The 62,207-nt window shown below is 38.2% G+C and overlaps 3 protein-coding genes across 3 annotated transcripts; 1 reads left to right on the forward strand and 2 right to left on the reverse strand.

The window, feature by feature from the left end:
- Positions 1-4,859: 4,859 nt before the first annotated feature.
- Positions 4,860-13,522, reverse strand: dpep1 (dipeptidase 1). Its single transcript, XM_052560039.1, has 10 exons — positions 13,257-13,522; positions 12,416-12,542; positions 12,181-12,313; positions 11,676-11,826; positions 11,109-11,178; positions 10,176-10,352; positions 6,097-6,181; positions 5,901-5,976; positions 5,599-5,734; positions 4,860-5,491 (listed from the first exon to the last, which is right to left on the reverse strand). Exons 1-10 carry the CDS (start codon positions 13,373-13,375, stop codon positions 5,321-5,323), a joined length of 1,245 nt encoding a protein of 414 aa, XP_052415999.1. The 5' UTR covers positions 13,376-13,522; the 3' UTR covers positions 4,860-5,320.
- An 8,883-nt stretch (positions 13,523-22,405) lies between these two features.
- sult5a1 (sulfotransferase family 5A, member 1) lies at positions 22,406-25,580 on the forward strand. The gene is made up of 6 exons (XM_052560690.1): positions 22,406-22,681; positions 22,840-23,048; positions 23,134-23,260; positions 23,360-23,457; positions 23,534-23,714; positions 24,478-25,580. The coding sequence occupies exons 1-6, from the start codon at positions 22,543-22,545 to the stop codon at positions 24,666-24,668; spliced, it is 945 nt and encodes a 314-aa protein (XP_052416650.1). The 5' UTR covers positions 22,406-22,542; the 3' UTR covers positions 24,669-25,580.
- A 14,743-nt stretch (positions 25,581-40,323) lies between these two features.
- Positions 40,324-43,125, reverse strand: hp (haptoglobin). The gene is made up of 4 exons (XM_052560691.1): positions 43,001-43,125; positions 42,705-42,793; positions 42,126-42,409; positions 40,324-41,286 (listed from the first exon to the last, which is right to left on the reverse strand). Exons 1-4 carry the CDS (start codon positions 43,006-43,008, stop codon positions 40,726-40,728), a joined length of 942 nt encoding a protein of 313 aa, XP_052416651.1. The 5' UTR covers positions 43,009-43,125; the 3' UTR covers positions 40,324-40,725.
- Positions 43,126-62,207: the final 19,082 nt, after the last annotated feature.

The following is a 62,207-nucleotide window of genomic DNA, read 5'->3' on the forward strand; positions in this document are numbered from 1 at the left end:
AATACTCAGGACACCATAAAATGTTGCTTTTAGTCATGCCTGCTTTTAGCTTTTGCTTTTAGTCATGCCTGCTTTTAGCTTTTTAGCTCTTTTTAGCTTTTTAGCGCTTTTAGTCACCGCTTTCAGCATTCCTTTATGCCATTACTTTTTGCATCCATTTAATATAACTTTTAACCTCTTTGAGGAACTCAATGCGAGGGTTAAGTAAGTGATTAATGGCTGTTCAGGTCTATGCAATTGCACATATTGCTATAAACTTGGGAATTCATTTTCATTCTCTTAAAACTCATTCTTTCCATACTTTCTATCTTTCTGCTATGTGTGAATGAGTGTGTTCATGTGTTAGATTAGTTTATGTCTTAGATTTATCCAATAAAGCCTTATTTATATTTGAAAAGAGAAGTATCCTGTGTTTTGTGTTTACAATGTCTTAAACTGCCGATCTTGTTACTGTGTAATTAATATTGTTTTCACTATATTTTGGATTTTTATATCCATTGCAGAGTTGATATCATATCCAATATCGTAAATGATTCCCTTTGAGCTAAAATGACCTGTTTCCCTTACACAGTGTATGGGCATGAAGCATAAAATTATAAAAAACTCATTTTTTTCCTCAAAAATACAATCATGTACATGCATGCATTTCACATATTATTATAGCCCAGTTTGTGCTGATTACAGTGATCATTTAGATCATTTACCCATTTAGATATTTATAAGAAACTGAAAAAAGCACAAATATCAGGGCATGACAAAACTTCTCCAGGCCCCAAAAATACCCTTAGACTCCAGAGGGTTAAGACTATTATTCAGTTTCCTGTATCCTATTTTATTTTTTTATTTTTTTATTTTTTTAATCTAACCTGCAGGAACTTTGGATATCAGAGATCTCAGTACTGAATATTGAAAGTACTCATTACTGTTTCTAACCCTCTTTGGCAATAACAAGGTGTGGTCTTTAGATGTTTCAACATCAAAAGAAGGAAAACCTGCTTAAGACAATTTTGCATTAGAAGACACAGGAATGTGACACTAACACAGGTCTATATAGTGTTAGTTGGGAAATAGCAGATGAACAATACAAATGACTTGTGCCCCTGGTTTTCATGGTTTTTGGCTAATTTTATTCTCAGATTTTTCTTAACCCCTCAATTGCACTCATAATAAAGAGGTTGTTTTCATTATGGAATATTGTAAACTTATTTATTATTGGGAACTGAGGACTTTTGCAAAATACAAGATTTGACCATGAACACTCTTATTGATTTTTTTTTTTATTCTAGTTGTTTTGACAATTTATACTTACTTTATATACAATACTATAATGTTATGCTATCAGGTAAAAAAAAATCATGTTTATTTACTTTTATTATTATTATTTAGTTAATATTTTGGTAATGCTTTATATTAAGGTGTCTTTGTTATACATGTAACATGTACTTACTATTCTAATAACAATAATTTTATGCATAATTACATGCAAGTAATACCACAAACCCTAATCCTAACCGTATCCATATAAGTACATTAATTAATATTATTTAGTACTTACATGTATTATTACACTGTAACAAGGGAACTTTAAAATTAAGTGTAATAATTTTTTTTTAGAATACTTTAACATAAAAATATCAATAATAACATTTAACTGAATATTGTACTGTATAGTATTTCAGTACAATGGCATATGTATAAGGAAAAGGAATTAAAAAGAGCATTCACCTAAATGAGTTCAGTTTTGACTTTTAACTGTGAGGGCCCTGACTATCGTTTCAGATCGTTAAAATAGGGCCCTGACTGTTTCAGCTTTGCTTTTAAAATTTTGTCTGAATCATTTTGTGGACATACACAGGTCTTGTTACATCCACAACTATTGTACTGGTATAAACAGGCACCAATGTTTATTGCATAAATAGGGTGAATGATACAACTTCAGATAATTCTTGAACACTTATCAGTGTTCCAACGACTTCCAAGAATGGTTGCTAAAATCATACAGAAACTCATGACCTACACCTTAATAAATGCAGTTGTTGTCCCAAGGTGTTTCTACCTGATCTGACCCTTTTGTTTGTAAAACCTAATGAAGTCAGGTGTGTTCAGGGCTTAATTTGTGCCAGAACAAGCCGGATCCGGATCCGGCACCTCATTGCAGACCCGCCTCCTCGTTTTTACGCCCCTCGGGCCGGCTTCGGGCAAATTTTCACATCATAGTTCAGACACGGGTCGGGTCTGTTTTAGGCTTCTCCTTATTTTATATTTTATACATACATCAATTAGTAATGGAATAATAATAATAATTGCCGCGCTGGTGGAAACAACACGAGGCCGTGCTACCGCGACTGTCAAGAGCGTCTCGACGGTGTTTCATGTCCCGCAGCAGCAGTGCGTGCCGTCAGCAGCGGAACACTTCTGCTATAAAATACACAATAATCTTAAGCTTGTCACAAAGCACCGGCAAAAGTAAATACCATAAATGTGACAGGGGGAAATAGTAAGGAGATATTTGAATTATTTACTAATAAACTAATTTCCGATCCTGACTCGCTGTCTCTAGATGCGCCTTTAAAGATAAGTGCATTTTTACGGATTATGATTATAATGAAAGAGTTCCCAGTTTTATACTGGCATAGAGTTTGGCTTGACGTTGGACGTTCGATATTTGCAAATCTAGGGGCCGACTCTAAAGTTACACGAGAAACTAGGCTACTATACACTTCTCAAACGTCAATAGCATGCAAGGAGAATGAATAACTTGAAAACAACTGTTAACTGTTCATCCAGGTGTCCGCTATAATGCACACCTATTATATTTTTTGATAATTATTAAAATAAGCTGTAAATCATGTGGAAAACAATTACTACTTTTCATTACCGAATGGGCTTAAATACAAATTTAAAATTTAAAAGCTCGATAGCATTTGAACAGAATGACTCACATTTATAAAACACACTGTAAAGTGTTCATCTGTGTCAGCTAATGCAAACATTTGATCTTTTTCATAATTATTCAAATAAGTTTTAAATCATGTGTAAAATATTGCTACTTTTCATTACCCAATGGGCTTAAATACAAATTTAAAGCTCAATAGCATTTGAACAGAATGACTCACTTTCATAAAACATACTGTAAAGTGTTCATTTAGGTGTCAGCTATAATGCACACATTTTATCTTTTTCATAATTATTCAAATAAACTGTAAACCATATGTAAAATATTGCTACTTTTCATTACCGAATGGGCTTAAATACAAATTTAAAGCTCAATAGCATTATATATATATATATATATATATATATATATATATATATATATATATATATATATATATATATATATATATATATATATATATATACGTACTGAATATGTGTGTGTGTGTGTGTGTGTGTGTGTGTATGTGTTTGTGTTTGTGTGTGTGTGTGTAAATATATATATATATATATATATATATATATATATATATATATATATATATATATATATATATATACACAGTAAAGACCAAAAGTTTGGAAACATTACTATTTTTAATGCTTTTGAAAGAAGTTTCTTCTGCTCATCAAGCCTGCATTTATTTGATCGAAAATAAAGATTTTTTTTTTTTGATATTGTGATATATTATTACATTTTTTTACATTTATTATAATTTAAATTATCATTTATTTCTGTGATGCAAAGCTGAATTTTTAGGATCATTATCACATGATCCTTTAGAAATCAATCTAATATGATGATTCATTATCAAAGTTGGAAACAGTTCTGCAGCTTAATATTTTTTTCAGAAAATGTGATACTTTTTTAGGATACTTTGATGAATAAAAAGAAAAAAAAAGAAGCTATGTTTTTAAAAGACAAATATTTTGTAATAACAATATACACTACTGGTCAGTACTTTGGGGTCAGTAACTTTTTTTCTTTCTTTTTTTTTAAATAAAATCAATACTTTTATTCAGCAAGGATGTGTTAAATTGCTAAAAAGTTATAGTAAAGAATATATATTATTAGAATTTTTTTGTTGAATAAATTCAGAAATTTTTTTGTTGAATAAATTCAGTTCTTTTTAACCTTTTATTCATCAAATATGTTAGACAGCAGAACTGTTTCCAACACTCATAATAAATCAGAATATTAGAATGATTTCTTAATGATGATGTGATAGATGAATGGATGTTACATGTGACACTGAAGGCTGGAGTAATGATGCTGAAAATTCAGCTTTGCATCACTATGGCGTTACATCACAGGAATAATTTTTTTTTTTTAAAGTATATTCAAATAGTTTATTCAAATCAACTATTATTTTAAATTGTTATATATATTAAGTGGTTTTAAATAAAGATATTATTTTATATGAAGGAACACACCTGACTTCATTAGGTTTTACAAACAAAAGGGTCAGATCAGGTAGAAAAAGCTTAGGGCATCAACTGCATTTATTAAGGTGTACTTAAATGAGTGACACAGAAGAGAATGGTAAGGTTTATTGTAAAGGTTAGAATTAGCTAACAGAAATTAGAATAATGACCAATAAAAAAAAATTAATAAAAAAAAAAAAAAAAATCAGCTTTTTATTGTTATCAAGAAGATCTTACAGATATGTTGAAAGAAGGCTTTAATATAGTAGCCTATATCAGAATATTCAATGATGTGTCCAATAGATGGTGCTTTTGGATAGTTTTTTATTTATTTAGATTGATCATACATATACATGTGCCACAGGCTTTCAAAGTCAGTTTGTCATATTTAAGTGATGAACAGTCCTAAATTTAACCTAGTTAACCATAGGGATTTCATTGTTCTGTCTCAGGAATATTAGCCTAATATTGGTTACTTTTTCTTTCTTTTTAAAAAAAATTCAAGTCATACAGAGTGGTCAGTATCATCATTTAAATAAAGCTGACTATAATTGGCTGGTTTTCACCTCTAATGAATCAATAGAAAACCATTAAATCTAACAGGACAAATATAGCAAAAGGGTACAAAAACTGATGTTTTCAGTTTGCTTTTTCAGTCATTGCATAATGGCTATTCTCCCCTTTGAAGAGTTTTTATTTTTATTTTTTTTATAATATTATGTAATAATAATAAATAGCTTTTCACACGTTTTACTTGTATGGCACGGAACAGAAAAGTGGCGATTTTCAAATAATTACATATCCAATTGATTTTCGTTTTTAGTCTACATTTCTTAAAAACACTTGCTCTAAACTAATCTATCTCAAATTTTCCCCTACAGAATTTATCTATTGGTTAACTCTTTATCAGAGATCCTTTGCATACTCCAAAAACAGTACTACAAGAGTATACAGTCAACTATAATAACTTGCTCAGTAGTGACAGAACCAAGACTAGTGGATAGAAAGATTTTATGCATGTTGAACTGGATTTATCTTCGTAACCGAAGTCTGTCCTGCAGGGATTTTGAACTTCTTTAAGAGGGATGGGTATATCATCTGGTTTGGTACCCTTTTGGCGATCTCTTACCTAAAACATAAAAGCTTCTTTTTAGAATTTTTAGAAAAAGGTCCAGTAAAGAGGGCAGTAGATTTGATATTTTACAGAGTTTGAAACTGTGAGTGAATTGCTCTTACTTCCTCCACCTCCCTGAACACTCTCAGCAGGTTTCGTCCCAGAGCATCTCTGATCTCATCCTCTGACCATTTGCGCCTAAGAAGTTCGGCCACCAGGTCTGGGTACTTTGATACATCCTCTAGACCTTCTGGCACCCTGTTCAAACCATAGCATTATTTATTAATGGTATTATTAATCAAAGGCAATTCTCATTGTATAGAATACACATGCTTTACAAATGTGAATTGTACCACAGTGTCATTGAGCAGTATTATCATTAGATTGGATAGCAGGCAGTCTATTCAAAAATCAGCCTGCTTACCTTGGCACACCATCATAATCTCCTCCAAATCCAATGATACTAGAGCCAGCCACTTTCTTGATATGGTCAAAGTGATCTGAATGTCATATAGAGAAATGGAGTCACATATAAATGTCTTGTCTTATATCATGAAGTGCTCAATGTAGGAATGCTCTGCAGGGTTGCAGGCAGTGAGGTTGTTTTCAAAAGGACTCACCAGCAACATCTGAGATGTTAGCAGTTTGACTGCAGGTTACGTAGTCATTATAAAAATTAACCATGACAATCCCTCTCTTTTGTTTCTGAAAAACATTTTAGAAAATGAATATTTTACTTTAGACTTCTCCTTTTAAATACACACAAATTACAAACCAGGTTTTTACACTTTCTGAGTAATGTGTGAGTGCTACTTAACCCTGTAAAGCCTATTGTTAAAATAATAGTCAGAAAAATCTAATATAGGACAATATTGAGCTCATACTCAAAGAGGAGAAAAAACCCCCCACCTCAGTTTCATCCAAAGGCCCCAAATGAGCAAAATATGCAATTTGGTGCAATTGCTAGTATTTACATGGGAGAAAAAAATTGACATGAAAAGAAAAAAGGTTATCTTGAAAGTTTATTATCATAATTGATATACTGTATCATATTTGAATGATTTTCCTTAAAAATATTTATGAATAATCAGGTAAACCTTAATGTTTATCTTGAAATATTGCTAACAATATAAAAGTAATTCTTTTCTCATTCTGATTTACTTCAAATCAATGATAAAAAAATAATTATACTAAAATGACTTTTATTTGCTAATAATGTATAAAATATCAATCAGAGATCATGAGTAGTGTAGTAGATTGTGTATAATTTTTGTTTTCAGCAATGTTTGAATTATGTTGATAATTTAGGTGCCTTAGAAATGCACCTATTGGCTAAAATGTGAAAATCCTGTCATCATTAACTCATCCTCAAGTTGTTACAAACTTGTATGAGGTTATTTCTTCAGTGGATAATGCAAGTGTAAAAATGACTGTGATTTTAACTGTAAAAAACTGTGAAAATGCTACAGTATAAACCTGTTTACTGGTTAACGGTAATTTCCTGTAAACTTTACAGGGGAAAACCGTAAACTTACGTTCCCAGAATTCTCTCCGTTGCATTTCAAATTTTGTTTGAATTTGATGTTTTTTCTTTGAAATAACTATGTTTCTTCTTAATTTTTTCTCATCTGTTATGTTTATAAGGTTTGTATGTTACATAAAATGTTGTTAAATTAATGTTTATTGCATATTACAGTTTAATGAGTCTCACCATGATGGTGTTTGGTGCTTGTGTGAATGACACCGTGCACCTTCTATGTATCTTATAATTTAAAAGCTGCTTGTGATGGGGCTTTGTTTCACCACGTGACTCTCTCATCGCCACCTGCTTTTGGTGGTTACCAGTGTAATACAAAGGTACAAAACAGATTTCAGTGCTTCAATAAGTTTGTATATTATTATTATGTCAGTCAATTTATTAAACTGTAAATATAAAGTAAAACCGTTAAACCTACAACAGTGTAACAGTATTTTTTACAGTATAAAACCGTTAAACCAAAAACGGTTTTACTGTATTTTTTACGGTATAATTCTGGCAACCACAGCTGCCGTTTTTTTACCGTATATTTTACGGAATATTTTTAACAGTGTAAATATTTTGATTTGATAGTTATTGACTTTTATAGTATGGAAATAAATACTGTGTAAATCAGTGGCTACCAACATTCTTCAAAATCTTCAAAATATGTTCAGCATAAGTTTTTTATGCATTGCTGTATTGTTGATGGGGGACCCTGTCTATGGGCTCTATTTTAATGATCTAAACGCAAAGTGTAAAGGGCATGGCGCTGGTGCACTCAGGGCATGTACAAATCCACTTTTGCTATTTTAACGATGGAAAAACGGTTGGCGCGCACAGGCGCATGGTCTGTACGGGTTGTCTCTATTCTGTTAATAAGTAATGGGTGTTTTTTGGGCATAACGTGGAATAAACCAATCAGAGTCTCATCTTCCATTCCCAGCCAGTTGCGCCCGTGCCACGTCGGATTTGCTATTTACATGGTGGAATTTGGCAAGCGCAAAGACAGAACACGTCTCCGAGATTAAGCTGAGCTGCTCGTGTGCGAGCAAATAGATAGTCAAATTCTGATACATGCGATGACTATCCATTATGACATATAGGCATATACAACAAAAAAATTGTATGCATTGCAATCCTTTCATTTGTAATATTTTGGCATGTTTGTGTGCTGCTGTGCGTCCCTGTGTTTAATAAGCAGCGTGTACACTCTTTAAATAACAAAGAAAGACAATCCGCCAGACTTTAGACCAGGTTTGAGTTGGTCTATGGCGCAGTCTATTTTCACCTCCTTAAAATAGCATTGTGCCAGCAATGTGTCTGAACACACAAGTTTTTTTTAGTCTAGCACACCCATGCATGCAAAAATTTGTGTAAATGCATTTGATAATTAAACAAAGTGGCGTTAGACGGAAAAATGTGAACGGCGCCGGACTGAAACTAGCAAACACACTTGCATTGTGCCTTGCATCGCATTGCGCCGGGTGTATTATAGGGCCCCATGTGATAAATCTGAATGCTAATTGCACACAATTTGAGAGTTATGAACCATTGTTTAATAACTGGGCCTGCTGACATTAGCAAGTGCCATAATAATAACTGGAACCTTTGGTGTACAGGCTGTACACAAAGCCACATAGATCTCACTTCTCTTTAAAAAATGCAATTCTGTTTCTGAAGTATTCTGAAGCATTCAGGGGATTATTGATGCTGGGCATTAGTGGTTAACCTCTCAGTTCTGACTAGTTGATGGCTATTAGTTACAAAAGACTGACCAATTAGAATGCATTCTAGGGAGGCCTGTAATCCAATATGTGTGTACATCAGAGGTTTGCTAATTGTAACTGCTAATTGAATGTCTCATATTGGGATGTTCCAATTCAGCCCATTGCAAGGGTTCCACTTCAAGCACTCAGCACTTGTACAACATAATTAATTGACCCTTCACAAAAACCCATGCTCCTTAGTTACTGTTGCTATGTGTGACAAGCCATGCCACTCTCACACTACACATCATGTTCCCACACGGTAAAAAATACTTTGTGGAGCAAAGAGGAATTTTTGTCGCTGGTAAGGAATACATGCTTGACTCCTCTTGCACATTCACACAGTATTTGAAAAGCTATTGTAATTTGCTGTGTGAACAGGATTTTCCAAACTCACACCTGTAGGTAAATGCGGTTGTCACTCCCAGAAACTGACAGTGTAAATGTAGCCAATGACGTGTACATTTGAGTCAACGAGGCAATGGAAAGTTAAGGAGGGAAGGCCATAATTTTTTAGCGGAACTCAGCCTGTGCTTGTCACGTTCAGTTCTAGGTTTCGGTTTTGTTTTCACAGATTTCTAGTTTGCAGGTCATTGTTTCTTTTTTGTTTTTTCTGTTTCTTCGATTATCATTGTTTAAAAATATATCATTACTTGTCGCCATAGCTACTGATTATATTTTTTACCTGTGTCTCATTTAGTTCAGTTATTACTGTGTATTTATAGCCCTCTGAGTCTTCACTTGTTGGTTATTGTCTGTAAGTACTGGGCAACGATTAATTGTGATTAATCACGTCCAAAATAAAATATTTTGTGTACATAATATATGTGTGTAACATGTATTTTTATTATTTAGCCTATATATATATAAATATGTTATATGAATATAAACATATACATGTTGTTAATACATGTAAATATAATATAATATATATATATATATATATATATATATATATATATGCTGTATGTGTGTGTTTTATATATACATAATACATTTACAAAGTACACACACATGTATTATGCCAACAAAAACTTTTATTTTGGATGCGATTAATTGCAATTAAATGTTGCCCAGCACTATTGTCTATGCATTTGGATAAACTTTTCTATAGTAATTCGGTAAACATGCAGCCTGAACCGCTGTTATGAAACCACCCTAACATAATGAATATCACAGTAACTGTGATTACCTGTAGACTTGTTCTATTGCCTATCACAGCTGAGATTATCCATTTGATTTTGCTTAGTTAAAGCATCTGGTTTTATCTTTTATAACATCTCTTTATATCAGTAGTGAGTAACGTATTGCAAACTTTTTATGAACATGGAAGAGTAAGTGCGTCATGGTCAATTCTTTTTGGGCAATAACTGTTGTGTAACATTTTAAGGTTGTAAATTGACGGGACTCTTACCACTCTCAAGAGAACATCATCAGGGACATTTCTCTTGTGCTTACAGATGCTGTAGGCAGAGGAGTGGCTGAAGATAACAGGAGCTTCAGAGATATCCAGCACCTGATTCATGACTTTCTCTGATACATGAGACAGGTCAATCAGCATTCCAATGCGGTTCATTTCCAAGATCACTTGCTGAAAGGACAAAATAAACTGGTCTCTACAGACAGCAATAATGAGTTAAACTTTCTCTAAAAGATGACAGCAAGTCAGGGTGGCCTACATTAACCACCACTATATCCAAAGTTAATAACATTTTAGAGTTATGTTAATGTTTTATGATAATAACTGTCCTGTAAATAATGTGCCATGATAAAATATGTATTTATATATATATATATATATATATATATATATATATATATATATATATATATATATATATATATATATATATATATACACTGTATGTGATGTACATATACTGTCTTTAACACAAAAAAATTTAGGTCTTTGAAGTCTGTAAGTTGTCTTTATTAATAAGCAAACTAAATTAAACAACAAAATTACAATCCAAGTGTTTTAAGTAAAAAAATAAATAATATATATATATATATATATATATATATATATATATATATATGTGTGTGTGTGTGTGTGTGTGTGTGTGTGTGTGTGTGTGTGTGTGTGTGTGTGTGTGTTTTAAGTGAAAATTCTAATTTCATATAATAGCAAATTTGAACTTATGTATTCATCATTTTGGTTTAAATCTAAAGTAAATACTAAGCATGAGTCTTTTATAATTGTTGGGAATTGTTTATTTTTGGGAATATATATATATATATATATATATATATATATATATATATATATATATATATATATATATATATATATATTGATTGATTGATTGATTTTAGTAATCTGACATTAAATATCTCTGTGTCTAACCTTGCCAAACTCAGACAAACCGCCATGCACTTCAGGCTCAGATCCTGTATCCACCAGCCAGTTGTCTGCCCTAGAAGGAAGTGAGAGCAAAACGTGGTAAAGAAAAACAATATAGTATTCAACTGAAATTCTTCCCCTTCTCTAATCAGATGGGCACATGCATTTGTGTGGCCTTTTATGTGGTCATTCTTTAGAAACCCATGTAGCTTCTATTTTAGACCCACCTTAAATGCAAAATAGGAATTCTGTGGAATAGCTGCTGTTTAGAATTGAACGTTCCGGGAATTTCCCTCTAATTTCTCACATTACTAGTGACAGTGTTTTGTGGGTGTGTTAAAAAAACATTTTTTTTTTTTTTGAATGTCTCTGGCACAGATTTTAGACAGATTTATGTTTACTTAATTCCAAACTGTTGAAATCATAATTTGAGCGGTTTTTACCTCACCTTGCTGGATCAAACTGTATGTTCTTTTTAAGGTGAATGTGTTTATGCTATCATCTCAGACCATCTCTTTATTTAAAGTGCTATGAAGTATGGTGTGTACTCTGCGGGGAATAGCCACTCACCATGGTGTGTTGCAGCTATGTGTGATAGTGAGGTAGCGGACTCCAAGTTGGTACATAGTGCGCAGAGTACCCAAACTGCTGTCAATCGAATGTCCACCTTCTACACCAATCAGACTCGCTGTCTTATTCTGTTCAAAGGCATCCAATATATCTGCAACAACATTTTCCTTTTGGTTTAAAAACGATAAACAATTACAAATGTACACATCATCATTACCATAATAATTCCAGGGTGCTTTAGGAATATGGTGTTGATGGGTGGTTGTTACAGTGGTTGTGGTTGTTCAGGTCACTTCTAACCTTCTTTATATAAGATTATGGATTTTGTCCATCTGTTTATTATTATAATTTTTTTTTTGCTAATTTACCCTACTATCATCCATGTTGTAGCGAAAAGGGTAGCCCTGGTTGTACTGCAAACATGTAACTGTATATCCAATACTGAAGTTTTTTTCGAGTTATTACAAGGATTTCTACAGTATTTACTGCTGCTTCACTGTCTTACCTTGACTGCTAGCAGCAAATTTGAACACTTCTGGGTATTCATGGCACATCCGGTGGATTACATCAATCTGCTCCAAGGTCTGTCTGACTGCGTCTTTGTACTGGGTATCACATGGCACATAAGCTGCCCAGAACTGCAACAGAAAAACAAATAATACCACACATTCAGTTTGCCCATTATAGTGAATGATCTAATGTTGTGTATACTGTACAGTCCTGTTTGAGTGTGTTTTTACCTGTGCTGAGAGACGCCCTTCTTTGATTTTTGGGATATTGGTGTGTGTGGTGTTTAGTTTGTTCAAGTTCACCATGCTGAGCTGATTATTAAACAAGCTCCTCATCTGCCAGGGAAGGTCATTGTGTCTGTTTTATAAAAGATTTTAAATCACTTTCAGATAGAATCAGAGATAATAAGAGAATATATTGAAAGTGTCCTTGTATGAATACATTGCATGCGTCAAAATTATCAATTTTTCTTTTATGCCAAAAATCATTAGGATATAACTGTAAGTAAAGATCACATTCCGTGAAGATATTTTGTACATTTCCTACTGAAAATATATCAAACATTAACTTTTGATTAGTGATATGCATTGCTAAGGACTTCATTTGGACTTCATAAGGACTTCAAAGGCGAATTTTTTTTAGAACCGTCAGATTTCAGATTTTCAAATAGTTGTATCTCTGCCAAATATTATCCTATCCTAACAGACCATAAATCATCTTATTTATTCAGTTTTCAGATTATGTATAAACCTCAAAAATTATCCAACCTTCAAAAATTGCCACTTATGACTTTGGTTTTGTGGTCCAGGGTCTCATTTTTCATCATGACATTTCAACTTAGAGATCTCGTTTTTCATAATAATAATAATAATAATAATAATAATAATAATAATAATAATAATGATTTAGACGCAAAATTCCCACAAGGTATTGATTAACTTGTTTTCAGGGACTGTACATTGAATATCTTGTTTTAAGAAATGTTTCAAAACCTTTTTTTAACTTTTTTTAACTTTCCACTAGATCTCTCTCTCTCTCTCTCTTTACAGGGTCGATAAAAGATTGACTTACCCATCTATAAGTGGAGTGTCAGCCATCAGTTTCAGGGCTTGCTCTTTAAAATCATCTGCTACTGAGTTGAATGTGAAAACCCAGAGCACTAAACACACAGTCTTGACCCAATCCATCATCACCACACTGTTTACCCACTCTGTATCCTTCAATTATGAATAGACCTGAAATAACTCTACCTATCTCAGCTCTTCTTGTTTCCAGCTCAATGCTTATATCCACAGATCTTCTTTTCTCTCTGATTATGCGTAGAGATACTCTAAAGCTAAAAGATCAGTGTTAGGGATTCAATTTACATCATAATGATGCTTAATATAAGTTAATATATAATTTTAGGTTGTAAAAATATCCCATAAACCAGACAATTGTCCCATAAAAGCCACATCTTTATTTTAAATGACAGAGAAAGGTGATATAAGTGATTGTGTAAAAGTACAGTACATTTTTTTGTTGTTGTTTAAAGTCCATGTGAGGGCTGTGTGCGCTCTCTGGACTTGTGTCTTCAAAGGTATTACTTTGGCTGGAGATACTTGAGGTGAACTCATATTTAACCATATTAATGAAATGTTAAGTAAAAAATGTTAGCCTTAAAAAGCACTGTAAGTCTCTTTGGATAAAAGTTTCTGGTAAATACATAAAATAAAAATAAAAAGTAATATACAGGTGCTTCTCAATAAATTAGAATGTTGTGGAGGAGTTCATTTATTTCAGTAATTCAACTCAAATTGTGAAACATGTATTAAATGTATTAAATAAATTCACTGCACACAGACTGAAGTAGTTTAATAATTTGGTTCTTTCTCAATAAATTAGAATACTTCATAAGACCAATAAAATTTTTTTAAAAAAAGTTTAAGTGAACTGTTGACCTTCTGGAAAGTATGTTAATTTACTGTACATGTACTCAATACTTGGCAGAGGCTCCTTTTGCTTTAATTACTGACTCAATTCGGCGTGGCATGGAGGTGGTCAGTTTGTGGCATTGCTGTGGTGGTATGGAAGCCCAGGTTTCTTTGACGCCTTTAGCTCATCTGCATTGTTTGGTTTCTTGCTTCTCATTTTCCTCTTGACAATAGCCCATTGATTCTCTATGGGGTTCAGGTCGGGTGAGTTTGCTGGCCAGTCAAGCACACCAACAACATGGTCATTTTACCAACATTTGGTGCTTTTGGCAGTGCGGGCAAGTGCCAAATCCTGCTGGAAAATGAAATCAGCATCTTCAAAAAGCTGGTCAGCAGAAGGAAGCATGAAGTGCTTCAAGGTTTCTTGGTAAACGGGTGCAGTGACTTTGGTTTTTAAAAAAAACATAATGGACCAACACCAGCAGATGACATTGCACCCCAAATCATAACAGACTGTGGAAACTTAACACTGGACTTTAATCAACTTAGGCTATGAGCTTCTCCACCCTTCCTCCTGACTCTAGGACCTTGGTTTCCAAATAAAATACAACACTTGATCTCATCTGAAAAGAGGACTTTGGACCACTGGGCAACAGTCCAGTTCTTCTTTTCCTTAGCCCAGGTAAGACGCCTCTGATGTTCTCTGTGGTTCAGGAGTGTATTCCTTGTGAAGTTCACTCAAATTCTTGAATCCAGTTTTCTTGACAATCCTCATAAGGCTGCGGTTCTCTTGGTTGGTTGTGCATCTTTTTCTTTCACACCTTTTCCTCCCCATCAACTTTCTGTTAACATGCTTAGATACAGCACTCTGTGAACAGCCAGCTTCTTTGGCAATGAATGTTTGTGGCTTACCCTCCTTGTGAAGCGTGTCAATGATTGTCTTCTGGACAACTGTCAGATCAGCAGTCTTCCCCATGATTGTGTAGCCTATTGAACCAAACTGAGAGACCATTTTGAAGGCTCAGGAAACCTTTGCAGGTGTTTTGCAATCTGACTTTGCTGCAGCCTGGAATTGAACTGCTGGTTTCGTCTGGTCAGAGGAAAACTGGCCCCCCAACTGAGCCTGGTTTCTCCAAAGGTTTTTTCTCCATTCTGTCACTGATGGGGTTTCGGTTCCTTGCCGCTGTCGCCTCTGGCTTGCTTAGTTGGGGTCACTTCATCTACAGCGATATCATTGACTTGATTTCAAATGAATGCACAGACACTATTTAAACTGAACAGAGATGACATCACTGAATTCAATGATGAACTGCCTTTAACTGTCATTTTGCATTATTGACACACTGTTTTCCTAATGAATGTTGTTCAGTTGCTTTGACGCAATGTATTTTGTTTAAAGCGCTATATAAATAAAGGTGACGACTTGACTTTTGAGTTGATTAGCTGACTGATATGGCACCATATTTAAATTTGTTGAGATGAGATGTGAATTGGGTTTTTGTTAAATGTGAGACAAAATCATCACAATTAAAAGAACCAAAGACTTAAACTACTTCAGATTTTACAATTTGAGTTGAATAACTGAAATAAATTAACTTTTTTTTACAACATTCTAATTTATTGAGATGCGCCTGTATAAAAAGTTAAATTGTTAGGATGAACACTACTCTGTAGGCTCTCAACTAATTGAATAGCAATAGATAAATACATTTTATTATTATTATTATTATTTTTTTTTTTTGCTCACTAATTTTTATTCACAGCATTCTAATGCAGTGAATATGCCATCCACTATATAAAAGAATAAGCATATAGAGTGCAATTTAAGCTTTTGAACTGAGGAAGTTTTATGACACAACATCAATAATAATCAAGTGGTCAGACACTTGTATCCAGAGAAACTTATTCAAGGCCACAAGGGTGATGACTCAAGACTTGCTTCTGTGACAGCAAAAAATATAAAAAAAAATAAATGTATGCATTTAGCAGATAAATCCATTTCATAACACAATTCTTCTCTAGAAAATCACAGAGAACAAGTAGCCTGGTGTTGCAAGAAAGTTACGTACACAGAAAGTTATGTAAACAGAAAGTTATGTAAACAGAAAGTTATCACTCTTCTGAAAAGAAGACATTGTTCAGTACAAATGGTTCAGTAAAATGGGTCAATATTTTTCCAGTTGTTTATGCTTTATAATTAATGGAGTTAAATTTATGTTGTGGTTTTAACCATGTTATGCATTAAATGTTCAAGTTTAACTATCATGTGTTAGCCTATGTCATTTTTTTAGCCTATGAAGTTTTATGACACAACATCAAAAATAATCAAGTGGTCAGACACTTTTATCCAGAGCAACTTAGTCAAGGCCACAAGGGTGATGACTCAAGACTTGCTTCTGTGACAGTTGAATCAGAAACCCTTCTTTTAAATTCACCACACCATAAATCCATTTCATAACACAATTCTTCTCTAGAAAATCTATTCGCACTTATTGGAAAAGGCTATAAGACAGACTTTTTTCTTTCTTTTTTATTCCCACATGTTCCCTGATACTGCATTTGCACCTCAAGGTTTAAACTTGCAATAAAAAGCTCATGTTAAACCAAAGAGTGATGTTTATGCAATGTGCTGGGTTAATAAAAAACACCTTGACTGGAGAACAAGGCGCTATAAGCCTTAATTTTTATAATAATTATATTATTTTTCTCCAAACTAACTGAGTTATCATTTAATCATTAAAACAAATAGTATATGTTGCTAGATCTTTCTGCATATTTGAGTTGTACATCATCTTTGACAAAACTGACCTGCTCATGACACTAATTAAGCAATTTCCCCCCACAGAGATGCAATTATATAAAGCTTCCTGTTTTCACAAAATATGTACTAATCTTGCAAAAAAAGGGCAGTACATTTTTTTAAAGAAACCTTTGATATACAATTTAATATGTGTTCACTATACATTATATAATGACCTTGAGAAGGCAGTGCAAAATCATAAAAAAAAAATCTATTTCAGTTTGAGAGAAGTTAATGTGTAACCTGATAACTCTTCTGAATCATCGTAGCTTGGAGTTTTTGTGTTTGTCACCAATGCCATGATATACTTACCACAGTCAGGGCCATCCTTAGCTGAGACGGGGCCAAGTGCGAGGTAGATACTGTAGCAGGACGCCCTTGATCCATTCGTAGCAGGGCCCGGTGCGACATATGCAAAATATGGGTCCCCCCAAACACAAGCAGCAACTTGGTTAACTTAACTTAGGCCCTATTGTTGATTTTTCGCAAGTAAATAAAGTTACATGAAACATGACTATTCACAAGCTGTTTTATCTATGGTATAGGCTAATGCTTGTAAATTATTTATTTCAGCTTTATATCAAAGTCTCAGCTTTCTGTCAATTTTATGATAAAATACAAACAATAAACAGTGAGTAGTGAGATCATTTGCCTCTGTTCAAACTGCATATGAATCAATGATATTTTCCGCTTTAATATTTGCAGCACAAAGTAAGCATGAATATTTGAATGTATGTTGGAAAAAATCTGAACAATTCAAAACAAACAAATAAATCGATCAATCAGATTTTTTTAAAAAGTAAAAAAAGAATAACGGATGCCAAATACTTTTTTTTTTTTTGAAAAGTAGGGCAATAGATGGAATTTTAATTTAATTTTGACTTCATTTTTAAAATATTATGATGTTCATATTATTTATTTAGTTATTTTTAAACGTGGCACAAAAATGTTGCCGTTTAGGCTACAGAATGCAAACACAATTTGGGCACAGCTGCCAAAAAATAAAGAATAAAAAAAAAAAATAGTAAGGGCATATTTGAATTAATTGTTAATAAACTAATGTTTTCTGAGTCAATGTTGAAAAAAGTAATTTGATTAACCTGACTTGCCATCTCCTCAATGGACATGCCTTTAGAGAGAAATGCATCTTTACAGATAAAATAATGAATGAGTTTTTGTTTTTTGGTTGAATGGTTGAGTTTTAAAATAGTAATTTAAAGCATTCTATAGATATATTTATCATGTCGGTGAAGCACTCCTGCTCAAAACCAAGAGGACAGGAAGCACATCATGTTTTCATTCCTTATTTTACAAAAGCACAAAATTTGTTGATATAGTGAACCCACAGAAACAAACTCGTCAGTTCTAAACTTATTCAGAGGATGGAGAGTGGTTATAATACCTTTAAGTGAGCTGCACCCTTTATTCTCATAACAAAAAGTATATTTTTTCCTATAACCACAAGAACTACACCGTGTTTTAAGCCAGTGACAGTCAGAAAACAGAAGCCCCTAATGGTGTCCCCAGTGGTTCATCCATTGGTTCTTCCGTATGATCTGTCCTGAACACAGATTTGGAGACACATTCTGGCTACAGAATCGCCCAGCAATGTTTTGTCACTTCCCTTATATACCCAAATAAGAAAAACAAAGAAATCTACAAATCAGTTGTAAAAACATAAAAGGTATTTTGGTTATCATGGACCCAGGGTCTCACCTGGTTTGGAGATAGATAAGCATTCCCACACACCCTAAAATGGGACATACCCCTTCCTCAGCAGAGAATAATTCTACAAAAGTTTTCAATATTTCTCATAATACAAGTGACTACTGTAAAATTTATAACATTTTACCAATCACATGAAGACCTTTAAAATGATACGAAACATGGAGGATAAGAATAATATAGTCACAAGATTTAACACATGGAGCATATGGATATTCTTGCTTTTGGATGAGAAGAGCTAGAGAGGAAAAGCAGAGGCAGGATGGGAGAGGAAAGGGAGGAAGGGGGTTGTAAATGAGCAAGGAGAGGGTTGTTGTAGCTCTTTGAAGGTCCCTTCTCAAGATCAGTTTTATTGCATGGCATCTGCAGAGTGCTATTCTTTCCCTCATTTCATTTAATAGGTTCCCACCAGCTCAGTAGGCCCCCAAACTGCCTGAGCCCATATGCATGTGATCATGTCCTGATTTTGCTGATTTAGATGTGTTCCTAGGTCATCATATTTTACAAAGATGTTGATCCAGGAACATGTCGTACTTGATAAAATCAGGTACTGAATGCTCCTGCAAGGTGAATGTGATTTTACCAAGTACAACATGTTCTTGGATCAACATTCCAATCGACCATCAGAACTGACATATAACTATTCAGAAAATATCTGTTTTAGGCTTACAATCAGTGTAAGGTGTTTCTACACTCTTGTTAATCAGCTATGATTTCCCACTGATTTTAGGAATAAATTATGAAGTCTATATTTTTGGACATTAATGTTGATCCAGGATCATTAAAACATGTCTTACTTGGTAAAATCATGGCGACCGCACCGGCATACCCTGCATACCCAGACGCTACCTCACTGTCTGTTTACTTTCATTTTGTTGCATTCAATCCAACAATACTTTAAAAACCAGTGGTTAATTATTTAGAAAAAACATATTTTAACATACATAAAACATATTATTTACTGAGTGTCCTTATACAGAGGTGAACACCTGCAATAATGATGTAAAGTACAGTATATGAAGATTTTCCTGGTGGTTTGAACTTCTAGGATTAAGTTAATGGCTTTAGTTATGATTACCACATCCATGTAACAATGTCCACATGAGATCCAGACAACTTGCAATTTAAAATGAACCACATCAACGAACCATTTTAGACTTTAGAAACAGATTTTGAAATACATTTGAAAAAGATGTGTTAATGAGCAAGGAGTTTTAAATTTTAATTGTTGTATGCTCCTTGAAGATTCCTTAGTTTTATTGCATGGCATCTGCAGTGTGTGAGTTCCTGGGTTTTGGCTTTATCCATTTCATAAAGAAATAATTTCACTCCTTTCATCCTGCAAAGCTAGGACATAAAGAAGTTAAACATACACTCAACTCACTTAACATATTTCTAAATTTACGTAATAAAGAAAAGAAAGACAAATATGACCACTTTGCCATTATAACTGAGTAATGGGGAAGACAGAGAGAGAAAAAAGACACAGGATCCAGTCGGACTCGTGCAGAGAATGCGCATAAGCTGTTGGACAAGGGCCGGGCCAATGCAGGACTCTATTCTTTCCCTCGTTTCAGTTAAAAGTTCCCCCCACCTCGACAGGCCCCCAAACTGCCAGGGCCCACATGCACCTGCTCATGTCCTGATTTTGCTGAGTGAGATGTTTTCCTAGGTCAACATATTTTGTTGACCCTGGAAAACTATAAACTGGTTCTTCAAGTTTGATTGGTTAATCCCAATGTCTGCTGGTCAACAAAGATGTTGATCCAGGAACATGTCTTACTTGGTGAAATCAGTCAGACTGCTCTATTTAAAGCTTCACATTTATCAAACTATAACACATTGGTTGATTCACCATGACTATTTTTCCATGAAGGTAATCGTTCTATTGGTCAACAAGTTTAAGGTTAAAAGCTTCTTGTTTCTTTAATCTTGTTGATTTCTAAAACTATGAACTCGAAAACTTATATTTATTTATTAATTCATTTAGTTAGTTACTTACTTAGTTAATCTGTTGACTTTTTTTAATTTAAGTCGGTTTACTTTTATTTTGTTGCATTTAATCCAACAGTACTTTAAAGGGGGGGGGGGGGGTGAAATGCTCGTTTTCATTCAATATCCTGTTAATCTTGAGTACCTATAGAGTAGTACTGCATCCTTCATAACTCCAAAAAGTCTTTAGTTTTATTATATTCATAAGAGAAAGATAGTCTGTACCGATTTTTCTCGGAAAAACACGAGTACCTGGAGGCGTGACGTGTGGGCGGAGCTAAAGAATCACGAGCGCCAGTAGGCTTTTGCGTTGAGAGCATGTGGAAGCTGTGACATTACCGTGAGGGAAAAACCATCATCCAAAACAAACCATGGCTTACAGTCAGATTCAGCCATTTATTTATGATCCAGAATCAGATCCAGAGGCTGAAACTGAACGAGAGCAGCATCAGCAATGACTCGCTCCGAGCGGGGCTCGAACCCGGGTCTCCGGCAGGGGAGGGGACGCACTAACAAGGAGGCAGAGATATTTTAAGCAGTTTTACTCACCGCATGCGGTTCCAACACACGATCGTGGCCCTTTTTCGTTGGGATTGCATCATCCTTAAGAAATAAACGATACGCAAATCCGTTGTCAAACTGGGCCTTGTGAACAAGCATCTTCGAAATGCAGGGAACAAACAAAAACACTTGCACAACTCCGTTGATGCTCTGTAAAAATAAACTTCATCCACTGGTCCCTTAATGCTGTTTTTTTTGGTAATCTGTGCAGGGTTGTCTTGCCCTGGAAACCAAAAACACACTTCTTTTGTGACTTTTCGCGACGCTCTCGCTCTGATCAGTGAAATGTCTGTGCTGCTCAGCCTCGCTATACGGGAGCGCGCACTCTTCCGGCAGAAGTGCCTTAGGACCCATATAAGGAAATTCCGCTCCATCTAACGTCACACAGAGCCATACTCGAAAAAAACTTTCCGAAACTTGTGACAAACCGGAAGGAGTATTTTGGGAACAAAAATACTCCTTCAAACGTACAACTTAATTTTTGAAACTTTGTCCATGTTTAGCATGGGAATCCAACTCTTTAACAGTGTAAAAAACTCAGTATGCATGAAATAGCATTTCACCCCCCCCCCCCCTCCTTTAAAAACGAAAGGTTAATCATTTGAAACAACATATTTTAACATAAAACATATATTATTTACTTAGTGTTATTATACAGAGCTGAACATCTGCAATCATGATGTACAGTATATGAGGATTTCCCTGGTGGTTTGAACTTCTAGGAAGTTAATGGCTTTGGTTATGATTACCACATCCATGTAACAATGTTCACATGAGATCCAGACAACTTGCAATTTAAAATGGACCACATCAACAAACCATTTTAGACTTTAGAAACAGATTTTGAAAGACATTTGATTCAGTAAAATTTAAATAAATTGCATTTGTGTGGGTTGAAAACAGCTATCAAAGGTGAAATAAACAATTGCCTTCATTAAATGGATTTTTGTCATCAGATAAGCAAACTGTATTTTAAGTTTTCTACTGAATGAAACTGTCACGGATCGCCTTAAAAGACTCAAAGTCAAAGATGAACAACGTCAAAGGGAAACCAGGCTACCAACATTAATGTCATATGATGATAATATAATATGCAAATAAAAAACTTTGCTAGGCAAATAATATATTATAGCAAACAACAAATCTCAATTCATAGGATTGACATGGAATTTACTCGATAACCGGTTTCTCAGGTAATTTCTGTTTCCCATGCGTATGTACTTCCCCTTTCATCTTATTGGTTTGTGTCATCTTCTTTGACGTCTTCTTCTGTCTTCTCTTCTTATATAAGCTGACAGTTGAACACCGTTGTCAGATCATCACACTGTCTGTTCTATATTCCTTTTGCATTTGCACACAAACAGACATGGCTCGTCTAGATGTCACGGAAACTTTTCACAGCATCATGTTTCCTGGGCACATGCATACTAAAGACTCATTGAATTATGCGATCAACTTCCAATTTCAGGACACAGATACTGTAATTGTCACCTACCCAAAATCAGGTAATAATTAAATGGATTTTCTGTGGTCATCTTAAGTGATCCTTTTATTTTTGTTTGGTGATGTATTTAAATTAAAATGGTAAGCTACTTTTTTTTCCAAGCATGAAATTAAAACACCTTCATATTCATTTCACTTTACCTCAATGCTTTATTCTTAGGAACCACGTGGATGCAGGAAATCATCACTCTAGTTTTAGGTAAAGGGGACCCAACAATTGCCCAAACTCAGCCCAACTGGGCCCGTGCACCATGGCTTGAGCAGTACTACTGTGTTGATGTTCTAAAAGCCTCTACCGGGCCTCGTATTATTACAACACATCTGCCTTACCACCTGCTGGCAGAGGCTCTACAAGACTCCAAAGCAAAGGTGAGTAGATGGGCAAATCACAAACTGACTTTATCACTTCTTTGTTGAATTTTCTTGCAAGTGACAAATGTTTGCTCTTCCTCAGGTTATATATGTAGCCAGAAATCTCAAAGATGTGTTAGTTTCATACTATCACTTCCACAAGATGGCCAATTTTCTTCCTGACCCAGGCACTTTCTCTGATTTTCTGAATGATTTCCTGAAGGGTGCAGGTTAGTTGATAGACAAGTATTATCAGTTTGTGTTTTAGCCACTTTCTTTTCCCTTACAACTTTTTAAATAATTGATTGTGATTATTCCCCCCAAATCAGTGCATTATGGCTCTTGGTTTGACCATGTCAAAGGCTGGACAAGTCACACAAAAGATATCCACAACTTTCTTTACATCACGTATGAGGAAATGTGTCAGGTATAGGAATTTATTCATTTGGTGACCACATACAGATGAACTGAAACAAGCAGTTTCAATTTTTCAATATTATCAGGATCTTCACGTGTCTGTTCAGAAAGTGAGTCGTTTCCTGCAGTGTAATTTAACTGAGGATGAGCTGATGCTTGCTCAGAAGCACTGTAGCTTCAATAGCATGAAGGAAAATACCATGGTGAACTACACTCTCATCCCTCAGGAGATCATGGACCACAGCAAGGGCAAGTTCATGAGGAAAGGTATGTAAATGCCTTTTAGATGTTTGCTTCAATCATTAGTACAATCATTTCTGATGTTATATATATACCGTAATTCCTCAAATATTAAAGAGGGCCTTTATTTACCTGAACTGCAGAAGGTAACATGCTTTTATTAGAGGCAGGCCTTTATTTCTAATTCCATCTGTTTGATAAGTAATTGTTTTAAATAACCCGTTTTAAATGAAAAGCGATAGCGTTCCAGTGGACAGAGATCATAACATTAGCACAGAATCAGTTCAGAATCAATCTCCAAAAGAATCAGTTCGGTTCAGATGCTCTGTGTGTCAGTCTGCTTCACGCTGAATCACACATGCGCAGTATCATCAGCTCCTCGGTTCTTGAATTGGACGTGTCTGATAGAAACGGTTCTCGGTTCTCGAGACTCGAGAACGAGAAATGCTCCGGCAGTGGGCGTGTGCGTTCATTATCTGGATCTGCTGCACAAATTGTCCCCCAGCCTTTATGTAAGACCGGACTTTTTTTGTCCGTGTTGACCACGCCCCCGACTATAAGAGTCCCGGAGTTTATTTGACTACCGGTTTTTATTTGAGGAAAAACGGTATATATAGTATCATGGTGAAATACTGAAAAGTGGAATAGAAACAGATATTTTAGCTCAAAAAGGCAAAACAATATTCTAAAGACAACCAGCATGATATAATTAAAAAAGTGTCTTTTAAGTACAAATTTTTTCAAGGTATTTACAAGGTTATCTTCTAAAAACTACAATCCCATCTTTAAGGTAAAGTCGGAGACTGGAAGAACACATTCACTGAGGAGCAGAGTCGTCTTGTTGATGATGTGTACTCTTCACAGATGACAGATTCCTCACTGCTGTTTAAATGGGAATGCCCTGAGAAAAGTGTAAGGCCCTTGATGGCCAATAATACTTCTGAATCCCACACACCCAGAGAGATAGTTCAACTCACATAACCCCTCATCCCTGATAACATTCTTCAATTTACATTTGAGTATGTTTCTAATATTTTACACTGAAATGCTCAGTAAGTGGGTAAGCTAAGGTATTTCATTCTTTTCTGGGTGCTTTTTTTTCTACATGGTCAAAAACTACATATATATATATATATATATATATATATATATATATATATACACATATATACACATATATATATATATATAAACCTTAAGGCCGAGACCTTAAAAGAGAAATGTAGCATTGTTTACATTATATATTCCCATATTTTCCCATAAATCATTACATATTTTTGTGTTTTATTCAATGTGACCTAATTACTACAAGTATTGTAAAGTAGCAATGTTTGAAGATGAACAAAAACGATATGTATATCAGAATTTTAATGTTAATTGCGTGACATTCAGGGTGTGTATTTTACAAGGCAATGTAATGAATGTAAGTGTAATTTTATCAATCTGTTTGCTTAGTAATATTTAATTATTGTCTTGAAGTATGATGATTTATATAAACCTACTTTACAACCTTTGTTTTTTTGTGCTAATTGTGTCAATTTTGAACCTGTTATCCAGTGGAACGACACTCCAGCTGTGATAATGGACAATGGGTGATAAAACTGTGGCAAGCAAAATGCCAAGGATGTTTAAAGTAGCTGATCTTATTAGATGTTCGTGTGAGTGTGAGGCTAATCTAAAAAGCCAGATATTTCAAAAGTTATTTGCTTTAATGAAGAGAGTAAAGGGTTTAGAGGTGGGGTACTGCACCTGTGCTGCACTTCAAGTGATTGATGGCACTTGAAATGCATTTGGAAGAAAATGCTCATGTTAAATACATCATGTTATGCTCTGTACAAAGAACTGGCACCCTGTGGTGCAGAGTTTGTTAAAATTCCCATGAAATCAAAATAGAAGTATTTTAAGAGGATTTAATATGAATGTTTTAGCCTTAAGGTCCTTGTTTCTGATTTCAGCTTCTGTTCAGATTTGTCCAATCAAATGCTCTCTAGAATCTGAAACATCATGCCCCTTACATTATAAAAAGATGTTAAATCTGCATTTAGCCTATTTGAAACTGATCACAGATTTATTAAGTTCCTTTTTTGAATATAGTAAAACATAACTGGTCCATTTAAATTGTATACATAATGTATTTTAAGGTTGTTTTACAGATATAAAATATGAGGACAAGACAGTCTAAAGAACTTACAGGGCTGTAGTTGCAATCTGACACACTGAGCATATCACATGTGGCATTTGCATTTCGAGCCTGTCTTTTGCAATCTTTGGACATTAGCATTGTACTGTAATTACTGAAGAAGGACCTCAAGACAGTCTTGGCAGAGGCAAAAACATACAGGCCTGTAGAAACATGGTTCAGTTGTTTTTAATCATATGGACAGTGGAAACTTTTTCAATGGAAGAATGGAGAAAAGGAATGACTAACTCATGGCTGACTGGAGTTTCACACAAATCCCATAAGGGACTGTTAAAAACAAGTGGACCTATTTGTTACACTAAGCTATTAAAAAAAAAAAAAAAAAAAAAAACTACAACAGAAATCATTATATAAGGTGTGATCTACAGGATATTGTACTGTAACTGCACTAGCATGTATTGATGTTATGAATAGTACTTTTTTATAAAGGAAAGTCCCCAACATTTTTGGCTTGTTTCGCCTGTGTCACCTGCTTCAACAGGTTTAAAAATTCACGCATATTAAAATAACCTGGTTTGTCAAGTTCTCTTGCATTTCTTGTTCTCTAACAGCTTTGACTGAGTGCAATATTTGGGTCTTTACTCTTTTACACAAGAAGTAAGAGAATTAATCAAATGTCTCAAAAGCAGATTTCAAGCTGCCCTAAAGATGATTATTTATATATATTTATATATATATATATGAAGAACGCTTATTTTTTTCACGTGTTTTTAAGCCTTACCGCTTGTCTATTTAAACATTAAAGCATCCAAACACAAAACGCGGAAAAGCTGAACAGAGTAGCTGGTTACTCACACGCTGTGTTCGGTGCGCACAAGAGAGAGAGAGAGAGATGCGTATCACGGACAGTGACACTGAACCGAGCTCTCTTCTGCAAAGTTCTCCTCGAAGTCCCTTCTGCACCTGAACGAACAAATACTAAGTTTGAATAAACAAAAAGATGTGAAAGAGCCCAATTCAGTACTCGTGGTGTTCTGGTGTTCAGGGCTCACGCAGAAAAAAAGAGTCTCAAAATACTTGAACATCGAATTTGCTTATTTTTGCTCTTGTGGCAACAAATACATACAAAATATGTCAAAATATCCACCTTGGAAATTATGCTCGTAAAAACTGTCAGTTATTATAGAGTGAAAGTAAACAGTTGAGGAAAAAAATGGGATGTGTATTATATTAGATGCTTTCATCGTCTCTTAAAGTGACCGTGCCTAATTTAGCTACTGGCTGCTGTAATGTTAATCCAAGAAAATGAAAATGAAAATCACTCACTGCTCTTGACTGAATTACTTTGTAGTTTTAACAGTCAAACCAAAAATTATTCAGACACCAGATATAATTTTTGATATATATATATATATATATATATATATATATATTAGTGGTGGGCATAGATAAATTTTTTTAATCTAGATTAATCTCACTGTGATCTTGAAATTAGATTAATCTAGATTAAAATGACTCATTCGAATTCTGCCGAAGGCATTCAGAATATGTGTGTTACCCAAATAAAATTGACAAACAGTAAGTCTTTGAGAAGGGGTTTATCAAGCTAGGTGGTGTATTAGAAAAGGGGCTCATCTCCTGTTTCCAAAATGCATCACAAAGTGCTTGAAAAAGCTGTAAACTAATTCCACATTGCACAAGGTGCAAACAACATTACTCCTGTTTCACACCAATGTTTAAGTTTTTTACAAGTTTGTAGGTGTCAAGGTACACAAACCAAATAAATAAATGTAAAATAGCACTGGAAAGTCTTCAATGTAAAAATGAAATATACAATCAAACCTACATTTATTCAGACACCTTCAACATTTCTCACATTATTACAGTTTTGCTATATATATATATATATATATATATCAAAAATTATATCTGGTGTCTGAATAATTTTTGGTTTGACTGTTAAAACTAAGAAATTCAGTCAAGAGCAGTGAGTGATTTTATTGCATTTTCTTGGATTAACATTACAGCAGCCAGTAGCTAAATTAGGCACGGTCACTTTAAGAGACGATGAATGCATCCAATATAATACAGATAAAAAAAAAATTCCTCAACTGTTTACTTTCACTTAAGAAATAACTGACAGTTTTTTCGAGCATAATTTCCAAGGTGGATATTTTGACATATTTTGTATGTATTTGTCGGCATAAGAGCAAAAATAAGCATATTCAATGTTCAAGTGTTTTGAGATGCCTTTCTCTTCGCAGATACGCGAATAGAAATATCATATGTTTCTCATATCATATGAAATCATAATATGTCCGTGATATGCGGCTTTCTAGCTCTCTCTCTCCGCACCGATATATATATATATATATATCCCAAAACTGTAATAATGTGAGAAATGTTGAAGGTGTCTGAATAAATGTAGGTTTGTTTGTATATTTCATTTTTACATTGAAGACTATCCAGTGCTATTTTACATTGAATTATTTGGTTTCTGTACCTTGACACCTACAAACTTGAAAAAAACTTAAACATTGTGTAAATAGCACAAATACGCAAAAATAAACGAACATACAAATTAAACAATTTCAAACAGGGCCCATTGGTACAACCAAGCGTAAGGTTGTTTGCACCTTGTGCAATGTGGAATTAGTTTACTGCTTTTTCAAGTACTTTGTGATGCATTTTGGAAACAGGAGATGAGCCCCTTTTCTAATGCACCACCTAGCTTGATAAACCCCTTCTCAAAGACTTACTGTTTGTCAATTTTATTTGGGTAACACACATATTCTGAATGCCTTCGGCAGAATTTGAATGAGCCATTTTAATCTAGATTAATAATTATAATTAAAGTCAACAATGGAAAAATTTAAATTCAAACTGATTGACAGACCCACTCGAATCACTAGAAAGAGTGAAACTCTTATAGACCTGATATTTACTAACAGGCCAGAGAGAGTAACAAAAACATATAATCTCATTACTGGCCTTTCAGACCATAACATGACAAGTGTCTGTGCATTTATTTGCAATCAAGTCAATGATATCGCTGTAGATGAAGTGACCCCAACTAAGCAAGCCAGAGGCAACAGCGGCAAGGAACCAAAACTCCATCGGTGACAGAATGGAGAAAAAAACCTTGGGAGAAACCAGGCTCAGTTGGGGGGCCAGTTCTCCTCTGACCAGACGAAACCAGTAGTTCAATTCCAGGCTGCAGCAAAAATGCTGCAGACCTACCAAAATGCTGTCCGGGCATAAACTTTCAGATGTATGCGGATGACAATGTGGTCCATGTTTCCGCTAAAACATCCAGTCTGGCAGGAGAACACCTGACAAAAGCATTAGATAATATCCCTAAATGGCTCGAGTTATCCCATTTATCTCTAAATGTTAAGAAAACAGTCTCCATGTGTTTCTCCATACGAAATAGGCCTATAAGCGACATATTTGAGGTTCAGATAAAAAATGAAGTAATAGAAGTAGTAAAGGAAGTCAAGTACCTTGGGATTATTCTGGATAAAAATGTAAAATTTGAGTACATCATCAAAAAGGTCAAACCTAATATAAACTGTTTTTCGCTTTATAAGGAGGGATTTGTCTCATCAAACTGCAAAACTATACATGCACGCGATGATATTCTCACATCTATCATATTGCGTTACATCATGGGCACAAGCACCCCCATCCAAACTAAAATCTATTTTCTCAATTTACAAACTATGGACTGGAAACCTATGAGATGGCACCATTGTGATGTCTTAAGAAAGAATCAGCTTTTAGGCTTTGACAGTTTTATTGATTTTAATTATATTAAATTGGTCTATAAATGCTTAAATAATCATGTTTCACCACTGTTTTCTAAATTAGTCTGTAGGCGTCAAAGCTCTCACAGGGCGAGCACACGAGTCGCTGTCAGAGGTGACTGCCTAGTCCCAAAGTGCAAGACCTCTTTTGGTCATTCTGCTTTTCTGTAATGGGGCCAAAACTCTCCAATTTAAAACTAGAGACTTATGGCAATGCTTTTAACAGAGGTCTGAAACAATGGCTAAAAACTAAACAACAGTGCTCGCATGTATAACCTACAACTAAGATACTCTCTGATTCTGATGCTTTGCTGTATTTTTTATTTATTTTATTTTTTTATGTATTTATTTTTGGTATTGTTGTTATCACTTTTGTTATTAGTCTTGTTATTGTATTTTCTTCCTAAAAGCCTCTCGTGGACAGGTGTTGAAAATTAGCATTCATGCTATAACACTAAAACCAATGCATATGGTTTGTCCAATGTAATTGTATGTCCATGTCAAATAAAGAGATAAATTAAATTAAATTAAATTCAAGATCACAGTGAGATTAATCCAGTTAAAAAAAAAATAATCTATGCCCACCACTAGTTAAAATATATTTGTCCGGGACCCCCCCAGACCCCCCTCATTTCGAACCCTGATTAAAGCATCCAAACACAAGACGCAGAAAGGCTGAACAGAGTAGCTGGTTACTTGCGCGCTGTGTTCGGTGCGCACGATAGAGATCGAGAGCCGCGTATCACGGACAGCGACACTGAACCGAGCTCTCTTCTGCGAAGTTCTCCTCAAAGTCCCTCCTGTACCTAAACGAACTCAAACAATATAAAAAGATGTGAAAAGAGCCCAATTCAGTACTCGTGGTGTTCTGGTGTTCAGGGCTCAAGCAGAAAAAGGCGTCTCAAAACACTTGAACATCGAATTTGCTTATTTTTGCTCTTGTGCCGACAAATACATACAAAATATCCACCTTGGAAATTATGCTCGAAAAAACTGTCAGTTATTTCTTAAGAGAAAGTAAAAAGTTGAGGAAAAAAATGGGATGTGTATCATATTGGATGCGTTCATCGTCTTTTAAAGTGACCGCGCTTTATTTAGCTACTGGCTGCTGTTATGTTAATCCAAGAAAATGAAAATGAAAATCACTCACTGCTCTTGACTACTTTATAGTTTTAACAGTCAAACCAAAAATTATTCAGACACCAGATATAATTTTTGATATATATATATATATATATATATATATATATATATATATATATATATATATATATATATATATTAGGGCTGTCAAAAATAGCGCGTTAACGGCGTTAATTAGTTGTTTGTCGTTAATTACGTCAAATTTTTTAACGCATTTCACGCATGCGCAGTGTGACAAATTATTCAGGTTAGGAAAGTCTCGTCGATCTCTGAATTCTCAAGATAGTAAAAAACAGCGGCGAGCGCCACGACGAAAACACCGAAGAAGCTTAAGGTTTTACCCCATTTACTCTCAAATACATTAATTCCAAGCTCGATAAACAGAGATGACTTTGGTAGTTGATACACTGGAGCTTCTTCTTCCTGTTATAGCAGTGATCCTCAAATCTGGAGTTTAGAGTTAGCGCAGACTCCAATTAAACACACCTGCCTGTGATTTACTAATGATCCTAAAGACACTGAGGAGCAAACTCATGCGTGTTTGATTAGGGTTAGAGCTAAACTTCGCAGGAAAGTGGATCTCGCGAGCCAGATTTGAGGATCACTGTAGCTGTGTCCAAATTCAGGGTCTGCATCCTCCTTAGGATCCTTCCTACCCGGTTGAAGGAGGATGGGTCCTCCGACAACCGCAAAAACCGGAAGTCGGTGTTTGTGAATTTGGACAGCCTACCCTTCTTTCAGTTCCCTCCCTTAACCGTTGCTCATATCCTGTCGCCTAGCAACCGTGACAGCGCCAAGCAAGAGGCTGGTGAAGAGCTCATTGTTCTCTCCCTGGAGCTTTATAAACACTTCTGTCTGCTCTTTCGTCCTTAGAAGCGTTAAAAACAGCTTCAATCACTAACAAATAAGCTGTGTGTAAGGGGATATTCACACAGGCAGTAAGGAAGAAGCTAGTATACGAAAGTAAACTTTTTTTTTTTTTTTTTTTTTTTTTTTACATATACACATGTACACATGTACACATGTACAAATGTAAAAAAAAAAAAAAATGCTTAACGCTAAAACAAAATGCCTAACTAGAAAACCACTGAAAATATATATTTTTGAAAAGCCAGTTTTTAAAAAACATCGAAAATAATACTCCTCCCCCACTCTGCTACCGCTCGCTTCGTCCTGGCGAAAAGAATTATGGAATAGGTAGGACGCGAAAGGATCCACCACACCCATCCATCCAATTCGGGGAAAAGGAGGACGCATTTGTGGGCCGCATTTGAAGGATCCTACGAATTTGGACAGCCTTCGTCGCGGCGCTGTGACGTAACATCCTTCAAATGAGTCCTCCGAAGGATGTAGACCCTGAATTTGGACACAGCTTGTGTTATAGCGTCCTGTGTTTCACACTGCGCATGCGCAGAACGCCTACATGCAATGCAGCGAAAATTACAGCTGTTTGGGAAAGCATATGCATTTTTACTTGGTTTTACTGGCACTTGAAGCCTTCAGAACGTGAAAATATCGATCCTAAAGTATTGTGGCAGAGCAAATGAACACCTCCCAAAAACAAGAGTGCCCAGAGTGCTGCTTATGTGATTGTGGCGCATGTTTTTGTTTCAGAGTTCATTCTTTCGAGTTTCTCTATCCATAATTTCATAGATATGTGGCTGTATTTAACCACTGGTTCACCTAAAACTCTTACACTATCTGTAGTTAAATGGCATGGTTTGATATAGTGCTCAGGTAAATTTGATCTAAGTAAATGTTAAACTTTTGAAATTCAGAAAAAAAGAACCACATGATGAAACAATACATGAAAATTATGTATCTGTGTCCTGTTATTTATCTTTTGGTATGCATTTCAGAAAAAAAAATGGTTAGGATTCAGGTGTAGTGGCAAATAGTGATTAATCATGATTAATCCACTGAAAATTCTGATTAATTTGATTAAAAATTGTAATCATTTGACAGCCCTAATATATATATATATATATATATATATATATATATATATATATATATATATATATATATATAGCAAAACTGTACTCTTAGTGCTGCGTTCGACACCACAGATCATGACATACTCATACATCGATTACAAAACTATACAGGTATTCAAGGGCAGGCTCTAAGATGGTTTAGATCCTACCTGTCCGATCGCTACCATTTTGTTTACTTAAATGGGGTGTCATCTCATTTATCATCAGTAAAATATGGAGTGCCACAAGGATCCGTCCTAGGTCCCCTTCTATTTTCAATATACATGTTGCCCCTTGGTAATATTATTAGAAAATACGGAATTAGCTTCCACTGTAATGCTGATGATACTCAGCTATATATCTCAACGAGACCAGATGAAACTTCCCAATTATCTAAGCTAACATAGTGTGTTAAAAATGTAAAAGATTGGATGACAAATAATTTTCTCCAATTAAATCCGGATAAGACAGAGATATTAATTATTGGACCAGAAAACACTACACAGAATCTTGTAGATTACAATCTGCCACTAGACGGATGTACTGTTACTTCCTCTACAGTCAGAAATCTGGGTGTTATATTAGACAGCAATTTGTCTTTTGAAAATCATTTTTCCAATGTTACAAAAACTGCATTCTTCCATCTTAGAATCATTGCCAAGCTAAGAAACATGTTATCTGTTTCTGATGCAAAAAAGCTAGTTCATGCATTTATTGTAATGCACTTCTAGGTGGTTGTCCTGCTTCGTCAATAAACAAGCTACAGGTAGTCCAAAATGCAGCAGCTAGAGTCCTTACAAGGTCAAGAAAATGTGATCATATTACCCCAATTTTACAGTCTCTGCACTGGCTACTTATTAAGTTCCGTATCATTTACAAATGATCATTACTTACCTATAAGGCCCTAAATGGTTTAGCTCCTGTGTACCTAACTAGCCTTCTACCACGCTACAACCCATCACGCACCCTAAGGTCACAAAACGCTGGACTTTTCGTAGTTCCAAGGATAGCAAAGTCCACTAAAGGAGGTAGAGCTTTCTCACATTTGGCTCCCAAACTCTGGAATAGCCTTCCTGATAATGTTCGGGGTTCAGACACACTCTCTCTGTTTAAATCTAGATTAAAAACACATCTCTTTTGCCAAGCATACATATAATGTATCTTTTAAATTGTGAGTGTAGTTGCATCTGATCAAATGTGCATTTTTATTCATTAGCTTGGGTTAAACCAATTTTACTTTGTTGGATCAGCATGCTAATGATGTCTCTGTTTTGTTTCTATGTTTTGCCATGGGAATTACATCCCGTGGTAACTAGGATTTACACAAGCTCCAGTCTGGATCCAGAACACCTGAGAAGAGATGATGCTGACCCTCAGAGGACCCCAGATGATGCTAACCTTGAATCAACAGAACTAACAATTATTGCTAAATGTGTGACTGCATCATATAATAACTATTAATTACTAATATTGATAGTTCATCGTCTAGCTGACTACGTCTTGTATTATTATTATTATTTTTTTTTTTTTTAAATCCTGCTAGCTACTAGCTACTACTAAATATTGTAGAAACATAATTTTCTGTAAAGTTGCTTTGTAACGATTTGTATTGTAAAAAGCGCTATAAAAATAAACTTGAATTGAATTGAACTGTAATAATGTAAGAAATGTTGAAGGTGTCTGAATAAATGCAGGTTTGATTGTACCAGCTACGGCCCTGCTCACGCCTGTTTCACACATACTCCGTCTGCAGTGTGTACGCAGTCCGTGTGTATGTGGTGCAGCACGGACTCGATGTGCTTTCACACAGAACACGTTTGCAGTTCGCTACTCGGTACATAAACGATCGCTGCACTGCACACTGAATTAGTTTAAATCTTTTTCAAGCACTTTATGATGCATTTTGTAAATAGGAGATATGCCCCTTTTCTAATGCACCACCTAGCTTGATAAACCCCTTCTCAAAGACTTACTGTTTGTCAATTTGATTTGGGTAGCATACATATTCTGAATGCCTTTGGCAGAATTCCAATTAGCCATTTTAGTCTAGATTAATCTAGATTAATTTCAAGACCACAGTGAGATTAATCTAGATTTAAAATATATATATATATATATATATATATATATATATATATATATATATATATATATATATATATATAAATTAAATTCATTATACAGTGAGTAAAATATTTCTTTGTTTTCTCTCAAATTTAAATATCATTTTTTTTTCAAGGCCCAGATCTGGTGAGAAATTGCAGTCTCAAATAATTAGTTCTTGCATGTTTACATCATATCCATAAACACAGTAAAAAAAACAAAAAAACACTATCATCGCAAGACTGAACCTGAAGCAGCAGATCATTGTTAGAGACCCCTAACTTTTGTATACAAAAAGAGGAACCTCAGTCCTCAGTCGTTTTTAACTCGTAAAACAAACATTTGTTCCCTATTGCATTTCACATCATAGACCAGTATAGTCATAAGTGACAGGTTTGGGACTAACCATCTCAGAAGCTGTCTGAAATAGGTTTTTGTGATGTAGAGGACAACAGATTCTCAAAACCTTTTTCTCCTCATATGAAGATAATTCACAGTAAAATTATACACTTACACTAGAACTAAGAGATTATGTAAGAGTTAATAGACAGTATGGTGTTTTAGTAAGAGCCTTTTTATTTACCTGGGGCCAGATTCAACAAAAGCATTCTTAAGAAACGAGTTAAGAAACGTGTTCACATAAATTCCAAGAAGTTTGTAATATTCCGAAGGTGTTTCAAAACTAATCATGATTAATTCTTATCATTCCTCAAAGGAATAAGACGCTGCGTCGAGCGCGTCGAGCGACCAGGAAGTTATAAAGGCACCTGCCACGCAGCTGACTTCAGCTTCGAGTAGGGAAGCAAGCGCCGGCAGGGGTGCCGGGAGTATGGCTCTGCGACGCAGCGTCTCGTTCCTTCGAGGAATTAGGGTTACATTCGTAACCTAGAGAAATTCCTCTTCAGGAACTCGAGCTGCGTCGAGCGCTTTGGGGAACGATGGTCCAACGCTGCCAGACTACCAATCCCCTGCCTAATGTGTATCCGAAGAGCACAGCTAAGGCAAGAGGACAGAAGAGCCAGGAGCAGCTCGCATATCGAGATTGTAAAATCTGGTAAATGTAGAGCGTGGACCATCCCACAGCGTTGCAGATGTCCAAGAGGGACACACCTGCTAGAAAGGCCTAGAGACAGCCATACCCTGAGTAGAGTGAGCCTTGGCTCCCAAAGAAAGGGGAAGACCAGAGGACTCATAGGACTCATTGATAGCCTCGACTATCCAACAACTAAGGGTCTGCTTAGAGGCAGGGGAACTATGACACAATGACACTATGAACTATGGCCGCCACGTACACCTTTAAGGTGGAGTGAGATAACCCCGCAGAGAGCCTAGCTTGGAGAAACTCCAGAACTGTACCAACTGGGTAGTTAACAGGGTCAAGCTGGTGGTCTCTGCACCATGAGGAGAAGAGTTTCAACATCAGGGCGTACAGTTTCCTCGTAGAGGGAGCTCTGGATTGGAGGGGCGGGTCTCAACAACCTCGGTTGAGAGGCCGGAAGCTGTGCCCCCTCAGGGGCCACACCGACAACTTCCACAACTCCGGGAGAGGGTGTATTATTTTACCCTGCGCCTGAGAGAGTAGATCTGTCCTGATCGGAATATCCCATGGAGAGCCGTCGAGGAGAGAGATCAGATCTGCGAGCCATACTGGGCCCGGCCAGAACGGGGCTACTAATCGAAGACGGACCCCGTCCCGGCGTACTCTTGCCAGAGCTCCCGGGAGCAGAGTGATAGGGGGAAAGGTATACAGATGAAGCCTCAGCCTGGTCTGTACCATAGCGTCCAGTCCCAGAGGAGCTGGATGAACTAAAGAGAAACAGAGGGGACATTGCGATATCTCTTGAGTCGCAAAGAGGTCCAAAAACTCTCCATATCTGCCTCGGCCCCTGTCTCAACAGTATGTCTGCTCCCATAGTCAATCTCCCAGGAATATACACTGCTCCAAACGAGAGGAGTTTTTCCTTGGACCACAGAAGGATCTGGTGTGCCAGCTTGTACAAGGGGCACGAATGCAGATCTCTCTCATGACTGATATAAGAGATCGCCAATGTGTTGTCGGTGCGCACCAACACATGGTGACCTTTCAGGTCTGGGAGGAAATATTTCAAAGCTTGATGCACAGCTAGCATCTCTAGACAACTGGTATGCCATGTCAGATGGCGACCGCTCCACAGACATGACTGCACCCCATCCGGTGAGGGATGCGTCTGTCGCTAGCGTTACACGCGACCAAGAGCTCCCAGCACCGGGCCCTGATTCAAGAACCAAGGTTTCTTTCACATGTCTAAGGCACGAAGGCATCGCCGCATGACCTTGATAGTTCGTAATGGATTCCCCCTCGGGTAAAATCCCTTGTTCTTGAGCCACCACTGTAGGGGTCTTATGTGCAGGAGGCCAAAAGGTATCCCGTTGGACGCAGCTGCCATAAGCCCTAACAGTCTCTGAATCTGCTTGGTAGTGAGTGACTGGCCTTCTCTGACTCTCTTGACTGAGGTAAGGATTGACTCGATCCGAACAGGAGACAAATGTTCCTGCATCGTGGTCGAATCCCACACTATGCCTAGATAGGTGGTTCTCTGAACTGGAGAAAGTACACTCTTCTGGGCGTTCAGTCTCAGACCCGGCTCCCCCATATGTGCGAGAATGACATCTCGATGTCGAACCGCCATTTGCTCTGATTGAGCTTAAATTCAGAATGCGGATGCCCTGCATATGGAGGGATACCAGAGCCGCATCTACACATTTCGTGAAAGTGCGGGGTGAGAGTGCAAGGCTGAAGGGGAGTACTCAATATTGGTAGGCTTTGCCCCGAAAGCGAACCTCAGAGACTTCCTGTGTTGTGGAAGGATGGATATATGGAAGTATGTGTCTTTGAGATTTATTGTGACAAACCAGTCCTCGGATCTGATTTGAGCTACAACCTGTTTGACAGTGTGCATTTTAAACTTCAGTTACATTACTGAGAGGTTTAGATGAAGTAAATCTAAGATCGGATGCAACCCCCCATCCTTCTTTGGAACTATGAAATACCGTCTGTAAAACCCGGACTCCCTGTCTAGAGGAGGGACCACCTCGATGGCCGCCTTCCTTATAAGGGTATTCACTTCTTGTTCCATCACCAGAGCCTGCTGGGGGCCGACTACTGTTGGTGTAACCCCATTGAATGTCGGCTGAACTGAATGCGATAGCCTCTTTCTACCGTGTGCGGGACCCATTGAGATACATTTGGCAGTAGTTTCCATGCTGCTAACTGATGTACTAAGGGAATCAGTCTCTCGAGACTGACCTCTGGTGTAAGAGGCCCCTGAAGGGGCGGCGAGCATCTCAGCTCCGCTACGCTCAAGGGCGGTAATAACTGAGAGCAGTGCTCGCTGGAAGCGGCTGCACCCTGAAACTCTGGCAGGGTTGGCAGACCCACCTCCCGAGGGCACTGAGGTGAGACGGGCACCGTATAATGAGGTGGACACCGCTCTACCCCAGTAGGGACCGCCCTCTGTAGTCGTGACTGAAATGTGTCATGACTTCTTGGCCCTGGACCTCCCAACCTGAAGTACGGCTCCATTGGATTCGGAGTAGGCTGAGAAGTCGCTGGCCCATTTTGTACACGGAGGGGGTTGCTCCCACCCAGCAGTCCCTCCAGTACATCTAACTTCACATGTTCAATAACTGTCATTATATTACTCAGAATTTAATGCAATCAAACAATCAGACAAGTAAACACGTCTGGATTTTGATACAATTCACATTGAAGTGATTTATTGAACTTCTCGAAGTTAGAAAACGGTCATTAGATTCCTCAGAATTTAATGCAATTCAACAATCAGACAAGTAAACAAGGTCTAGATTGAGATAAAGTACACATTGAAGTGATATGCTGATTTCTCAAAGTCATTATATTCCTCAGAATTTAAAGCAATCAAACAATCAGACAAGTAAACACGGTCTGGATTGTGATACAATACACACTGAAGTGATATATTAACTTCTCAGTTATTACATTTCTCAGAATTTAATTAAATCAAAACAATCAGACAAGTAAACATGGTCTAGATTGTGACAAAGTACACATTGAAGTGATAGAACTAACTCCTCCTTATTAAATGGAGTTTAAACAACCAGACAAGCGGTCGGGTATGGAAAAATTCAGATGAAAACTGAAAATTATGTAATACACGCGTTGGCTCGACAGCGCGCGAATAGCTTAGTCACAAAACAATATTAATCCCCTCGGAGATTAAATAACTGCTCGTATAATGTTAGGCATAACACTGTTTATTGTATATGCTTACGCACCTTTATGTTTGTGCAACTAAAAGCTCGCCGACACCCTCCGTGTCAATCTCCTCGGATTAAGAAAGGCGGAGTGTCAAGCCCGATGCTCGGGGGGGAAGAACCGAAGCTCGGGCTTCCGAACCCAGGAATCGGGCAGATCTGATGGGTAAGGTAGGAGATAGGGATGTGCCTGTCTCCATTCCCTCAATCAGATCGATCTGCGTACCCAACAAATGCCGGCGCCACTCCGCCTCGGCGAAAAGCAGGTCTGGTATCGCGAGGAACGCTGCCGAAGGCTCCCTCCTCAAAGAGAGCCCTCCGGGATCGAAGCATACACAGCGGCCGGGTCGAGAGCCAACTCAGCGTGCTTCGATCCCATGCAAACCATGCATAGACTGTTTGTTTCCCACCCGTGATGTAGTGTGGGCAGGGAGGAACAAACAATCCATAGCGCGATCTGGAATCACCCTTCAAATGTCGTGTCTTTGCTTTGCTCTTAGGCATTATGTTGTTTATTTGGACAGACAACAATAAATAAGACTCACAAAACAGACTTTAGACATGCACACACAGAGCGCTTGCTGAAAGACGTGAAGCTGAAGTCAGATGCGTGGCAGGTGCCTTTATAGCTTCCTGGTCGCTACGTCACCCCGCCCGTGACGTCATGCCCTTCCTAACCCTAACAGATTGCACACAATATTCAGAGTTGATCTTGCTAGAGGCTTTTCCCCAAAGCGCTCGACGCAGCTTGAGTTCCTGAAGAGGAACTTGAAACTTAACTGTATTTGATTTAAATATTTTCAAGATTGAGCCTAATACATTAAGGACATGCACACAAACATAATCTGTTCACTCAGATTATTTGAAATGCTTGGTGAAAAACAGAAGAACTTAATTCAAGATTAACCTAAAATGTGGCTTATGTGCAGTATGTGCAGCTATTCAGGAGCAGACAGGATTTTCAGGAAGTGTATCAGTCATTGAATCTTTTCTACGTGCTTCTTTGGTTTCAGAATGATGGGCACAAGATATGTGCTTATATAACCTTAGCAGCTCCACTCTTTAAGTGTTCTTTACAAAAGTAAAGTATATTTGACAGCACAAGGTGGAAAGTAACATTCTGCTGCAGAGTTATACATTCTTAATAAGCTAAAATGGTATGTGATGTGCTCAGATGAAAAAAAAAATGCACACAGTTAAGTAAACCATTTTTATGGAATGTGCTGTAAAAAATTATTTACTTTTATTACATAATTCAGTATGACATTCAATATGTCTTTATTATTATTATTATTCAATACATTCAGTAGTAAATTTGTCTTGTTGATGTCTGTGTAAGCTCAATTTTATACACAATAATCAGTCAATCATATTTAAGTCCTCCTGAAAGAAGCGAGCTTGATTTTCAATGTATTTCCATTGCTTACAGAATTGACACTTTAAAGGAATTCCATCATAGACATTGTAGTTTTGCTTTCAATATTGATTTAAATGTTTTGACGACAATGTTTTATTCAGACAACAGTAAATAGTGCAAAGTACAAACGAGTGAAATAAACCCACATTTATCATGCAGTTGTTACTGCATAAAGATCACACTACTGCTGCTGTGAAAACATGTGACTTATGAGTGAAGCACGCGTCGCCAGAAATTCTTGTGAATCACCTCTCATGACACTATGAATCCAGGGCAGGTAGGCAGAAATCTTTGTGTAGACAGCGTGCTCTTCTACAGAACAAGCCTTGTCAAAGGAGAGGATGCCCGCAGCATACACTGTTTTGCTGTTGGGGTTCAAGAATGCAAGAGCACCCCCTGCATCACCAAAGCAAACGTTTTCCTGGTACTTACTAGGTCCTGTGCAGAACTGTTTGTCACCCACATTTGGTGTACTTGCAATAACCTTTGCTTGGTAGTTACCCTTGCATGACCGTACAGGCAGAGACAGGAACTTGAGTACCGGAGCAGGGGTAAAATGTCTCCCCCAGCCCCACCCTGCGATGATGCCTTTCTCTTCTTCATTTTCTTCCTGGTTATCTCCAATCTCAGGAAGTGGGATGGGCATTACAGACTCATTAAATTTGACTGGCTCCTTCAGTTTGATCAGAGCAAGGTCATTGTCCCATTCGGATGTGTTCTGAAAGTCTGGATGCAAAAACACCTGCAAGATAAAACCATGTTAATGATCAATCATATTATGCAACAATTACCTCCCTTTTATCCATTTCTTGATGTACCTGTACCAACAAAATCTTCTGATACACTGCTCCCAAAAGTGTCTGGAAAATTAAGCCACTCTCGCATTCATTTCATATCATCATATGCCACCAAATATGATATTTTGTTATCTAAGTGTCTAAATGACACATGACATTCATGCAAACATAGCTTCCAAATAAGTTTTAGGGTCAGTGTACTCTATGCTATCTGCATACACAAAAGGGCTTATTACTTTCTAGCCCAAAATTTGGCACATTATTTGGTATCACCTTTATTAGTAATCTGTCCAACTTTGAAGTCTGTGGACCAAATGTATAACACCACCACCAGTTCAAATATACAATATTCTTTTGGTTATAACTTTTGAATCCTTTGTCCTAAAAACTAAATTCACCTCATTACTCTTATTACTCCTACAAACTCAATATCATATATTAAGACAATTTTCATTACAGTAGCTGCCAGTAATTGAAATGTACTCTGTTACATTTTTTCCCTCTAATGTGTGTGTGTGTAATCGCTTTGACATACAGGATCAGCACAGGCATTGACAGTACGTCACAAAGCCACCTGAGAACTTTGAAAACAGCGCCACCTATCCTTCCAAAGATTTCTAAGCTATTCTTTGTACTGTAGCACTTTAACCATAAGGTACATTAGCAGTCTGAACAGTGACTGCTAATGCTTTTGTGTCTTTATATGTAGATACATAAATATATGGTGATTATGATTTAGCAAATTAGCTTGGTTTGGAATTTGGTGGGTTGCGTGGATATTTACCTTTTCCACGGCTACTTCTGTAGAGGCGTTTGCATGAACACGTTTGCTGATTCCAAGATAGACTTTTGGAATAAGTGGTTCTTTTCCTCTGGTCTGGCTTTGATTCTTTCCTACAAATAAATTGCGGCCAGCAGTCAGTACCCACTGTTCAGCGATCAAGGCTCCTCCAGCAAAACCTCCATCCAGTATGTTCTCACTGAGGTACACCATTGCCTGCCAGGGGACGGATGCGGTCAGTAATCCCCCCACCATTCGTTTAGGACGTAGGGCTGAAATCCTGTGAGCTGTATAAATGAGAATAAGATCTCTATTAAGCAGCTGTTGAAAGTCATTTTTGTTCTGCAGCTGAACATAACTAGAAAATACATATTTGTAATACATTAAATGCTTCACGACTATATATAAAAAAATAATAATAATAATAAAATAGATGTCTGTGGTGCTTGGTTAAATTTTATTATACTCTTGTTAAGATTTCCAGAGTTTTTGTTACAGTGCTGTTTTAAATTGATAGGATTTTGGCCTGTATATAGTAAGTTTCATTTGTTGTATAGAAAGCAGTTTTAATGTCTCTGTTACCCGAAACATGTTCTCTGACGCTATCCAAAGCAAGAGACATATCTGGCAGGCATGTAATGGTGCCCAAGAGCAGCACAGTCACAGATAACCTAGAGACAAAAAATAAAAAAAATAAAAAAGAGATAATCACCGATAAATAATCTGTTCATTTCAGAGGAACACTTGTTTGAACAGATGTTAATTAATAATATATTACGCACTGCAGTGAAATTGCAATTTGAATGGTAAATTGTGGAATACTTTATTCTTACAATACATCATTATTTGAAATATAATTTTAATCTCATAAAACTTACCACCTCATGATGAAAATGTATTGTAAAAGCTGTCTTGTATTGTATTGTGGTCATTGAGGCTCTCACATTTATATGAGGTTGATACAGCTAAAAAAAAACTAATCTAAACTCACAGATTAGGTAATCATGGAAATTTATCAGTGTTTGAATGTTGACACTATCCAGGTTAAAGGTAGATAAGAGGTTAAGCTAGCAAAACTTTCCAAAGACAGCACGTAGGTCCTGTTCAGTTTGCATTTAAACAACAAACAATACTTGTGTGATTTTGTAATCCCACAGAAAGAAAAAAAACGAAGAACAAGAAAAAAAGGGGAAAAAATATTAGCAAAATGATGCACACCTTGGTTGTAATACAGATTCATCAAATGATAGTGCCAGTAAGTACAACATTTGGAAACCCCAAAATCAGTCTTTTGCAATGTGCAGTACAATGTTGCAATAAGTTGTAATGATTTTAAGGAGATTGAGGTTAAAAAAATATTATTTTTTGGACTACTGTAAATAATAAAACACATGAAATTCCAGAAGCAAAATATGGAAATCTTCCTTTAAAAAATTAAATTTGGACATTTTGATAAATTGATTTAGATTTTTTTTTAAGTTGATATTTTTTGTTCTTCATAGACTCACATAGATTTCTGACAGTATTAGTATAAGTTGCATTTTACAGTATATCCACACATTTATACTCTTTCTCCACTATGTGTTAAATAAATACACACTGCACTTTAAGATATATATTTTGAGTAAGCTAAACTAAATTTGTGCTCTAACATTAATGTGATTAGTGCTTTTATAATCTCTTTTCAAATGTAATCGATATTGACTTTATTGAATACTCAAGCAACACTGTGAAAGTATGAATGTATGAAAGTATGAAATATTGTGAGCACAAACATATTTGTGTGGCCCATGTGAAATAAAGGGCAAGGTCAAAATTACCCAAGAATGTGGTATTGAATTCTTGTGAGAGAACACAACTTTAACACAGATGACATTTCCTGGCAACACTAGATAGAGGAAATAGATAGAACAAAAAAAAAAATATATATATATATATTTGTAAATGTAACTAATCTAATGTAATGTAATGTTATTGGCATGTTATGGAATTTATCTATGGCAATATATTAACATGATATACAGAGCCGGACAGTAATTAATACTTAAGTACAATTTTGAGGGATCTGTACTTTACTCGAGTATCATTTTTGGGGAGTACTCATGACTTTACTCAAGTAAATTCGAGAGACAAATTTTGTACTCTTTACTCTGCTACATTTCTATCCATAACTGTAAGTACCTGTACTTCTTTGGCCCCGTCCACACACGGAGACAGAAGCTCCCCATAGACAGTAAAACAAATGGACACAGCGACCCCATTGGAACTCAATTGAGACAAGTGAAGCCCATTTTTAGCTATTTTTAGCACTTCTGTTTCTGATGGGCAGACTCAAACTAAGCTTGATGATGTCAGCAACCTGTCTGACAGATGTAAATCTTCTAGTAGCTGTGCGTGCAAACTGCCATCGTTAATCTTGCAGAGACGGCGAGCTTGAGCGGGGAGTTCTTTGGCGTGAGTGAGCAGGAGTAAGTATTGTGATTAATTATTTTGTATAGTATTTTAAAATGTAACGCCAGTACGCCATATTAAGTTAATTGTGTGTGAACTTCTCCTCCTGTCTGTACGGTAATTTCTCTACTGTGCGACAGAGAGTCGAGTGGTTATGACGCAATCATTAGCCTATTTTTACAAAAACTGTTTCTACGGGGCCATAATGTAACATAGAAGGTAATGGAGCCCTTTATACATTGTCGTGTATCTTTAGAAATAAACAATGGACAAATGGAGTCTTTAAATGACTCAGATGTAAAGTTATTCGCTGTCAAAGTGACGCCAAAATGAATGGGAGTCAATGGGATGCTAACGCAACTGAAGTTCTGCTACAAGATTGCGGACCGCAGCCGACTTCAACTTCCGGTCGACTTCCTTGCAGCCTGAGATACCCCCGATCTTTTTTTCCTTCGTCTCAAGAAATATCTGCGTCCACACGAAACCGATGTAGTATACATGCCAGCCCAGTATGTGGCGCTGTAATTCTGCCACAGAGATACACTTAAAACGGAGAAGACATGGATTTGCTGATAAACCTTGCGCGTGGTACACAAACAAACATGGAACAATACATGTATTAATCCGTGTTAAAGGGGGGGTGAAATGCTATTTCATGCATACTGAGTTTTTTTTACACTGTTAAAGAGTTGGATTCCCATGCTAAACATGGACAAAGTTTCAAAAATTAAGTTGTACGTTTGAAGGAGTATTTCTGTTCCAAAAATACTCCTTCCGGTTTGTCACAAGTTTCGGAAAGTTTTTTTCAAGTATGGCTCTGTGTGACGTTAGATGGAGCGGAATTTCCTTATATGGGTCCTGAGGGCACGTCTGCCAGAAGAGCGCGCGCTCCTGTATAGTAGAGCACTGAGAGCACAACAGACTTCACTGATCAGAGCGAGAGCGTCGCGAAATGTCACAAAAGGAGTGTGTTTTTGGTTGCCAGGGCAAGACAACCCTGCACAGATTACCAAAAGAGAAACAGCATTTAGGGACCAGTGGATGGAGTTTATTTTCACAGAGCATCAACGGAGTTGTGCAAGTGTTTGTATTTGTTCCTCTGCATTCCGAAGATGCTTGTTTTACAAACAAGGTCCAGTTTGATGCCGAATTTGCACATCGTTTATTTCTTAAGGATAATGCAGTCCCAACAAAAAAGGGTCACGATCGTGTGTTGGAACCGCAGGTGTTGAGTAAAACTGCTTCAAATATCTCTGTGTTATTAACTTAGCTATCGGCGTGTAAGCACATCAAGTAAACAACATGCGATGTTGTCATCAAACTGCACTTTCCACATGTACAGCTTAAAAAAAAAAATAAAAGACGACAAAGTGGAACTTAGTCATTTTCCAAAACTGCTAAGCTAATACAGTTTCAGTACATACTACATAGAGATGTTGTTGCTGATGCTGCTCTTGTTAAATTTCAGCCTCTGGATCTGATTCTGGATCATAAATATACACTGAATCTGACTGTTAGTCATGGTTTGTTTTGGTTGGTTTTGTCCTCATGGTGTCACAGATTCCAAATGCTCTCAACGCAAAAGCCTACTGGCGCTCCTGATTCTTTAGCTCCGCCCACACGTCATGCCTCCAGCCGGTCGTGTTTTTCCGGGAAAAATCGGTACAGACTATCTTTTTCTTATGAATATAATAAAACTAAAGACTTTTTGGAGTTATGAAGGATGCAGTACTACTCTATAGGTACTCAAGATTAACAGGATATTGAGTGAAAATGTCTCAGGTTACGAATGTAACCATGGTTCCCTGAGAGGGAACGAGACACTGCGTCCTCTGAAGGGACACTATGGGGAACACCTCGTCGTGACCCGTGTCTGAAGCATACTTTGAAAAACGCCAATGTGTTGGCCGGCGACAGCCTCTGACGTCGCTACCGGCGCGACTATAAATACGCGCCCGTAGGACCCGTCACTTATCTTCTTCGTGAAGCTTGCGTCCGAAGCATGGCAGGGAGCTAGAGGACGCAGTGTCTCGTTCCCTCTCAGGGAACCATGGTTACATTCGTAACCTGAGACGTTCCCTGTCAAGGGAACTTCGAACTGCGTCCTCTGAAGGGACACTATGGGGAACAGTATACCCACGCCGCCATGCTGAGGGGAGTGCAGGCCAGAATCATGGCAAACACTAAGTACCAACTCTACCATTTCACCGGGAGTCGCCCCTGGGACGGTTCGACGGCTGTCCATGACATTATCCCTTATGGCCAAAGGCCTAAGCTACATACCCAACTTACCTGAAGGGCCTCGGCCCGGGGTAGAGCTGAAGGCTTGGAATCACGAAAGATTCCTTTAAAGGGATACGGCTAAGAACTTAGCACTGTTTATTACCAAGTCTTGCCTGTCACAAAGGAGGGGCTCTCGTGGCACTCTGATAGAGCAGCTCGTAGATGGAATGGCCCGGGAGCAGAGCAATTGGAGGACGGAACATACAGATGAAGCCTCGGCCACGCCTGTACCATGGCGTCCAGCCCCAATGGAGCTGGATGAGTCAGAGGAAGCCAGAGGGGATAGTGCGACGCTCTCTTGAGCCGCAAAACCGATCCACCCAGGTCTGGCCAACCTCTCTAACTCTACTTCAACACCTTGGTGCGAAGGCGCCATTCCCCGAGCCTCAGCAGGATGTCTGCTCTCACAGTGCGTCTCAAAACAGTATGTAGTACTGGAGCGCTCTGATGAAAAAACCGAGAATTCAGTCTCCCATGAGAGGAGGACTCCGAGCTCCGAGCAGCATGCTCATAGGCGACCCTTTTAGAAAAGGGGAGCGCTGCTAAACTACCGCGAGAATTGCCCACACAGCCCCCCATGTTAAGGGGCGGTGCTTGAGGTGTATTACAAATACACACTGGTTGGATGAAGCCCAAGGAACCCCGGGGCTAATCATCTTAAGAAAGGAAACGAAGCGGAGCGCGTAACCCTTACCGTACAGGATTTTAGAAAGTGCGCAGAGCCTTGCGTGCACACTTACCACTTACGTGGATTTGAGACAGTGCGCAAAGTGTTCACGTGCACACTGACCACCATGTGGTTTTGAGAAAGTACACAGGCTTAGCGTGTGTACAGAAAAAGTTACCTGACAACCACTGTATGTGGGAGCTCACCTTCAGAGAGACCTGTGAAGCCTACTATCTGATAACCACAATATGTGGGAGTTCACCTACAGAGAGGCCTAGAGAGGCCTACTACCTGTTACCTGATAACCACCTCAGTGGAAGGTAATATGGAACTCGACTCCAGGGAGACCTGGTGAGGCCTACTACCTGACAACCACAGTATGTGGGAGCTCACCATCAGAGAGGCCTGGTGAAGCCTACTATCTGAAAAGACCACAATATGCGGGAGTCCACACAGCCCCTCATGTTGAGGGAAGCGATGCTTGGGGTGTATAACAAATACACACTGGTTGAATGAAGCCCAAGAAACCTCGGGGCTAATCATCTTAAGAAAGGGAACGAAGCGGGGCGCGTAACCCTTACCGTACAGGATTTTAGAAAGTGTGCAGAGCCTTGCGTGCACACTTACCACTTACGTGGATTTGAGACAGTGCGCAAAGTGTTCACGTGCACACTGACCACCATGTGGTTTTGAGACAGTACACAGGCTTAGCGTGTGTACAGAAAGGTTCCTAAGCATCGCAGAGGCGCTGGATCGCATGGGAGAGGCGAGCTCCAACCCTCAAGCGAGGGGAGCATCACCTGAGGCAGTACATACAGAAGGACTCCGTAACTACCACCTCCCCGGATGCGCCAAGCGGCCAGGCGGCCCCTCAGGGTGACCTGGCCGGATATCCATGAAATTCCCTGCAGTGCTATGCCAGTTCTGACGATCAGCCAGGCTCCTCGGGAGGGGTGTGGGATGAGCAACCGCAGAGCGCTTGCTTCCCGCACGTGGAACTCGCTCCGCGGTGGGTGTCGCGCCCTGGGGGGGGGGGCGAACCCACGCGGCACGGCCGCCTGCCGAAAGCGTGTGATCGTGGCCAGAGCACAAGGCTGGAACTGAGCACTGTAAAAGGAAACTCACAGAGTCTGTTAGAAGACATAACCACCAGCAACATAACACCCATAAGCAGAAAGGGTTACATACTCACCCACCCTCCTGTACTGGAGTCCCGCTTTACGGGGCGTCCCCTTTTGGTCCGGACCGTCAGTAAGGAGGTCACTATGAAAATAGGACCAACCAAAAACATAACAGGTCCAGGATAGGAGACTGTTATGTGAGAAACTTTCCACCTAACCACGATCAGGTGGAGCGCTGGTGGCTACAGGGGAATTAGGCAGGGGAGAAATGAAACAGAATTTAAAAACATCCAAAAGGAAGTGACAAACTCCTAGGTATCGCTCTGATCCAGACGAGAACGCTGCCCCGTCTGAATCACATCCTTCAGACCCTGCTTACCTCTTCGTGACCCGCGATTCCTCTTGCCCCTGCCCTCAGGCGGGGGAGGAGCACGAGCCGCGACACTAGCCTTCTGCGCCCGTCTTCGATCCTCAGATCGAGATGGGCCAGGACCCCTTTGTTGTTCGGGCTCTGCTACTGCGTATGATTTACCATTTAAGCGGGATGTATCCTGGAAGGGCTTAGATGGCAAAGAGGGAGATTTTAGAGAGGATGTTCCCCCACTGAGAGATAGCAAGCCGGCATCTCTTCTACAGGGGGCATCCTCTCATAGCCGTCCTCGTGCATGCCATCGATATCAGCATAACTCGTATGCTGAAACCGATGGATGCAAGAGAAAACGGCCTCTTCCATTCCTTTTCAACTTCTGCATGTAAGTCAGGCAAGAATGGAAGGCTCACCTGGGCTGCGGGCTATGGTCAGAAAAATAACACTCATCGAGTCTACCTCGCGACGTTACCTTTCTGGCACACTTCCATGGCAAGTTTATTTATTTTTATTTTATTTAAAAATTTTTTTTTTTTTTTTTGGCCGCGGCGCGATCCATAACCTCTAACAGCTCCCCATACGCAGAGCAGGAGAAATGAGCGGCTCAGCCTCAGCTTCTTCACCACTCTCAAATATCTCCTGCTCTTTCTGGTTAGAACCCAGCAGAGCACTAACTTCAGTGTCAGAAAGGGTTAATGACAACGCATCTTCCTCTCGAAGTTCGCTCTCGTTTGCCGCCGGAGAGTGTGAGAGGAAAGTCCCTCTCTAAACTCCTCAGCGAGATCCACCTGCGATCCCCACGAGCTCATTCTCCTCCGTGCCTCGGCAACGGCGGGTCCTGAGCCGCGAGATCCAGATGACAAACGAGAGCGGAGCTTTTCCACAGAAAAACGCTCGCAGTGCGTGCAGATTGCCCCCTCAAGGACATCGCGCGCGTGCTCTTTGCCCAAACAAGAGACGCAAAGACTGTGTGTGTCATCAGGTGTCAAATAACGCTGACATGGATGCACACACTGTTTAAACGCCTTGCTAGTGGATGCCATGATAACCATAATAGATCGCTCTTACCATTCTGGTCGTTTCTCAGATGCACGCTTCAAACAAAACAGTCAATGAAGACGAAGAAGATAAGTGACGGGTCCTACGGGCGCGTATTTATAGTCGCGCCGGTAGCGACGTCAGAGGCTGTCGCCGGCCAACACATTGGCGTTTTTCAAAGTATGCTTCAGACACGGGTCACGACGAGGTGTTCCCCATAGTGTCCCTTCAGAGGACGCAGTTCGAAGTTCCCTTGACAGGGAACGAGCATTTCACCCCCCCCCCCCCCCCCTTAATGTGAGTTAATAAAAAATACAATCGTTCAGTATTTGTTCATGTTTTTGTTGCTGTTACGTGATGTAGTGGTGTTTGCCAAGGGCGAGACGTGGGCTGATGACGTCATATTTTCAGAAAATGTACGGACACGCCGTTTCACTCTTCCAAAACGCCAGATCCGTGTGGAAGAAAATGCCTATCAAACTGCACTTTCCACATGTACAGCTTAAAAAAAAAAAGAAAAGACGACAAAGTGGAACTTAGTCATTTTCCAAAACCGCTAAGCAAATACAGTTTCAGTACATACCACATAGAGATGTTGTTGCTGATGCTGCTCTTGTTAAATTTCAGCCTCTGGATCATAAATATACGCTGAATCTAACTGTTAGTCATGGTTTGCCTATCCGCTAAAAAATTTGTGCGCCGAAAAAAAAGGAAAACATAAAAATCTCGGACACCCTATCAAACGCCATTGGATAGTGCTGGAAGGAAGAGGAAGAGGAGGAGGAGGAGGAGGAGGCGGAGGAGGACGATGATGAGGCGAGTCATGACAGACCTTCAAAGAATAATAAAGATATTTTTTTTCCTGTTTATTTTTTTTTGTCTTATTTTTGTTCTTGTACTGTTTGATTGTTCTTGTAAATACATAATGTACATTTCTATATTTTGGACTTTTATTTATGTTGCCTAGCAGGTGTTTTGTCTTATTTTTGTTCTTGTACTATATGTTTAGTTTTGAACTATTTGATTGATCTTGAATAAATAAATAATGTACATTTCTACATTGTTGCCTAGCAGCTATGGATTTTAATTTTACTATTATAGGTGAACATATGGGTGCATATATACATGCATATATGTACCTATATAGGTATATGTATGCACATATATATGTGTGCATATATGTACATATAATATAGGAAAACGGCCAATTTTAGATATGTCACATATATTAAAAACCTATATCAAAACCTATATTGAAACATATATGTTTATATAAGTTTTTTCCACGTGGGACCTAAGAACTTTTGGATGAATATGTAAATATATAGTGCGCCTTCCTCTCAATAACTAAGTAAACAACAAAAACCGACCGCGATGTTAAAGTAGCACTTAAGAACACATTTGATTAAAGCGATGTGGATGTTTGCACAAACTCTTGAGGTTCGGCACTCCAGTAAAGAAAAGTCCACCCACATGGAAAGAACTTATATATAAATATTTTTAAATATACAGTTAATCTTTGTTCCCTTTAATTTAGACTAATGATGTGGTTTATAAGCAAAACAATTACAGAACCATTCTTTAACTTTGTGTGTCCTATATACAGTATATGTTTTCATATAGGTTTTTAATATATGTGACATACATAAAATTGGCTGTTTTCCTATATTATACTGTACAGACCAAAAGTTTGGACACATCTTCTCATTCAAAGAGTTTTCTTTATTTTTTATGACTTTGAAAATTGTAGATTGAAAATATGAAAATTGAAAACTGAAAATATGTCATATTCTAGGTTCTTCAAAGTAGCCACCTTTTGCTTTGATTACTGCTTTGCACACTCTTGGCATTCTCTTGATGAGCTTCAAGAGATAGTCACCTCAAATGGTCTTACAACAGTCTTGAAGAAGTTCCCCGAGAGATGCTTAGCACTTGTTGAACCTTTTGCCTTCTGTCTGCGGTCCAGCTCACCCCTAAACCATCTCGATTGGGTTCAGGTCCGGTGATAAATAAGCAGCACCCCATCACTCTTCTTCTTGGTCAAATAGCCCTTTTCATAGTAATGAAAATAAAGAAAACTCTTTGAATGAGAAGGAGTGTCCAAACTGTTGGTCTGTACTGTATGTAATATAGGAAAACGGCCAATTTTATATATGTCACATATGTGTTCAATTCCACATGAACACAGTTTTTAATAAGTACTCGCTAATTACTTGCATGACACCCTGCAGTGCTAATGCAGTAGTGCAGTGGTCAGAGAGATTAGGGCAGATAACTGAAATGTTTTGAATGTAATGAATTATTAATGACATGCAGTAGTCTATGTCATCTCACAAGTGTATTAGAGATGGAAGTGGGTCATATCTACCGTCATTAGCCTGCAGCCAAACTCAAAATATAACCTTTCAGCTCTTGCTGGAGACCTTACCACTGTCATAAATGACTTGAATTATGAAAATTAACTTTAATTATAAAAAAGGTTAAAAATTCTTTACTTCAAGTTATGTTATCATCAGCGATGGGCAACATTACTTTTAAAAGTACATATTACTGTCAGGATCTTGGCAAGGAGGAACTCAGGTGCAGACAGGATTTACAACACAAACAGGTTTATTTACAAAAAGGGGAAAATAAAAACCCACGAGGGGGAAAACAAGGACTAGGGCAGATACAAAAATAACTAAACAGGACTGATAAGGCAAGATAAACAAAGACTCAAAACTAGAGAACACTGACTACAAATAAACACTCACGGTATACAGGACACAGTATCTTACAGGGGTAACCAGGGTATTATCATGAATCACGAATCACGAATCACAAATCACGAATCACAAATCACAATCACAAATCACAATCACAAATCACAATCACAATCACAATCACAATCACAAATCACAAATCACAATCACAAATCACAATCACAATCACAAATCACAATCACAAATCACAATCACAAATCACAATCACAAATCACAATCACAAATCACAATCACAAATCACAATCACAAATCACAATCACAAATCACAATCACAAATCACAAATCACAATCCTTAGGGAACAAACCTCAATGAACCGACGCAAGACAGAGCACACTAGGAAAGCTAAATAGGGGGAACAATCAAGACACGACAGGTGGCACAGATGGGACAATCAAGACACGACTAGGTTAACAAGGGGGGCGGGGCAAGGGAACGAGACAACACAAGCACATGGCCCAAAGGCAAGGCCATGTGCTTGTACACAAAACATGGGTCTGTCATGATCCTGCCTCAAGACTAGGAAAAATCAAGGACACGAGGGCAGAATCATGACAATTACATTATTAATATTCCAAAATTTAATTCATCTTAATTTGATCAATAAATAAAACTACCTCAAATGCAGCTTTACTTAAAAAAAAATGTGAAGATTTATCAAAGCGTGGAGATATGTCCTCATTGACAGAGCTTGGGAAATGCACCTATTGTGCAACCCCCTTTTTATGGTACTTGCCAGCGTGAATGTTTTTGACCAATATTTATTTTGGGGATGGCACAATGTGTTTATACATTTGCCAACAGAAGAATGTTACATATTATTTGCAAATTTATAGTGAAAACATTTCGATTACGAATGTTACCCTTGTTCCCTGAAGGAGGGAATGGAGACGTCATGTCAGTAATGACAGACGAACTGGGATCTAGCTTCGAGAGACCAATTAACTTCAAGTGTAACTAAACGAGCAAATGCACATTGGCATGCGATGATTGCATCCCGCTGCCGCTGATCACAGCATGAGCATAAAAAGGCAGGAGGTGCAATGCACACCAGGTTTTTGCTGAGAAGCTGAGCCGGGAACCCGGCCACTCAGTAGAGGTACAGCAGCAAGATGGAGGAGCTTGACAAGGTTTACAGAACGGACTCTCTAGATGGGGTTTAGAAAGCCGGCACTAAACCGGGCCTCTCAGTGCTTCTACCCATTTGAGATGAGAACACAGGAGGACACTGGCTCCACACGAAGACTATAGAATGTAGCAAATGTCTGTTTGCACCCTGAGCAGAAAGGGCACACCCTGTGCCTGATAAGCTAGGGTGATGGCATCCACTATCTAGTGGGCCATCTTCTGCTTGGAAATGGCATTCCCCCTCTGCCGGCCTCTGTAACAGACAAAGAGGTGATCTGAGGTCTTGAAGATTTGCTTCTAGTCTACTTATCATCTTAAGGCTTGGACAGGACAAAGAAAATCCAGGGCTGGGTCTGCATCCGAGAAAGTGTGCAGGACCCCTACCCTCTGGATTGAGCCGTTCAAGCAGGAGCAGAATCTTCATTGATATAAATTTCAGCTCAACTGACTGTAAAGTCTAAAATGGGGCCAGCTGTAGTGCTCTGACTACTAGAGACAGATCCCAAGAGGGTATAGAGGGGGGCTGTGGAGGATTTAGCCTTCTGCCCGCCCAATGGAATCTGATGACCAGGTCATGATTCCCTACTTCCCTTCCACAGGGTCGTGGTTAGCAGAAATCACAGCAACATAGAATTCCAACCCCTGCTGCAAGAAGTACAGCATCTTCGGGGGTTTTCTTGATGAGAAGAACACCACTCAATGAACCAGTTCCACTTCAAGGCATATGCATGTCTTGTAGATGGTGCTCTCACTGAAGTTATGGTGTCAACTACCCCATGGGGTAGGTCATCTAGAATCTCCAGGTCCTGTCCATGGACCAGACATGACGTTTCCAGAGGCATGTTTGACCAAAAACATCTACATACAGAGAAAAGAGATCCTCTGCATCGAGGAGAGTTTGCTCTTTTCCCAGGTGACCCGAAAGCCCAACAGGCTGAGTTGGGAAAGCACAAAGCCCCTTGCTGCACACAACTGATCCTGAGACAAAATTTTTCCTTTTATATGAGCCAGTCGACGAGGTAGTTGCGAATGCTCTGTTCTATCAGGATAACAAGGGCTGCTTGTCAACACATGAAAGTATGTGCCTTTCAGGTCCATTGTTGTATACCAATCTCTGGGATGGGTGCACGCGAAGATGAGATCTTGAACGAGAACCAGTGAAGGGCCCAGTTCAAGACACACAGGTCCAAATTCGGTGGTAACCCATAGCCTTTCTTTGGTACAATGAAGTAGGGGCTGTAAAACACTGTCTTCATATCAGCTAGAGGGTAATGGCTCTATAGCATCCTGTGCCGATTTTCACACTCAAGACAAGAGCATCACTGATGTGAAAACTGAACTGAATCACATAGCCAAGTCTGATGGTCAGCAGAAGCCAGCGAGACATTTGGAGTTTATCGTTAGAAGAATGGCATCAACACTAATATTAGTCTGTTTCTCTCTTATTCTGATGTCACCGTAGCCACCAGATCTAGTCTGTATCCAGATCAGATGGTTACTGCAGCCACCCAGATCCAGTACGTATCCAGCCCAGATGGTGAATCAAGTTCATTTTATTTATATAGCACATTTTATAGCAGCCACTGACTGGCCAAAGTGCTTTACAGAACTACAAGATTAAAACAATAATGCGATGCATAACTACACAGCACAGATGCAGCAAATCTAAGAACAGCCTTAAACGGGAATAGCAGAAACATTGTCGGACTTAAAAAATAAAAACAAAACAAACAAACAGTAAAAGAAAACAAACAGTATCAGGCTCATCAATAAAAAATAAATAAACAGAAATAGCAGTATGAGACTTAGATAAAAGGTAAAACAGCATCAGACTCAATAGCGAAATAGTAAAACTAACCAACCTTAATTATAGGCCAAAGAAAACCGGTGTGTTTTTAAAAGTGACTTAAAAGAAATCACGGAAGGGGCTATCCTAACTTCTAGGGGCAAATTGTTCCACAGCCGAGGCCCAGCAGCAGCAAATGCTCAATCCCCTCTGCGTTTGAGTCTGAAATGTGGGACTAATAGCAAGTTCTTGTCGCTTGATCTCAGACTTAATGGAGTACAGTACATGGTTGTAGAAATTCAGATAGGTAGATCTTGGTGCATGACTACATAAAGTACATACATTTCTATACAAATAAAAGGATTTTAAAATCAATTCTGAAATTAATGGGTATCAATGAAGAGACCTCAGAATTGGGGTGATAGTCACTTTTGCACTAGTTGGAGATGAGCAATTTGAGTTTTCAAAATACCACAGTAAATTGAGTTGCAGTAGTCGAAGCATGAGGAGATAACGGCATTAACAGCCATCTCAAGAGTTTTATGGTTAAGAAAAGGTTTGACTTTCGACAGCAGACTAGGTTGATAACAATTAGAGCTTATTACAGAGGAGATTTGTTTATCAAAGTTTAAAGACTCATCTAGTATAACCCCCAGGTTCCATACATGCGAGTCTAAAAGAAGTAGCTGAGCTTCAAAAGCTAGAAAATGAACTGACCGGCATCGCACAGAGAATGAGAATCGGCACCTAGAGAGGACTTCTACGTCACTGAATGTCAGCAGAGACCAGGACAACTAGATGAGCCCCAAAGACAGATCCACAGTCAAGACCTTGTCTCCCAGACAGCCGCCGAGACCAGACCACAGGAAAGGATGTTTCTTCTGCAGAATCTGACAGCCTGGAACTGAACTGCTGGTTTCGTCGACTGAGCCCGGTTTCTACCAAGGTTTTTTTTTCCCCCATTCTGTCACCAATGGAGTTTTGGTTCCTTGCCACGGTCACCTCTGGCTTGCTTATTTGGGGGGACTAAATTTCTAGCGATATCCTCGACTTGATTGCACAGATACCATTTAAACTGAACAGAACATTATTGGCACACTATTTTCCTACTTTATGCGGTTCGGTTACTTTGACACAATCGGTCTTGTTTAAATCGCTTCTTGGAAACTCTGAAGCGAAGACCAGAGACTCTTGGGCAACCTTCAGCAGAATTTATTGAGAATGCTCTGCATGGCACTGTAGTCATCAAAAATCTAGTCATTAAGACATTGTAGTTTAGATACACATTTCTAGGAGGAGGGATACATGGAGGTGGAGACTAATTTAAACGAAGCTTGCAAATGGAATCAGGAAAACGCAAGACACGGGATTTTCCCAGCCTTGAGCTCATCAGCATAATGGTGTCATTTAAATACAGTGGTGCCTGATAGTAGCACCCATACCTTCACATTATCATAGAAACAAATGCTTTATTAAAGAAACAGCTGTGCCTTGAGTTTAGCAGGCACCTTTATCTTGGGACCTTGCCCTATAGTCAGGAAGTGAATGAAGACAAAAGGTCCAAGAAACCTGGGCTGCTTGACTTGATCCTCATAGAATGTCATCAAACACAATTGTCAAAACACAAATATACGTACCACTACATTGGAACCTAGATTTAACATTCTCTCATTGGGAGGACTAAGAACTCACATAATACAAACTGAAACCTTCATAAATCCATTTTATGGCCTATGTTTGTTAACATAAGCCCCACCCTGCGGTCATGTAACTTGAATGTTACAGGCACATATAACTTACTCTGGGTCTTGTCATAGATTTACTTGGGTGTAATATTTTTAGAACCATAACTTGACACACATGACATGGATGGTAACATGTCGTACAAACTACATTACACAGAAAAACCATGTAGCATAAGAGTGGAAGTCTTGAAGTCCATGGTGTCCGAACAGCTGTGAAGTTGGTTTTCTGTAGTCCATTTCCCACTTAGATTCACTCAAATGACTTTGTCCTCATGAAGCTTGTTCATGGATGTCTGAGGTGATGCTTTACACCAGGGTGTGACAAATGGAAATGATATGGCATGAACACATACCTGCAACACAAAACAAAGAAACAGCAGACCAGCAGTATTCATGCATAGACATTTTTAGACTTCTGTCATTTGTATAGTGGTTTTAAGTCTGGTAATCGTATGGTGTTTTTCTCAATCTAGTTTTAAGTAATTTGACACCTATGGACCAGTGAGGTGGGGATAAACTACTGATAGGGGAAACCTGTGAGTAAGTCTTTGCCACAGGGTTGGCCCCCGAGGCCTGTTGCACGTTGGTTCTTCCCTGGGCTCCTCACTGGTCTGCGTGTGTCCTAATCACTGTAGTTGGTGTGTGAACCTTACTGTACAACATCTCAATCCTCTAATGAAAGTCATAACAAAACATTATAACCCAAATAGAATAGGAGTGACCGGAGTGTGCTGTAGTATAGCTTTGAAGGCTGCGAGTGTACTGTACTCAACGTTCTCTCAATGAAAGGAAGTGACCGTGAGCTTCCTGTAGTCTTGTTTACAAAGGAGCTTTCATCTTTGTTGTACATTACTGGGGAAGTTAAGCATTGACAGCCTTTACAGTTAACACCGGAGCAAGCTGCTCCAACAGTTAGGTGATGTGGGGAGGGGCAGCTTCAGACTGGTAAGCGGAGAGTAGGAGCGGAGTAAAGCGGTTTATTATGCTTAAGGTCTTCTTGCTTTTCCACCACCATTTCATCCAGTGTCCAGTTTTACCACAAAAGTGACAACTGCCCTCCTTAGGACTTTTACGCTTCTGTCGGTTCTCTGTTTTGACCCAAAAAGATGCTGCTGCAATCTTTACTCTGGCTTTGATTTCAGAGTCTCTTTCCCCAAGTAGCTAAACTGTCCAAGTTAATTTGCAAGCTTCCAGTGGACCATGTAAGATCAAAGAATAGTAAAGCAGTTCTGTACCCGGCTAAAAGGCCATCAAACCATGTCCGAACTAGTGGTTCTTTAGGATTCATCACCTTCTCTGGAGTATCAGCCATTCCGCTATAAGCTGCAGCTGACTGATCAAATCTTTCTGTGTATTCACTTACAGTTTCAGCCTCCTTTTGTACACAACTAGTGACCTTTGACCAATCCACTTTTGGTCCAACAATATTACGCTCACAGAACTCCTGCTCTCAATTCAGCTTTACTGGCATGTTGTAGTTCAGAAGTAACAGCAGACTCAAAACGGTTGAATTCAGATTCAGTTAGAATTTGTGACATCAGCTTTTTGACTTCTGCTAACGACATGTCATAGAGACACATTTTGCTGATCAATACTCTTCTGAATTCAATAAAATTTGTGCAGGCAGGGATAGTCTCTCTAGATCTTTAGGTCTTCGCGCTTTGGCAACAGTTTGAACTCAGACAACAAAAGAGTTGGGAGGAACCCCTTCAGGTTTTCTCAATTGTCTGAGATCTTCTCACGCCACATACCTTTACTGAATCTACAGGCACATCAGTTACTGACTTGCTACATCAGTTTCAAAGAAAGTTTGCAAGTCAGGATAAAAATGTTATCAGTCTGACTAACTTTCACAGTTTTTCTGCAGCTTTGTTGCGGTTTAATTTCTTAGTAAAAGATACTCTAGCTCTGAGCTCTTTGTTCATTGTACTCTAGCTCAGGGTTATGCCAAGACATTGCATAGCTAGTGCGAAGCCAAATTCTGTTGTAGCAGATAATGCCTTTCACATTGTTTTTGCGAATACACCATCCTAGTATCTTTTTACATTTTTCAATTGACCATACTTTTTCCTGGATGAATAACATTTCTTTATCAAATCCAACCTGACTGACTCAGGCTTTATTGAATCCATGTGCTGTCCAAACAAGGATTTGAACTCACGGTCTGTCCATGAAAGAGTAGCTAGTCCAACTTTCTTAGTTGTTGGAATCAGCTTTGCATTCCTTCCGACACAAAAGGACACTAACACTTCCCTGGCAACAACGAGGATAAAAACACAGGTTACTAACACTTCATGCTAATCTTCCCTGCCTAAACAGAGGATTACTTGCATCTCTAAAATACTTTAAATTGGTTAACCAGACTCTACAGCTGTTGGTTAACTATCTGGCGGCACAGAGGGTACAGGTCTTACAAGTTCTTTTGGATAGAGTTACACTCACCAACCCTTAGTTGTACAGAAATATTCATTCTGGAATGAAGTCAGATCTTTGAGATTGCGGTTTCAATATGGATTCAGGTGAGAAGCTTGATATGGGTCCACGACACCAAAAACTGTTGGAAACTCAGAAGCAAAGACCAGGAGACTCTTGGGTAATCTTCAGCAGAATTATTTGAGAATTCATTAATACATCATAGTTTATATAGACATGGAGGTGGAGACCATTTAAACAAAGCATGCAAATGGAATCAGGAAATTGCCAGACACTGGCATTTTCCCAGCCTTGATCTCATGAGCATAACAGCATCATTTAAATAGAGGTACCGATAGTGTCACCCATACCTTCACATTATCATTGAAACAAAGGCAGAGCTGTACTTTGAGTTTAGCAGACCTTTATTTTGGTACCTTGCCCCTATAATCAGGAAGTGCATGAAGAAAAAAGGTTAAGGTCTCAGAAACCTGGGCTGCTTGACTTGATCATTTCAGAATGTCATAATCTTAACCTCAAAATGTAAACACAAATGTACATACGATTACACTGAAACCTAGATTTAACATTTTAGAAGTTTGTCATCTCACACGCTATATAAATCTAGGTGACTTGACCCACAGAGTGGCAGCAAAGTGAAACACATGGACCTGGTACGTGGGCAGACCACAGAGGGGTCTGGGTGTGCATTGTAACACTTACCTGGTTCAATGGTTTGGCAGAGGGTGTGGGAGTAATGAATTTGATGCTCTCAAACTTCCCACTGCTTCCTGCTGGTGAGAGAGGATGAGGGATGAGTGTGGTCCAGTGTTGGTCCATCCACGAGTCTCCATGGGACCCAGAGACAGAGAAAATATCTCTCTTGTGTAGATGGGAGTGGATGCAGGGGGCCGCCCTCAGTGATGAGCCCCAGTGCCAGGGGAGACGTGTCAGATCACCTCAGTCTGGTCCTCTGTAGCCAGGTAGCCCCTCCGGAAAGAATGGCAGATAATCAGGAGCAAAACGATGTGATCATTCATTTTCAAAGTGAAAAGCTGGTGAGCATTGTCTCTGCTGCCTTTTTATGCTTATGCTATGATCAGCGGCAGCTGGATGCAATCATCGCATGCTAATATGCATTGGCTTGTTTAATTACACTAAAAGTTGATTGCTCTCTCTAAGCGTGATCGCAATTTATCGGTTAATACCGACGTGATGTCACGAGTGATGTCTGAAAGGGAACTAATATTTATATTTAAATACTGTTATCGTTATCATCTCACTGATTTACATAAGCTCTCCGAATTTGCTTACTTTTTGTTCAAATAAATATCAGCAACTGCATCAAGGTGTTTTTGCCTCTATGAGTATGGACTTCATATTGTCCTATATCATAGTATGAGCCATTTATAAAAAATATATTAAACTAAAAAAAAAAACACACACATGCTTTATTTTCACTCAGAACACTTTTGAAGTCAAGTCAAGTTACCTTGATTTATATAGCACTTTAAACAAAATACATTGCGTCAAAGCAACTGAACAACATTCATTAGGAAAACAGTGTGTCAATAATGCAAAATGATAGTTAAGGGTAGTTCATCATTGAATTCAGTGATGTCATCTCTGTTCAGTTGAAATAGTGTCTGTGCATTTATTTGCAATCAAGTCAAGGAAATCACTGTAGATGAAGTGACCCCAACTAAGCAAGCCAGAGGCAACAGTGGCAAGGAACCAAAACTCCATCGGTGACAGAATGGAGAAAAAACCTTGGGAGAAACCCAAGGCTCAGTTGGGGGGCCAGTTCTCCTCTGACCAGACGAAACCAGTAGTTCAATTCCAGGCTGCAGCAAAGTCAGATTGTGCAGAAGAATCATCTGTTTCCTGTGGTCTTGTCCTGGTGGTCCTCTGAGACAAGGTCTTTACAGGGGATCTGTATCTGGGGCTCTAGTTGTCCTGGTCTCTGCTGTCTTTCAGGAAGCTGAATGCCATTATAAACAGTGTTGGGTATAGTTACTTTGGAAAGTAGTTAGTTAGGTTACAACGTTACCATCAATTAAAAGTAATCAGTTATGATACAGCGTTACCTATTCATAAAAGTAACGCGTTAGAGTACTCATGCGTTACCAAAAATTAAAAGCCGTTTGCAGCGGCTCACACATGACAGACACAGCCCCCCGGCCCCTTTAAATGCACCTAGAAGTCGTGACTCCCGACAAAGAATAACGTCAGTCATCCGACTAAATTAACACTGCAGGATAACAATAACAGGAAAGACAGTCAGCAATCGGCTATTCCACATGGCGTTTTATTTATTTATTATCACA

Source organism: Carassius gibelio, chromosome B7, assembly GCF_023724105.1.
Source record: "Carassius gibelio isolate Cgi1373 ecotype wild population from Czech Republic chromosome B7, carGib1.2-hapl.c, whole genome shotgun sequence".
NCBI lineage: Eukaryota > Metazoa > Chordata > Actinopteri > Cypriniformes > Cyprinidae > Carassius > Carassius gibelio.

Bases quoted from the DNA above. Each gene is read 5' to 3' on its own strand.
- dpep1 (XM_052560039.1), bottom strand. From the start codon at position 13,375: ATGATGGATTGGGTCAAGACTGTGTGTTTAGTGCTCTGGGTTTTCACA. The intron at 12,543-13,256 runs GTAAGTCAATCT...TTTATAAAACAG, and splicing joins GACACTCCACTTATAGATGG to ACACAATGACCTTCCCTGGC. The intron at 12,314-12,415 runs GTAAAAACACAC...TTTCTGTTGCAG, and splicing joins AAGGGCGTCTCTCAGCACAG to TTCTGGGCAGCTTATGTGCC.
- sult5a1 (XM_052560690.1), top strand. From the start codon at position 22,543: ATGGCTCGTCTAGATGTCACGGAAACTTTTCACAGCATCATGTTTCCT. The intron at 22,682-22,839 runs GTAATAATTAAA...CTTTATTCTTAG, and splicing joins TGTCACCTACCCAAAATCAG to GAACCACGTGGATGCAGGAA. The intron at 23,715-24,477 runs GTATGTAAATGC...CCCATCTTTAAG, and splicing joins GGGCAAGTTCATGAGGAAAG to GTAAAGTCGGAGACTGGAAG.
- hp (XM_052560691.1), bottom strand. The intron at 42,410-42,704 runs GTAACAGAGACA...TCATTTATACAG, and splicing joins CGTCAGAGAACATGTTTCGG to CTCACAGGATTTCAGCCCTA. The intron at 41,287-42,125 runs GTAAATATCCAC...TTTATCTTGCAG, and splicing joins CAGAAGTAGCCGTGGAAAAG to GTGTTTTTGCATCCAGACTT.